This window comes from Rousettus aegyptiacus, unplaced genomic scaffold (assembly GCF_014176215.1).
Source record: "Rousettus aegyptiacus isolate mRouAeg1 unplaced genomic scaffold, mRouAeg1.p scaffold_m13_p_3, whole genome shotgun sequence".
NCBI classification, from domain to species: domain Eukaryota; kingdom Metazoa; phylum Chordata; class Mammalia; order Chiroptera; family Pteropodidae; genus Rousettus; species Rousettus aegyptiacus.
In genome coordinates, this window is record NW_023416306.1 from 51,448,718 (window position 1) to 51,520,806 (window position 72,089).

General features: G+C 36.2%; 1 protein-coding gene across 1 annotated transcript; it reads right to left on the reverse strand.

Annotated features, from left to right (window-relative positions):
- Window positions 1–27,066: 27,066 nt before the first annotated feature.
- Window positions 27,067–28,450, reverse strand: DMAC1 (distal membrane arm assembly complex 1). Its single transcript, XM_016161847.2, has 2 exons — window positions 28,128–28,450; window positions 27,067–27,278 (listed from the first exon to the last, which is right to left on the reverse strand). Exons 1-2 carry the CDS (start codon window positions 28,399–28,401, stop codon window positions 27,214–27,216), a joined length of 339 nt encoding a protein of 112 aa, XP_016017333.2. The 5' UTR covers window positions 28,402–28,450; the 3' UTR covers window positions 27,067–27,213.
- Between the last annotated feature and the right edge of the window lie 43,639 nt (window positions 28,451–72,089).

A 72,089-nucleotide genomic window follows, 5' to 3' on the forward strand; every position in this document is an offset into this window, starting at 1 on the left:
AGGAAGCTTTGGGTTCATCTAACACAGTACCCTCCACAGCTTCAGCCAATCTAGTAGAGTTAGCACTGTAGTGAAATTATTTCCCATTACGTGTGAAGAAACTCTTCTCCTTATATGTCATGATTTAATTACACTGACTTTTGGAATCCTAAGCATGTCCCTTCTCTATAACCTACAGAGCATTAGAAAATTTCTTTGATGAATTGGAATCACTGTCATGAATCACTGCAAAGATGATCATTCAGTTAAATCTATGCTATGACGGTGTCTACTGGACCCTTACCCCCAAAACTAAATGACTCTAAAATCTCACCTTTTGAGTTTTTGCTTTATTTTTTCCAATGTATAAGAGGTCTTCCTCCTCCCTAAGGCTATTGGTTATCACTTCTTATATCATTAAGGTGTGACTATGTAATTGTTGATTGCATAATTGAAAGAATATCTTCTCTAGTGTCTCTTTTCCCAATTCACTGCTTCTAAACTACTTTAAACTGAAAAAATAGATCTTGTTAAAATTGTGTCAAGGAGAAAAGTAGGACCAATATGGCTCACCCATTGGGATATATGAACTTTAGTGTATCGAGCTTGTAACATCTATGTTGAGTTTTTCCACGTCTTTATTGCCTACCTTCTAATGGCTGTAAAGGCTCTTCATTCCTAACTCAGAGATTCAAAATTTTTATTTGAAAACTGTCTACTAAAATGTTAACAGTGTTACATTCTGGATTTGGGGAATGTTGGTATTTTGATTTATTTTGATATTCTTTTATCTGCTTTGTTTTATATTTTCTAAATCTGTTATTTTCTTTACTTACTAACTTGAAAATTAATAGCAATACATTTATAATGATAATAAATATTTTATTAGGACTTAGTGCATACCAGGTACTGTGCTAGGTTTCTTCATGTGAGTTAGCTTGGTTACTCCTCACAGTAACCCAATAAGATTGGTACTATCATAATCTTCATGTTACTTGTAAGAAGACTATGTCTTGAAGAAACAATCTAACTTGCTGAAGGTCACATAGAAAATGAGTTAAAGAGCTTGGATTCAAACTTGGATCTCCCTTATTATTCGCTCTTACTTCCCATCTCTGGTAGATACTTTGAGAATATCTACCCAGCTTGTAGTGACCTCTTTTTGTGAGAATTACCTCCTATACACCCACCCTTTTGTTTTTCTAAAGCTGTAGTCTCATATATGACCTTCTTTTTTCCATGCCACCTCCATGGCACAGGTGATTGGATAAGAACTAGTAATGTTATCAAAGCCAGTTAAACCAAAATGTTTATTTTTTAATTAGGTCAATTTGGGACAGTTTTTTTGTTATTGTTGTTTTGTTTTTTTACCATATAAATGAAGTTATAGAGAAAACTACTCTGTCCAAAAGAGAAGGAAGTAAATAGAGGTACAAAGCAAAGAAAACAAGAGACAGAGGGAGAACATGCCTTGGATTCCTAATAACTTTTTAATGCTCAGTACAGTACTTCAAAACCCAAGTGGCTTTTGAGTTTTATTGATTTGCATGCATTGCTATGAAGTTGTAATTGTTATAATAATTTTTCCATTCTTGCTTAAAATAGCTAAAATTGGACTCAGAATATGTCCATAATTCACATTGCATTATAATAATTATTTTATTCTGAGTCCATAATTCATTTTTTTTATTTTCCTAAAATAAATCATTTTCTATCATTACTCTGCATTGAACCACCACCTTGATGTCTCCCAGATTCCTTTCTGTTCTCCAGATGAAACTCAAACTTTTTATTATGACCTATCAGGCCCTTCACAATCTTTCTCAATTCTGCTGCCCTAGTCTGATTTCTTCCCACAAACTCAGTATTTCCTAGTAAACTGCTTGTGTCCCTAATTCACCATACCCTCACAACTCCTTCTGCCACTTGCTATTCCAACTCCCCACAACTTACCTCCTCCTGGCAGAGTTAGTTGTGAGCTTTCCAATCACTGTACTTGAACATACCTTTTCAGTGGTATGCTAGAGCTGGCTTGTACAACCTCATGAGAGCTGAATTTTAAGTGTTCAGAAATTTCGCAGCCAGTTGATACTGTATCAGTTGCTTCAAATCAGCCATAGTGGGAGTATTTATACCATGAAAATTGGCAAATACAAATCAGGGCATCTGCCTCTCTCCAGAACCAGTTGTTAAAACATTTACCTCAAACCACTGCCTATGGCACTCAACAAATTGTTTTGCCATCGTCTTTTGAGTATCTTCATTCTGCCCTCAAGCACTGTGAGCCTTAGTGGGAGAGAAAGAAAGCAGATGGATACTGGAAAAAGAAGGAAATAAGAGCTAAAAGTAGGGATGTTAAACTCTTATGTCTAATACTCTGTCCATGAAATCAAAGAATCAATGAAAAGTGCCTACAGATTTTTTTCTGCTTGGAATAGACCATTTGAAGACACAATTACATCTACGCTTTGTGTTTTAAGAGGAGATATAAATTTTTCCTATTGTCTATTGCAACTTTGACATCCAGTGCAGTCTAGTAGGTCCCTGTTAAAACTAAGCTCAGTGAATAAAGCACATTTGCTCTCATGCTGACCAAAGTGAAGATTAAGTCCAGCTGCTCTTCACCTTAAAAAAAAAAATCCCTCTATTAAAATAAAGATCACTATTTGCTCCCTTTTAATCATTTCTATAATCTAATTATTCTAACTTTTTCCTACTGAGCCCATTTTCTTCAACTTTTATTAAATTGTGATTTCCTCCTTTATTAATACCAAAAGAAAAGTGTTGAAACAGAAGTGATTTGAAGAATCTTATAATCAAACTATCATCTTTTAAGGAAGAAAAAATAGGACTCAGAGAAATAGAAAAATTTTACAAGATTATACACCCGGCTATTGGCAAACCTTATGCCAACATCCATGCTTCTTGAATATTCAATTCAATGTTATTTCCCTTTTTCTCAATTACTTTCATTTTAGGACTGTGATAATTTCAAAAGCTAAGAAAACAAATTGTTGATAATTCTTGTCTATGAAATATTTGCTTTCTTATGGCACCATATAACCTTGCCATCTAGATAAAACTATTGGATACTTCAAGTCTCCCTGGAGTTTTCAAACATGAGGTATCTAGGCTTCTGGTCGAGATGTCAGAGAAGGTAAATTCTGTGCTTGCTTCCTCCCAGAGCGCATCGAATTTACAACTAAAGTACAGAAAACCATCAATGAGAATTCCCTGAAGTCTAGCTGAACAGAAATCTTACAGCTAAAGATATACAGAAAAAGCCACATCGACACTGCTAGGAGAGGCAGAGTCACAGAATGGGCTGATCCCACACTCACCTGAGGTAGTTAAGAATCAAGAGCATTATCTCAGCTGTGGAGGTTCCCCAGGAGGACCAAAGGGTCCCGCTCCACACAAGGCTCCCCAGACCAGAATTCCAGTACCAGGAAGAGAAGTCCTCATAACTTCTGGCTGTGAAAACCACCAGAGATTATGGATGAGTGAGACAAAGGGCTACTGGAGCCTCAGGCATTCCTCTTAAAGGGCCTGTATATGAACTTACTCACTGATGGACTCATTCACTCTGAGTTGCAGCACAAAGGCACCAGGGACAGATAGGAAGGAACTGAATTGTCTGGCTTCAGGGCGAAAGCTGAAAAGACAGCTTTCTCCCAGAGAGAAGAGCTGGCAGAATCCATCATTGAATCTTCCCACATCTGGTGAGCAGATGCAAATGGCCACCATATCTGAGTCTCCAACAACCTAGCTAACATTGATCACCTCATCCTGGAGTTTCCCTGAGGCCCCACCTCACCCACTCAAGCCACTTTTAGTAGCTTTTATATATAAATGGCCTGTTTTAGCTCATCCTGTGGACTTTCCTAAAATCTCTCAAAGGTTCACAAACTCCAAACAAGCATCAACTGGCCTTGGCATGCCCTATACCACTTGCTAAGCAGCCACAAGCCCAGAACTAGTGTCGACTGGCTTCAGTTCACAGCTTAGCATCTCCCGGGAAGCTTCAAGCCCAGAACAAGTGGCAACCATCTGAAGGTCACTCTGTAGCTTATACCAAGTGGCTCTGGTCAGGGCACAGGCAGCAGCTGACCTTGATCTGCACTAGAGACCATCCAAAGAGGTTCCAGAGCCAACATACCCAGTGGCCAACTTCAGACCACACTGGAGTACCACACAATCACCTCCACAAATGAAACATTCAAACAGCAGACTTGGTAGGCACTAGAACCCCACTAAAGTGAATTCTGCCCCATAAGGTCAGCCCTTGCACAGTAGCTCCTCCACTGTAGTCACCACCAGTCCTCACAACCAATTAGTCCATGAGTCAATCTCCCCCACTGATGTACAAACAGCAACCAAGGCTCAATTACAGGAAGGACACACAAAACCCATACAAGAGATACACCTGGAGCACTTGATTCAGGTGGCCAGGAAGATTGTGCCACTGGGTCCTACAGGATACCTGCTACATAAGGCCAATCTACCAAGACTGGGAGACATAGAAGCTCTACCTAATACATAGAAACAAACACTGGGAGGTAGCCAAAATGAGGAGACAAAGAAACATGTCCCAAATGAAAGAACAGAACAAAATTCCAGAGAAAGAACAACTAAATGAAGACATACCATCTATCTACCAGATGCAAAATTCAAAATACTGGTAATAAGGATGCTCAATGATCTCAGTGAGAACTTCAACAAAGATATAGGAAGCATAAAAAATTGAGATAGAAAATATTAAAAAGAATCGGTCAGAGATGCAGAATACAATAATTAAAATGACGAATACATTAGAGGGAATCGATACATTAGGTGAATCAGGATATTTAATCAGCAATTTGGAAGATAAGGTAGCAAAAAGCACCCAATCAGAACAGTAAAAAGGAAAAAAAAAAAAGAATAGTTTAAGGGGGCTCTAGGAATAACATCAAGCATACCAACATTCACATCAAAGGAATACCAGAAGGAGAAGAGAGATAGAGCAATGACTTGGAAATCCATTTCAAGAAATAAGGACAAAAGACTTTTCTAACCTGGTGAAGAAAATAGACATATAAGACTAGGAAGTGTAGAGAGTCCCAAATATGATGAACCTAAAGAGGCCCACACTAAGACACATCATAATTAAAATGTCAAAGGTTAAAGACAAAGAGAGAATCTTAAAAGCAGGGACAGTTAGCAGTCAGATACCTACAAGGGAGCCCCCATAAGGCTATCAGGTGATTTCTAAACAGAAACATTGCAGGCCAGAAGAGACTGGCAGGAAATATTCAAAGTGATGAAAAGTAAGGACTTACAAACAAGATTACTGTACCCAGCAAAGCTATCATTTAGAATCGAAGGACAGATAAAGAGCTTCCCAGATGAGAAAAAACTAAAGGAGTTCATCACCACCAAGCCAGTATTACAAGAAATGTTAAAGAAACTTCTTTAAAAGGAAAAAGGAGGTGGGGGAGATCAAAACCATGAATAATAAAATGGCAAGAACTACATATCTATCAACAATTACTATGATAATAATTCGATTAAATGTTTCTATCGAAGGACATAAAATAGCTGAATCGATAAGAAAACAGGACCCTTCCATTTGCTGCCTACAAGAGACTTGCTTCAGATCGAAAGACTCACAGAGACTAGAGGTAAAGAGATGGGAAAGGTATTTCATGAAAATGGAAACTAAAAAAAAAAAAAAAATCTGGGATAGTAATACTTATACCAGACAAAATAGACTTGAAAAGCAAAGGCTGTAAAAGGAGACACTTCTGAGTATCCAAAGAAACACAAAACAATAGCTCGAAAAGGCATACATCCATACATTCATTTCAGAATTATTTACAATAGCCAAGATATGGAAGCAACCTAAGAACCCATAGATATATACAATGGAATATTTCTAAGCCATAAACAAGAATGAGATATTGCCATCTGCAATAACATGAGCGGAACTGTAAGGTACTATGCTAAGTGAAATAAGTAAAATAAGTCAGATAGAGAAAGACAAATACCACATGATTTCATTTATACGTGGAACCTAAAAAAACAAATGTACAAACAAAACAAAAAATTTATAAATACAGGGAACATTTTGACAGTTGCCAGATGGCAGGGTATTGGGGAATGAGTACAAACGGAAGGGATTAAGAAGTACAAATTTGTAGTTACAAGATAGTTGTGGGGATATAAAGTATAAGATAGGGAATAAAGTCAATAATTTTGTAATTATATATAGTGTCAGATGGGTACTGGATTTGTCAGGATGAGCACTTTGTAAGTTATTGTAAATGTCTAATCACTAGAATGACATTTTGTACACCCCAAACTAATATAATATTGTATGTCAGCTGTAATGGAAAAAAGTAAAAAAAAGTATTAAAACAAATAAACAGTGGTATCCCTGTGCCTTTTTCTTGCTCTCTGTCCTGTTGGTTTATTTTTATTTCAGCTTCATGTTTGTGTAGCTCACATGGTTCTGCTTTCAACATTCTAGAAATTGGGGAAATGCAGACATAATCTTAAGGGGGTTATGCTGGGGTTAGTAAAGGAAAGGATGAGTTGTGGCAGAATTGACTGCAGCTGCTGAAAATGCAGCTGGATGGAGATGTCAGGTCACAGACACTGTGTGCACAGTGGCACGCACATGCACATAGACACGCATTCTCATTGCAGTGCAGGGTGGTGGTTCTTCTGTAGTAGGCATCGTATCTACGAAGGACAGCTGAGACATGTGGGTGTGTGTTGCTGGAATAGAGAAAGGTGTAGACTATGAGGATGAAAGCTGGGTGCCCGGTTTGTTTGTAGCACTTGTAAAAGCAAAGGTTCGGGAAGTGCAGTGATACAGTTGCAGAGCACAAGGGAGAATAGACAAGGCAACAGATATATGCAAACATAGCTGCTTCCCTTAGAAGTATGCATACGTACACGTTTTTTTCTTGCTCATCTATCAATTGTATCATTCTTCTTTCTACCCTCTTTAAAAATTCCATTATTTTTGAATTTAATATATGGAATATTTGTTAACTAACTTTACCAAGAATTGACATCTGTGAGACACTTTGCTTCTCCCTTAAAATCTTGTAAAAACTATAAACGATACTGCAGCCTGCATATGATATCACAGAAAAGGAGGCATTTGCTGTGAGCATATTTTCTGTAAGTCTACCACATATAAAATTGTCAATATTCAACTTTTTAAACAACAAAAATAACAGTATTATATTGTTTTCCTTTTATTAGTCCAGAGTTTTGGGAAAGAGACAACACATGAAGTTGTTGCTGTGTGAGGAGCCATTTAAGAATGAGTTTTATCATCTCCCTTCCAAAATATACATGTATAGTTGGAAGAGCAGGGCTTTGATTAAATCTACCAGGCTTCAGTTTTAATCCAAGTGCTTTTGTTGATTTTCTTTGTGATCTTGAGCCAATTTTATAGCCTCTCTAGGACTTATTATTATTTTTTACTTATAAAGTGAGAATAGCAATAAAAACAACTATATTCTCTCTTGCTGCATAACGAATTCCCTCAGAACTTAGTGGGTTTAAAAAAATATGAACATTTATTATCTCATAGTTTCTGTGAGTCAGGAATTTGAGAACAGCTTAACTAGATGTTTCTGGTTCAGATTCTCTCTTAAGGTTGTAGTCAAGAGGTTGGGTGGAGCTTCGATCATCTAAAGTGTAGACTGGGGATAGAGGATCTGCTCATTTGCATGGATGATGAGTTTATGCTGACTGTTATCAGAAGATCTCAGATCTATTCCATCTAGACTTCTCCCTATGGCTGTGGCTGTGTAAGTGTCTCTACAACATGGCAACTAGCCTCCACCAGAGTGAGTAATTCAAGAAAGAGCAAGGTAGAATCTGCAACATATTTTATGGCTTAGCCTCAGAAGTCACACATCATCTGACTCCTGTTGGTTACATCGGTCAGCTGTAATCAATGTGACTGGTGACTACACAAGAGTGAATCCCAGGAGGCAAGGATCACTAGAGGCCATGTTGGTGTCTGGCTACCACACACCAACCCTACTGGGTTGTTGTAAGGATTAACTAAACTGATGTGTATAAATACTTAACCTGGTATATATCAAGCACATTTTAGGTCCTAATTAGTTGTTAAACATTATCATTATGAATTTGTTAAAAGCAATTTAAAAGTTCATGTGTAAGTTTTATTTAAAATTGGGAAGGTGAATAAAAAGTACAGAGAAAAAAATCTTACATAAATAAAAACTCCCACTTCTTACTGGTTTCTATCCTTCTTGTCCAGAAAAGTACATACAACATAAAACATTCAGTGAAGTGTGTCAAAATAAAATAAAATGCTAGAATCCTTGTAGCAACATAGGTAACTATATGGCTATTTGAAAAAAAAAAGTGTTATTAACTACAAAGTTTCAGTATACTATAGTGTAATCTTACATCTAGTTTATATGGTTCTTTTGAAATTATAAATCAATAAGAGATGAAGAGCAAATGTGATTCAATATGGTAAATGCTCTTCAGTGCTCTATAAGTTCATAAATGTCTCCTGTTCTTATGAATACAGTTAGTGTTTTTCTTAAAAGATATCTTTTGATTTTAAGTGACAGAAATCAATTAAATCTATTTTAAGAGAAAAGAGAATTTTTAAGCTCACACAATTGTTAATTCAGAGGTGGAACAGTATGTGACATAGTAAGACCTAGGGGTTCAAATGATATCTTCAGTTCATTTTCCATCTTGTTTTGCTTGCTCCCATGTGGTGAGCAACACAATCACCAGCGCCCCACAAAAAAACAGTGGAATGGAAAGAAGACCTTTCCTTCCCAATATTCATCTGTCAACCTCAAGTTACATGCTCACCCCTGAGCCAGTCACTGTATTAGGAAAATGAATACTTTGATTGGCCATCCTGAGTGATTTACCTGCTTTGAGATGACAGCAATGGTGGTGAACATGGTGGTGGTGAGGTAGTAAGTGGGGTGAGAGTTAGGGGGCACACAATTTTTATTTCCAATAGCTCACCAAAGGAACCAGAAGAAACATGGTAGGAAAGTGTACAGAGTAGGAAAAATTATAGCTATCATAGTTCACTATGAATAAGTAGAACTTTTGATAGAGAAAATCTATAAAATGAATTAAAAAGAAATGTCTGGAATTACTATGTTTTCTAATTGTATACAGAATATTTTATTTTAGATTTTATAAAGTAAATACAGGGTATGCACATCCGATGCCTAGAAGACTAAAATATATCTCACCTGTAAGAAAAAAATGTCCTGCTTATTATTAGAAAGATGGGCAATGCAAAAGTTAGTTTTTTAATAACTCACGATGGTAAAGTATAAAATCTAGAAGTAAGGAAAACTCAAGAACATTGTGAAGATTCTATAAACTGATAGTTTCAAACTTGGTTAAGAGAAGTGGTTCAGGAACTATTTATTGTGGAAAGATGGTAGAGGAGCAAAGTGGAAGAGTCTTCAACTTCCAGTCTCTCAATTTTGCTTCTGTCTGTTTTATCTGGAGGGGATCCTGCATAAATTTTTCTTTGAATGGAAGGTTCTGTTACTAAAAATTTAGTTTGGAAAGCTGATGTCATATAAAAGATGATTATAAAGTTTTTAGGTTTGTACATATTCATATATTCATTCAGTTATTCAACAGATGTTAGTACCTGCTATACACAACGGAGGGCAAACAAACAAAAAATATTTCTCTTCCTCCTTGGAGCTAAGAATTTAGGATATATCTGTTGCTGTCTTAGGGTTATTATGAGCTCAGAAACTGTACCCCAAGTCTACTCACATTTGACAGATATTTAGCAAGCTCCTATTACACGTAAGTAGTGGGTAGAATGATGTCATGGTGGGTACTAGGATTGAAAAATAAATAGCAATCTCTGCTCTCAGAAAATACAAATCAATACTTTACTTCTTGGTCTCAAGGATGGTGTACTTGTGACCTCCTGTTACGCTTCCACTTGCAATAAGGGAGGAAATATGAAGTGAGCATTGTCTTCCATATTTCTCATTCCCACCTTTCTCCCCACCACCAACAGCAAAAATCCCTCTGTGAGATTTAGGGAACTTCTATGAAGAAAAATGACAGCAATACAATAGCTCTTGGGTGGCTAAATCACAACTCATCGACCATTTGTAGATCCCCCAGAGGACTATTCAGTATCAACCTCATTCCTAACACTGGAACAATATTTCAAATGCAAAGCCTTCTGAAAGAGGAAAGCTACATGTTTTTATTTATAACATCTGTTCTTTAATGTAGAATTCTTACAGTGGAGTTTCTTAGAATGTGGTCCATGGATCACCTATATTAGAGTCACTTGGGGATCTTGTTAAGCAGATTCCTGGGCCCCACCCCAGGAAGGTCTGCTTCATGATGAGACTCTGCAGATTCTAGAATTCAGCAATTTAAATAAGGATTCTAGGTGAGTCCTACGCACACTGATACTTCAGAAACTTAAGTTGTATAAGATCTGAAATGAGTAACCAATCTTAATGTACAATGTATTCACTAACCATGTTATGACTAAACAACACTAACAAACTTCGCTAAAACAGTAACAACAGCTCACTAATATACCATTAAACAAGACATTTTGACCTAGAATTTCTTTCCACACATCAATTTTCTATTATCCAAATCAAAGTGACTGTTGGCTTGATAACATAGAATGCTTGCTTTTCCTTGTCACAATAGTCTGGAAATGCAATAAAGTTAACAAAAGAATAGCCCTCTGACTGAATACCCAGAAACCTCATCCTCAAGTTCCTCCCAAGGCTTCTGGGAAGTCTTGAGAAGGTATCTTGTATGTGCTCTCATGTGGCCCCTAGATGACCTCATCTCCTTCCTTGCTTTTCAAGTACACAGCAATATGGCTCTGACACTATCACTGATACGTTCTGACTTTCTGCCACTTTACTATTGATGAAAGCAGCTCTCTAGAATGCTGTAGTTTTCTGCTCCCAACTTCCTAAACCCAGAAGCTCAATTTGGTCCTGCTTTCATGCTTCCAGTTCCAACAGTTAGGAATACTTTCTTCAGCTAGCCCTGTTTGTCCTCTGCATTTGAGGCTTTAATGGATCCATCTTTTACTCTCAATGTCTTGCCAGAGAGTGAAATTTCTATGTGGTTATATCTTCCACTGCACAGAAAAACCCTTCCATTCACAGTAGGGTTTAGGAGGTTGGGTCAACAAGCGAATGACACTCAAATTGACCAGTTTTTCTCACAAGGATTCTTCAGTGTCATTTCAGGTTTGTTGACCTCCACATCCTTCCTGGTAAGCTGAGCTTATATTCTTTTCCATAGGAGGTTTTCATAGGATGCTTTCCTTGGGTTGACAATGTCATCATGGACACCAGGCTTTCTGTCTTCTTGCTCTGCCATCTACAGCTTGTGGCTTGTCCTCACACTGGTTTACTCCGTGGTTATAGGGCAGGATGGCTACAGTAGTGCTGAACATCAACTGCAGGCCCAATGACTAAAAGAAAAAGAGGGGCCATCCCTTTTTGTACTTCTGTTTTAATACAGAAGAAACTTCTCTCAGGAGAGCCTGGGCAAGTTAACTAATCTCATGGGCCAGAACTACTGGGTCACATGCCCACTCCTAAACCAATTGTCATCCAGGAGATGGGTTAATCTTGGATATTCTTGTTATGCTTTGTTTTGTTTTGTTTTGTTTTGCTTAGAATATTCAATATTTCCTCTCTGAGGGCTAGACATGTGACTACAGTTGAAATGTTATTAGTAGAGAAGAAAAGAGGTGGGTTTGGCATAGGCAACCAAGAATCTCTGCTGAAAGACTCAAGGTCCTTCATGATGAAAAAGCTCTTGAAGAACGATGGAGTTGTTCATATGCTAATCTTCAGCAGGTTTACAACCTTTAGACTCCCATTCCGAAACTCTGTAATAGCCGGAAGTGGATCTCAGATCTTGGCTTAATGGGGAGTTACTTGATTTTTCTTTAGTTACCTATGGTGTCTGATTGTGAATAAATTTCTCAGTTAATTTCTAACTACCTCATGCTTTTTTTCTGTAAAAAATAAATAAATACATAAATGCAAGTAAGAGCTTTCAACACCTTTTCAAGTAGTTATAAGTATTGAAAGGTTTAATTTTAAAAACTGCAATTTCAACAAAACATTGGGGATCGATATCTTGTAGGATTTGCCAATTATTTCAGTTCTGTGCATTAGAACTCTCTTTTCACAAACAGCCAGTGACTTCAATGGTGCAAGTAACATGAGCCACAGTCCACAGCCTTTGAACAAGGATTGCCAAAGGCATACTTCTGCCTCAGTCCTGAAGTAGAGATGTGTCCAAAAAAAGAAAAAAAAAAAGAAAAAAGAAAAGAAGAAAAGAACTCTTCCAAACATCTCAAAACAACAACTGCAACAACTATTAAAGTTAATTAGAACAAAGTGTCAGAAATAGAACTTTGAAAACATTGTTGATATTTACTCTACAACCCACTTTCCCGAAAGCTTCCATGTGCTTCTTTATTTGGCTTTATTTCTAGGACTTGTGCTCACAACAGCAGATGTGGGAGCAAAAATGAAATCAGAAGGACTTTGGTATTCGCGAGTAAATTGCTTTTCACTGCATTAGCGAGAGAGAACAGATTGTAGCTAGGATAAGAGCAGTGTAAATAATTTTAAGTGTGTAATAGTACACAGCATCGATTTAAATGACCGAGTCACTCGGCACCATCCCAGGCAATTATTCTCTAAGCAGGATTTATGTCAGGTGTTGTCAAAAAGCAGTCCAAACCTTGGACACAGATATACATTTAGATATATGTTTAGAAGTCACTCCTCTCGATTGGAAAAGACCTTTGGATTGCTTTGTTATAAAAAGCAGAAAGGCCATTTTCTCTCTCTCTCTTTTTTCTTCTAATTTAATGACCCTCAGTGGTATTATGGAATGGTTCACCTTTTCCCAGTCGTTTAAATATTTTTTAAGATATACATGCTGATTTATTGAAAAGTATCTGAAATGATATCATAGATCATTACAAAGATATGAATGAAATAAAGTTACACCTTTATTTTTAATGATATCCTTCATATATATATAAAACTATCCCTGGAACTGCAGAAGAAATTAAAATATTTTAGGCATTTTTTCCCCTCGCATTTCTTTCTGGGGATGTAGCAAGACTCAGATTCACATAAAGAACTGCATGTTAATGTCATAGCCTCAGATTGTCTGGGTAAATGCCAAGGAGCACACTGGAGTTTGGAATGAACCTCCCATTGACAACTCAGTCAGCCTTTTGACTTCACATTTTATGGCTCCCCACTCTGCCTGACATTATGTTTCAGGACTACAGTTGTGATGCTAAGCACAATGGTTTGCACACAAATCTCAGGTGCTCAGATTCGTGGGTGGATTTTTCTTTTCATTTTGCAATAATATGCCTCATGAACCATAGGTTTAAACTTGGCTGTGATTTTGGCAACAGAACTACCAGTAAAGAACTAATCTAATCTTTTCATTTGCTCTTTGTCTCTTTCACTTATCACTTGCCAAACTAAAGCCAGATTTCTGGGACATTCTTAGATGGGATACTGTAATAATGTATAGAAATGTGTCAAATCTATCCACATACTAGTATAGATTATATAGTGTAAGGAAGAGAAGGCTGGGTTCTAAAGCTTTGTCTCTTTAGCTCCTCCAATTTTTTTTTTTTTTGATTGCTTAACACACTTTTCATGGTTTTCCCTAAAATTGATCTCATGAGCAAGTCTCCTCCAAAGCCTCCTCCATCATATCTGGCTGATTGTGATGAGAGAAACTCCTCTTTCCCATTCTTCCTTCTTCATTGAGATTAGGTACATTAAAATCAGGATAGCAAAATGAGGAATTTGGTAGTGCAGATCAAATGTAAAGAAGAGGTTTATTCTGGCAGCATAAATCTATTCCATTGTTTTACCAATCCTCTGCTCACAACACTCTAAGTCTTCCCCCCATGAATGACACCCCACCCACAAATAATTGTTGATTTGTGCCAGAGAATTGAGAAGAAGAGGAAGGACCCAGGAGAGATATGCAGAGGGGTCAAATAGACCTTGGCCATCAAGAGAGGGGTGTGATTTTCTAGCAACTACGGGGATAGAAGTGGGAGACCATTTTGAGAGGCCAGAAGGCACTCCAAAACATTAACCTCTGTGGATGATTATGGGATGTCTCAAAGTAAAGAATAGTTTGTACATCCTCTGTATTCTCTGTGAGTGCTTGACTAAGAGTAAGGGTGTTTAAAAATGAACCATACCACCCCTCTCATTTATTAGTAAAGAATAGTGCTAGGGTTACTCTAAATTGACACCGTTCATGTTGAATGAAAGCCAAAAAGGGCTTGTTACCCTCAACATTATGTAAGAGCTTTGTCGGTCTATCTCTTCACCTTAAACATACAGATCGATTTCTGTGTGAAGTTATTTCATTGTCTCAATTAATTCATTCAATAGATGAAGCTCAGATAATTTATCATTTGTCTATACCCACAGGATATGTTAACTAGGAACAGGTAATCAGAATCAGACTACTCATTTAATTATAATACCATGCCTGGGCAGCACTTACAAATTAGAACCTCAAATAGAGCAATTTGGGGGTGTCCTTGCCTATGTGGCTACATATGTAAAGCTCTCTGTTGATAGAAAGATGGCCCTGAGCCTCCAGACTTCACCAGGGTGTTGGTTTGCTGAATTTCACAAACTCAAATTCTTTGCACCTATGACATTAGCTATACTAATTTACTTTCTATAGGTATATAAATTCTGGGAAATGAGAAGTTTAATCCAAAGAAATTTTGAGAGCAAACCCTTGAAAACTATGGTAGGGATGCTATTGGGTCCAGCTTATTGCCTCTTATGCTACTGTTTTCTGCCACAGTTGTTTTTCTGTGCATAATGAAGGAAGATCATAAACCAAAAAATAAAGCAAGGAATCGTGGGCTTATACAGCTAGCCCTGATATTATTGATTATGTAGTTGAAAACTTTATTTTAAAAATAGGCAGAGAACTTGCATGCTTTTATTCATTAACGATTATTCGTTTAGCTCCTCCTGAGTAGTTGGTACTGTTCTGGTTACTGGAACTGAAGTTACAAGCAAGTTTCTGTCCTCATGACGCACATTCAGTTGTGGAGTAAATTGTGGGTATATGTTCGAGCAGAATGTCAGGTAGTGATGGGTGCTGAGAAGAGAAACAAAGTAAAGAAACAGAGTAATAGGATCAAAAGTAGGAGCTCTTCTGGATATAAGGAAAACAGTCTGAGGGAGTTTGAGCTGGTTGATGTGAAGGACAGCCTTGTGACTATCTTGAGAGAGGAATTCCAGGCCGAGGAAACAGTAAGTAGCGAGACTCTGAGATGAGAGGATGTCTATAGACAGCAAGAAGTGAGGTTGGAACTTTGTGAGCAAGAGGGAAAAGAAGAAAATGGTATGAAATGAGATCATACAACTATCCAGGGTTCAGCTGTATAAGCAAGCCTTCAACGCCAAGAAGCTTAGAATCTATTCTAAGTGTGACAGGAAAAATTTGGCAATTGGTGAGTTTTAGACAAGAGAGTAAGATAATCCAATTTACATTTGAATTAATCATTCTGGCTGCTGTATGGAGTAAGGATATAGGGGGCGCTAGACTGGGGGCAAAACAAAAAACTAAAAACTGGAGAGGATTATAATAGTCCGGACAACAGTTAGGGGTAACATGAAGCAGGGTGATAGATAGTGACATGGGATCAGATTTTAGGGATATTGTGAAGATGGAACTAACTGAATTTGCTGAGGGATCGGACATGTTAAAAGATAAAATGAGGCATATTAAATTTTTTTAAAGAGTTTATTTGAGCAAAAATCAATTTGAATTGGGCAGTGCCAAACCACAAGTGGTTAGGAGTAATTCTAGACAGGAGCCAGAGGAAAGATTTATACAGAGAAAGTACAGAAACAAAGAAAGGAAATTCTTGATTGGCTATAGCTTAAAGCCTAGTTGGCTGTTTGTGATTGGTTGTCCTTAGTATTTAGTTTGGTTTCATTACCTAAAGGCATTTACAAACTGAGGTTTGGGTTTGCTTATGTAGGCTGTCACAACATTAGAGCCACACCAGTCTAATGGCCTTCTTGTTTGATTAACTTAACATGTGTGACATGTAAGAAAAAGAGTCAAAGATGATTCCAAGGCTTTCCGTATGACCTCCTGGAAGGATGAAGATGTGACTTCTTAAAATATGGAAAAAGAGATGAAGCAGATTTGGGGTGTGAAATGAGAAATCAGAAATTTCTTTATTTTGGTTTTGGATGGGTTAAATTCAAGATACTTATTAGTAATCCAAACAGCAATATCAAAAGGCGATTGAATCTATGAGTCTTAAGGTCAGGAAGATTTGGGGTTTAGAGATGTAAATTTGAGAATCGTTATCATTGACTGATCTAAGATCACTCCTGATAGACCTCAGACTTGAAGCCTTAACTTCTGCCTCCTTTTTTGTTCTATATCTGCTGTTATCTAGGTGACTTATTAAAACAAAACAGACTCGGCAGAAATTGGCACACTTGAGTATTATTTTAATTTTAAAAATAGATATCCTATATGAAATATATGTAATATTTAATGTAAAGTATGAGAAATGATATCAACCATAACTGATCTTGAGATCACATAAAGCTTTACAGAGTAAGTAAAACGTCAGCAAAGTGCACCTGGACTGCATAGTGGCCTACAGAGCCCAGGAAGAATGTTCCATTTGACTCTATTTGTTGAGAGAAGGTGTGGCTATGATCCCATACAGCTGGGGGCTGAGGCTGTGAATAGAGTCCCAGCATAAAGAGCTGCCATATTTCAAGTCAAAGTTCAGAGGAAAGGAAAGAAGAATCATAAAACAGTATGTTATTTGAATTAAGCAGACCCAAACTATCAGAAGGAGCAGATCTCTGGTCTAGTCTTTGATTCAAAGGATTCAGAGCTGAAAGTCTTATTTCTCAGATTATCTGTTAGAAAACAAGTTCCAAGAAATCATGATATTTATTCAAGGATCAGTATTACGGTGTTGTTTTTGAAGAGCTATACTGGTTGCAAAGGAGAATGTCTAATATTGCATAGAAACTTGGAAGAGCTTAGATTCAGAGGGCTTAGCGTGGCAGCGCCTCTAGATCGATAACTCCATTTCCTGAATTGCACTGTGTAGTTTTGAGAAAGAATGGATGAGAGACATGGGTATTATGTAGAGTTTCAAAGGCTTACATATCCACCTATCTTATTTGATCTGCTTGAAAAAGCTGTGAGAAGGGCAAGGCAGGTAAGATCATCCCTGCTTTCCAGATGAGGGAGTGAGACAGTCAATGAGTGGTGGAGAAAAGATTCAGCACAGGGGGATTCATTTAGAGCTCACGTCAAGGAAATAAGCATCAGGCATCCCAGGAAGCCAAAGCTGCTGTCAGTTGCCCTCCTCCCCCTCAGCCACGGATATATTTAAACCAAGTAATAATAAAACAAACCAGCAGCTGGCACTTTTGTAGAGCCAACTTTGGAGCCCCCTCAGAAGAAAACTTTTTTCTAGATAGAGTTTGTCATTTCTCTTTTTTAATTTTCATTTGCTGTTTATTTTAAAGTTACATTTCTAAGTGAAACATTTTAAAGTAAAAAATTGGGATGAACTGAGCCAAATTGCAAACACAAACACGCTTTAAGCAATGTGCGGATTTTAAATTTTTTAACGATTTTGCCTTCCTGGCAGCTGCCTGTGATTCATGATGTAACCCAAAACACCCAATCCTGCAGACACTAGTATAGCAGCCCCTTCTACACATCCAGACTCTGAGTCCTCCATCAATTGACGAGAAAAGTGGTGACACATTTTTTATGCTATTAAATGCTGTGATATTGATGATCATTTATTGGCTACCTAGTACATCAGAGTTGTTAAATACACTAAACACACATTTGGTCCCCGAAAAACTTGATGGGTATGACTATTCACATTTTACAAATTAGGAAGCTGGGGCTCAGAGATGGTAGCCTGTATAGGGACGGACAGCTCACAACTGGCTAGCATCACACACTTTTGCCTACATCACCCTCGTCCCCCTGAACCTCAGGCTTCCAAACATGGAGTCAGCACACTTCCATCCAAAGTAGACACACTGAATTTCTTTTGCTTTAGGGAAGGCACAACCTACACTGTTTCCTACCCAGAAAGCTAGGTTAGAATAGACGCGTTTCCTTGAATTCTTTGAGAACTGGTAAGAAAGGGAACATTCAGCAAAGGTGTGAAAGACCCAAGCACACAGGATCAAATCCACTTCCTGCTGGTGACTGCACAGTCTCTCTACCACTTGAAACCACCTCCATTTCTCCTTCTATAAACAGGGATTTCTGTAGGAAGACTTGCCCTTTCTCTTAGGTTACTGTAGAGCTAAGTATATAAATGGATGAAAGTGTCTCATCAATTGAAAAAGGGTTATTGTGAATTTTCTCATCCAAAAAAGAATGCTGCCAAAATTTGCGGCATCCCCATGTTCAGCCATAGTACAATCTACCCAAGGAGTTTACTTACATCTCCCTCTCACATTTCATAACTATACAGCAAAGGAAACTAAAATGGGTCTGTGCAGCAGAAGGTACAGAGAAAAGATCACATTTTCAGTAAATCATGAGGAGGGGCTGATTTTGCTGGTGCTGCCAACATGTGCCAAATATGTCTCTCAGCTTGCTCTGTCAGTAACAGGTGTTCACAGGCTGGTGAGGATGGAGAGCAAGCCTCCCCCTGCCCCCCTCAATTTGCCTGTCTTTCGCTTGTCAAGGGTTTTGACAGGCATTTTGCAGTTCTCTGTCACACAGTTCTAAGCATGGCTGCACAGCATGCTTCTTAAAGCAACCCCAAGTTCAGGAACTCTGAGAATTCCCCTTTAGAGTTTCTGTTTGGTGACAAGCCTGGGTATGAGTGTTGGTAGCTCTTCTTCTTGACATGTGTCTGCTTCATTCATTCTCCTGGTGAGCTGCACACAGGTCAAAAGTTTGCCCCCCTGGTGACTGAGCTTTGCTCTGGGTAAGATTTCAGACTTCATTCTTATGCCTATGTGTGTCTAATAAGATCTAAAATATCCCTTTTCCTTGCTCTCATGTATTTAATGGATAATCCTTCTTTACATCACAGTCACTTTTTTAAAGGGTCTGTCTCTCTCACTAGACTCTCAGTTTCTTGGAGCAGGGACCCCGTGATAGTCCCAACATACCTAGCAGAGTGCCTCATATATAACAAAGGCTGATAATTACATATTGAACTGAATCTTAATGCAATGTATCTGAGGTATGTGAAAATGGTAGTTCCCCTGATGGAAATGAGATCCTATTGCTTCTGGATATTGGAATTTTTTGGTGATAACATGACCAGAATTTAGGACTTTCACCATTACTGGTTCCTGGTCCCAGGCTTAGTGGCTATTTCTGCAGTTGGCCATTATAGTGATTAAGTCACCTGTTGGGCTTTATTGTGTCCACTCGGCTTCCCATATACATAAGATCTGATACTTTCAGGTACAGGACAGAATGTGCATTTTTTATTGATCTATTTTGCCCACTCACTGATGGCATCTTTTCTTTCGCTAAGGTTTATTGTTATTTTAGACACAGTCTGCCTAATATAACATGTTTAATTTACATCACTAAACCAGTTTCATGCAGGGTAAAGTCGAAGGAGAGATTTTCTTATTTGGGTTCCTGGGGAATAGATTAGGACTCCTCCGCCCACCCCCCACACACACATCATGGCACCTCCACCACCACCACCGTCAATCCCAATTCTGATCCTGCCTTGATTTCCCATATTTCTCTTGCATGCCTGGTAGTTATGCAGGCTAGAGGGCAGTCACATTTCATGCTTCGGGGCATAATCTGTTTGTGAGAGGGTCAGGAAGGACCCCTTCACTCCCCTGTAGAATCGTTTGGTTGGCCAAGTACACTAATTGGGGTGAGGGGTTGCTAAATTCCTGTGAAGCATCAGGCATTTGCAGCTTCAAGATGCTAGGGAGTGAACTTGCAGGAGCACTGGTCCAATCTTCTATGGCAGCTTCACACAATCACTGCAGAGCGTATGTTTTCAGTTTTCCCTCAGTTTCCCACTACCATCTTTGTCCCTTGACATCAGAAAGTACATCTCTTTTTATACAGAAGAGAATCTTAGTGCTGGAAAGGCCTTTAGAGATTACCTGGTTTGATGTTTTGACTTTACAGAGGATAACATTTCTGTTCTAAATTGTTAAGTGACTTGGTCAAGAGCATATTAGGAGCTAGTGGCAGGACTGAGATTAGAACCTGGGTCTCATGGCTTCAATCAGATGTTCTTTCTACTACATGAAAACTAAAATCTGCTGTGCACATGTCGGGCAGGCTCAACTACACCAGTGGTTCTGAAATTTAAGCATTCATTTGGATCACCCAGAGAGATGGTTAAAATTGGTAGGCTCCACCCCAAGGGCTTCTGATTTAGTAGCAGGTCTAGCACGGAGCTAATAATCTGCATTTCTATTGAGTTCTCAGGTGATGCTGATGTTCCTGGGCCAGGGACTATAGCTGAGATAAGTACCACTGAGATACACTAAAGTTGTGAAATAGAAAAAATGTTTTCCTTTCTTCCCTTATGAATTTGTTCAGCCTTTAATTCACTTATTTATTAAATATATACTGAACACCAACCATGTGCCTGGTATTTGGTACTGAAGATGGGAAGCATGAAGACAACAAAAGCACGGTCCTCTTCTTAAGGAGTTCTCAGTGGAGAGGGACAGATACATAAACGAACATTTGCTTTTAAGTGCAGTGATAGAAGTCTATACATAGTTTAATGTTTGTACAGCTCTAAAAGTAATGACATGGAGACTTTGGGGGAAGGCTTCATCAGAGAAGCTGGAGAAGGACGAGTGAGATTTTCCAGATGGAGCAGGGACAAAAGGATATTATATGTTAAAGGAATAGCATGTGCAAAGGCATAGAGAATGGCGTTTTTAGGGAGAGTTGTCTAAGAGTGGCAGGAACATGGGGTATGTGGAACAGAAGTCACGAAATAGAAGATAAAGATAGAAAGGTATGGAGGGTAAACTAATGAAAGGCATTTCATATCCTGCCAAGGAGTCTGGAGATCATCTTGTGTGCAGAAGGGATATTAAATGGTTTTAAGTTGGGCTACGATTTATGATTACTCTGACTATAGTTTGGAGGGCAAATAAGAGGGGTTTCCAAGAACAATGAGAAATTAAGGCTCTATTATAGTAATCTACATAAAAAATGATGATAGCTGATCCAAAACAATAGCAATGGGGATGGACAGGAAAGAGCATTAAAGTTTTTTGTTTTTGTTTTTGTTTTTGTTTTAATTCTAAGGTCTAATTGACTTTATTAAACGATTTGTGATTTGGGCATCCATCTATCAACAACATTCTTCTGGGGGGGGCGGTGTACAAAATGGAACCATTTTATAGACAGAAGGGTGGGGCAAAGGAGCTATTAATAAAAGAAAAGAAAGAATTATTTTTGGGCCAGGACACCTTTTCTTTGGGGGGAAAAAGAAGGGGAAGTGTTTTTTTCATTCAGATTGCTTCTTCCTTCTGTGGGGGATGGAGGAGGCCCACAGTGACAGATTATTGGTGCTTGACCAGAAAACTCCAGACTGGTTGATTAAGATTACATTTCTGGGAGAGGCTAAAATTGCAATTAGATCAGGTTTTAAATATTGGTTTGGTTTCATGGGCTTTTAGCATAAAAGCATAAATGACACCATTTTGGGCCTTTTTTTTGTTTTTGTTTTTAACAACTTCATCTCCTCCATCTCCCACATATTAGCTCTGTCATTTATAAGCTTTGTCTTAGGTTGGCATACCTGTAAGCAGACATTGATCAGGATTCTTTTCTTTCATCTCTCTAACCCCTTTCCTTTGGCAATCATCAGCTTGTTCTCTATATCTATGGCTCTGTTCTGTTTTGTTTGTTTGTTTATTTATTTATTTATTTAGATTCTGTAAATGTGCGATCACACGGTATTTGTCTTTGACTGACCTATTTCACTTAACATAAAACCCTCTAGGTCCATCCACATTGTCGCTAATGGCAAGATTTCATTCTTTTTTATTGCTGAATAATATTCCTCTGTGTGTGTATGTATACCATATCTTCTTTAATCATTCATCTGTTGATGGACATCTAAGTGTCTTCCATAACTTGGCTATTATTAATAATGCTGCAATGAACATAAGGGTGCATATATCTTTTCAAATTCTTGTTTTTGTTTTTTTCACAGAGGTAAAATTTCTAGATTCTACTTTGAATTTTTTTTTTAGGAATCTCCATACTGTTTTCCATAGTGGCTGCTAATTTACAATCCCACCAACAGTACACGAGGGTTCCCTTTTCTCCATATACTATTTTTTTGATTTTTTGATGATAGCCATTCTGACAGGTGTGAGGTGATATCTCATTGTAGTTTTAATTTGCATTTCCCAGATAATTAGTGATGTTGAGCATCTTTTATATTGTCGGTCATCTGTATGTCCTCTTAGGAAAAATGTCTACTTGAGTCTTCTGCCCATTTTTTAATTGGACTGTTTGTTTATTCTTTTGGTGTTAAGTTATATGTGTTTTTTAATATATTTTGGATATCAACCCTTTATTATTTATATAAAGGGTTAAAATAACCAGGACTTGTTAACAGATCATAAGTAAAAAATGAGAGTAAAAAGATAATATATATTTTTTTATCTCAGCCAGCTGATGAGATGAAAATGCTATGAACAGAGATAGGGAATAGAGGAAGAAAAGTAGATTGGAGGGAGATAAGTTTATTTGAGACAACTCAGGTCTCTGCTGAGTATAGACAGACAGCTAGGTGCCCTACTGTGGCTGGCAAATGGATTTTGAGATTCAGAAGAATGGTCTGAGGTCAGAAGAAAAATTGGGGTAAAGTCGTGGATGGGTATGAGCCTTCTCAGAGAGATGAGAAGTTCTTGTTCTGGATTAATATGTAAATTTCTATCAGAATGATAAGTGATATAACCTCAATTATAAAGAAGAAACCAAGAGATTAATGATACATGTTAAACTAAGAAACACCAAAGGAAAAAATAGAAAATCAGAATAAAAAATTTCTAATTTTGAGACCTGAACATTTTGAGAAAGGATGCTAAGAAAATGACCGTAGTAATGTGAATTCCCAATTTCCAATTAGTGCTCTTCCCCAAGCCACTACTGGTTCATCACCTGAGGCTTTGGAAAATTCTTACCTGGTCAGGTATCTCATCTGTAAAATAGAGTTACTGAGAGGATTAAACAATTCCTGCAAATCACTTACCGTAATGCTTGGCACATATAAGGGTGCTGTCGTTTTTGTAAATATTTATCAGTGGAACAGTGTTGCTAGAAAACAGAAAATAAAAATTACCCAAGCAAAACCACCAGTAAAAGAACAAGTGAAAACGGTATCTGTAAAGACAAATGTTATTTAAATGCCCCTCACTGCTACTTCCTGAATACCCAGGATGGGGATATGTGTTAGATCTGGTATGCCATCTACTATGACTATGATTCCGCAAAACATTCCTTGTATTAGTTTTCTACTGGTGTAACACATTACTATAAACTTGACAATTTAACACAAATTTATTATCTTAAAGTTTCACAGCATGACAAGATATTCTGCTTAGGGTCTCACTGAGCTGAAACCAAGGTATTGGCTGGGGCTGCAGTTCTTGGTTCTCACAGGGCCCTCTTTCAAACTCATGGGTTGCTGAAAGAATTTACTTTCTTGCTATTGTAGAACTGTGGTCCTGTTTCCCTTTTAGTAGTTGGCTGGTGATCATTCTCAATAACTCCAAGCTGCCTGCAGTTCCTAATCACAGTGACTCCCTTTGGGAGTTTCACGACATGGATGTTTGCTTTCTTCCAGGCCTGTAATAGACTTCTAAGGCATTGAATCCCCCTCCTGCTTCTAATCTCTTCTTCTGTTTCTGATCTCTAGAGTAAGATTTAATGGGCTCAGGTAATTAGCCCATCTGGACATTAAGTACATCTGCAAAATTCCTTCACAGCAGTACCTTGAATGGTGCTTGAATAACTGTGTGTGCACACTAGGGGTCTGGGCATTTGGGGGACCATTTTAAAATCCTGCCTACCACATTCCTGAAGTACATGCAAATTCAGCCACAGGACTAAGTAGTGATTTTTAGCGGCATTGCTGCATTTAACATTTGCCCTTTGGGCTGTTTCTCTACACTTCATTTACATTTGAATGACAAGTTGCTGAATATCTCAAAAACTGAGACATGCACTTAGAAGAGTGACATATTTTCTCCCCATGCTCTTAGGATACAATTGAATGATATGTAATTATAGGTCTTTCACCTTTGATTCTGTGCCCCTAACACCTATATAATCATTGGGTCAAAGCAAGGTTTTATCTGTCATTTTTTAAAAAATGTAGTTTTTCAACTCAAAATTGCTTGCTATTCCTGACTTTAAGATTTGTGAAGTGTCTGTTTGATCAATGTAGGCCCAGCAATAAATCAGTTGAGGCCAAGGCTGGTTTGAGGGGATACTAGAACATATGCTTGCCCCGAACATATATTTAAGAGCAATATGTTTTATGTTGTCAAATCAACTGGCTTCATTCAAGAGGCCCCTAATTCAGACATGGCTAGGCTGAGAAACCAATAAAAAGGAGTGAGGAACAAATGCTGAACTGAGGGTGGAGGTGAGGTATAAATTATGGCCAAGATGCTTAACCTCCAGAACCACCAGCAACAGCTGTCTCCGCAATTGTTCTGAGTCAGGTGAAGTTCCAGAACTTTTTAGATTGAGACAACAGTTATCTCGGTAATTGGCCTAGGGAAAAAGAGACCCTTTACCTCTCCCCTCAAAACAGAGCAAGATCCTGAGGACCAATCTATACTTGGGTCCTTAATATATTCAGGCATATTGTTAATTGGTCCCAGGATTCCAGACTTGTCAATACAATACACAAGAGAAACAAGAGATGGGATAATGATTGTCTTGATCATCTTGAGGTATCTACATACTTTGTAAAACTTGACCTAATAGGTATCTTGGATATCATGAAAAATATCAATGGTCTGTTACAAGGAAAACTGTTAAGTACATTTTACTGTTTTGTACTTTTTCTCCTCTCCCACTTTGCTAAAGGTAATTATGAGTCTTTGTAAACTCTCATTTCCATGTTGTTTAAAGAGATTCTAAAGCCTATAAATCATAATTAAGCTGATGTACATTACTAATAATTCATTGATTCTTAAGCCTGTTTATCCTGCTCACCCTACTTCATCCCCAACAAAAGGGAAAAAAAATAAGGGCACTAAGTACACTTCCTGCACTGCAGAGCTAAGGTGATACCTTGTTTTCTCTGAAGGTAAGACTCATCCCTCAAACAAATCGGATCTGTGACTTAGCATTGGCAGAAATCAAATTTTGGAGTACACTTCAAAAGAAAAACAACTTTTAACTACATATTCTAACTTATTTTGGGGAGGTGGGAGGGGTAGTATTCCCACTTAACTGCCTATAGACATGATAGAACAATATTTTGCTCACATATAGTTAAAAGGCCCCAAGTTGGGAAGAAACAAATATAGTGAGCTGGCAAGTTTACTTAGAAAAAGCGCTTATTTGCTTACAGTACAAATTCTGAGAAAGATGTTAAAATTATATTAAAGTCTGTAAGTTTAAGAGTTTTTCTATTTCTCCAGTGAATCAAACCAAGATCAGTAAGTTAGATCTGTACTTTTGGTTTAACCCAAGAAAGTTTTCAGACTACAGCTATCCATCACTAGAATGACTTGCCTTTTAAAGCAAGAGTAACTTGACTTCATCATGTTTTAGGGGATGAATGATCACATATCACAGGCACTCAAGGAAGTACCTTGCTTAGGGTCCTCTATGGGCCCTTCCAACTTAAAACTTCTATATTCATTAACACAACTGAATTGTACATTTCAAATACCTTGCTATCTATGTTGATGTCTTTCTTCTTAATTGCATATAGAGGATCACACATACCATGAACTGATGTAGACAATGCAAGTATCCTTCTGTAATTTGTGAGGCTTAACCTGTAATTTGTGAGGCTTAACGTAAGCACTTCTACATACTAGAAAAAGTTAACAGCCTTAAAGTTACCCGCTCAATGTATCATTTAAAAATTACATACTGTGGTTGGCAGCTGATTTTAAAGATCATCTTTCTGCTCTAAAAAAAAAGCTACATATCTTTTTAGAGAAGCCATGCATAGCAGAAAAAGAAGGTAGGAAAGACTTCTCTTAGACATGAAATGCATTAAGTCCTTATCTCAAAAGCATCTCAATTTCATCACAATTTCCAGTACTTGTGGGAAAAGGAACTTTTTTTTTTTTTTTTTAGCAATTACAAATAGTATTGAATTTCTCTCAAATATTTTGCCTCGTTCATCTTTTATTCTTATTTTTATCTAATTGTTTCATAAATATAATTCTTGCCTCTTTGGTACCATCCTAGTTCTGAAAGACTAGAACTAGTTTAGTCCCAGCTCCATCACTATCTGAATGACTGCAAGCAAATCACTCCAAGACTGTTTTTCAAGTTTCAGTAACCACCAATGAAATCACCACCAGAGTAGCTGTGAAACTCATGATGAATCTGATAGTGCCTCGGGAAGTCTGAATGGTATACAGATATAGTTTAATACGATTCTGCATACTGCATGTTGCCTATCCAGGGTTAGGCTGATAAGTAGGTATTGACCCAATTATGAGTTAAATAAAAAGAACCATTTTAAATAACAATTTGGTTCCTTTTCCCATTTGGTTTATCATTTCCTTTTTAAATATTTTTTAAATGTATTGGGGTGACATTGGTTAATGAAATTATGTTGGTTTCAAGTGTACAATTCTATAACACATTATCTGTACATTGCATCATTTCCTTTAAAAAAAAATTATTATACTCTCTGTCACCAGATAAGACAAAGAACCTGTTTTCTTCTGAGGAATTTATTGATCCTTGCGGAGCCCAAGAAGGTGGCCACAAGCTCTTATAGTCAAAAAATGTTTTGTCTTTTCAGTCTTGTAGTATCCACAGAACTGAGGTATGTCAATGTCCATGTCTGTCCATAACCCCCATGTTTGCTCTGTGTCACGGGGACAGGACCAGATGATGATAAATTCACTGGTGGTACTTTCACCCGGTGCGAAAGGCCTTCCCTCTGGGGTCTGACAGGATGACTATACCCCAACAAGCAATGCCTAGGAAAAAAACAACAATACCTTATGTGTATGTTGAATTTGAGTTTACCAAGTGCTTCCATATATACCAGCTTCTTTAACCCTCACTCCTAGAAAATATGTTACCGTTTTCTTATAGAAGAATAAAGCTAAGAAAAGGGAAAAAAAAGTTTACAAAATCCTGTTACCTATCTAAGCTACAAAGGAACTTAAAGAGAATTGATGTGGGCAATCTAGTTATAAAGGTAAGAGATCTGAAAACCTAAAATTCTATTCCTCCAATTGGTTTGAATAGCTAAAACAATCACTACATTTTACTGGAAGACATCTTGACAATCACTAAGAACTGCTACAGATTAGAGCTGTGGGCCACAATACCCTGTGAGTGGTATACCTAGTATATGGGCTCTGAACCCATGCCTACAATCTAACTTAAAAAGACGAAATTCTTAAACTTAAGTGCCCTTTCTCAGGCTTTCTCTGGGATTGGGATAAAAAATGAGAAAATAAAAATAAATAAAAATTAAAAAGGCTTTGGTGTCAGATAAATCTAGGATCAAACGCTAGGTCCTAGATGTCTAACCCTAAACAGGATACTTCTTCCGTTTATTTGCTTCGGCAATAAAATGGGACTATTATCTTTAATAGCTAGCTATTGGTAACATTAAAAAGACCGAGTCTCAAGAAATATTGTGATTAAAAAATAATAATAATAAACTGCGTGCAAACTTCCTCTCAACAAGCCAGTATCTTGTTTGGGGTGGCTCCCGCCAGGTGGCCAGCCCCAGCGCCCCGCAACCCCTCCCACGTGCCTGCTTCCCGCTTCTCCCTCTCCCCGTCCTCCCCGAAGTGCCAAGCCCGGACTCTCACTGATGCCGATGACCATCTGCATAACAGTCCCTGGATTCGGGGGATACCCCAGCTTCAAGGGCTTCCGCGCCACCCAGTACACGTACCCGCCCGCCCCTATCAGCCCCGACCCGGAGAGCACGCGACAGCTCCAGCAGTTATTAAATACAGGGGTTTGTTCTGGAGAGGTCGGTGCCCCGGATGCAGCGAGGGGCGCGGGGCTGGCGGAACGAGCGGCTTCGCCAGGCGCGGCGACCTTAACAGGATCAAAAGGCTGGGTTAAGGAAGAACCCATGTTCGGGATCTCCGCCACAGTTGTAGGAACTCTCGGAATCGAACTGACGTAAAAGATACGGCCGGAAAGCAGAGCGCCGGTGCGCGGAGCCGGAAGCAGCCTGGGGGCCGCTGGGAAATGTAGTTACGACTTGTGTCTGAAAGGGAAATGGCGAAAGCGCGGTTGCAGTGTTAGATTTATGGTTAGAATCTTGGCCGTGCCATTTTCCCCGCAGTCCTTGAAAGAATACTGACTTAGCCAACACCTTAAATGCCTCAAATCTCAGCCTCCTTACAGGAAAAGTCTGGGTTTCTAAGTATCCTGCCTAGCATAAAAGGTGAGACCTTGGGCCTGTCACTTCACCTGTGTGGAGACAGGTGACCCAAAAGAGTTGACTTTTATATCTGCTTAATTATATGTTGGACGCTTTGTTAAGCGATTATCTATATTATGCCGTTTAATCTTCCCAATTCAATGTTTTACCATGTTTCCCAATATATGACAAAACTGGTTAAGTGACACAGCCATTGTTGAAACCAGAGTCTGTGAAAAGAGTCTCCCTGTACATACTGTGAAGGGACTACACAACTACAATCAAGATATTAAAAATAGGTTCGATTTACCTAGATAAATACTTTCAGTTTCTCTCCAGCTTTTTGCTTAACGTCATGATCTCAATTTTTTCAAACCCCTGGTATTGTTTGTACTTTGAGAGCTCTGGAGAAAATTCAGCTCAAAATTGGGCTAATGGATTTGAGGAGTTAATATAGGATCTGCTCTTAGAGGTTTACATTCTTATCATCCCTTAAGCATGGACTTTTAATTCTGATTTCTTCTTTGCAATTCAACTTCACTATCACCCACTCCTAACTCCTTTCACCTTTCCTTTCCTTTGGGCAGAATTGGGTATATATTTCTTACACTGGGTTGTTCTCAGAGGATTACGGGTAAGAAAGAAAGGCATTTAGAGTTCAAGGGGTTGTTTCTGTTAGAGGAGATAGGTGAAAATAGGATTAACTCCAGGTTTGAAACTTTCTCCTTTAGAATGGCTTAAAAAATTAATATGGTAAAAATGTAAATTCACTATTCCATATTCTAAAATGAGATGCAATTTTGAGAAAGCTAAAAAAAAAAAAAAAAGAGACAAAAATAAAGATATGGATTAATAGGAGAGAATAAAATAATAAGTTAGTGAGAATACTGGGTTGGCCTGATGCTTAATTTCAAAGACTCTCCCTATTTCATATTCATATTCTCTCTCTCTCTCTCTCTCTCTCACACACACACACACACACATACACACACACACACACACACACACACACACACACACACACACACACACCATGTATAATGGAAAGACAAAAGTTTGGGAAATTTGGATTCTATACCTGGCTCTGTCACTGTGAGTCAGCCATATAACATAGACATTTTTATTCTCTCTGGCTAGTAGTTACCACATGTTTGAGATAAGATTTGAGATAGGCAATATCTAACATTTCTTTCTTAACTTGAAAATTCTGTTATTTATTAGGAATCTCTGTTCAGATAGCATTGTGCTAAGTGCCATACGAAATGAATTCAATAATATTTCACTTAGAGATTCATAATTTATGGCTGCTTCTTTCTGCTATACCTGTTAAAAAACATTTTTGCAGTACATGTGATTTTTTCCTTATTTATGTGAAAAAATATCGTCATTTAGCAGCAGTTACCAAACATTTTGATTATACACCTCTATGAATAAAAAAGGTTGAGCACACAATGACAGTTATGCATGCCTATTTGTTATTTATAAATTATATACTAACATTCTTTATATATTGTAAGAATAAGATAAAATAATATAAATTGATTTAGTGTTTTTTCACATCCTATTTTCTGTAATTGTGCATCTACATGGACACTATGGTTAGTTGACATGTGATTTTACTCATTTATATTTTATCTAAAGGCTTACCTTTTTTAATGTGCTTATCATAGTTAAGAATGTCTGGGGAGGACATCTTTAATTTTCCTAACAAATATTATTAAAATGTCCATAACATGATTTCTAAATAACAGGCAAGATTTTATTTTAACCATTGTTTTTTTAAAAATAACATGATAAAAAAAAAGATGTATTCTTTTATATTTTCTCAAATGAATAATTTTAAGCTTTTTTGTTATTGCGATATCCCTCCAAAATGCAATAGCAGCTTCTATAGAACCCACATTTTAGAACTGCACATAGCACATGTTGAAATTGAGATGTATTGATATAACTTTGCTTGGAAAATTATTAGAAAAGATATCTTGAGATAAATTAAATAGTAGAGTCTGAGGGTAAGCGTAGAGGCCGTGACAGCAAGCAAAACTGTAAATGGAGGAAGACATGCATTGTGCTGGAAGTTAATAGGAAGAGAAGGTTGAAATTGAACTTTTTACCTTATTATTTCTATCGTATTTCTTTCTTTTACTACTTATTATCTCCGTAGTTCATTTTGGCACTTATAACTTATATAAGGCCTTATGACCTCTTCGACTAATTTATGAATTTTAAAAATGCAAAAGTATAAAAAAGTATATGCTAAAAACTGTCCTTCATACTCTTCTCCCCCCACCACCCAGTTCCCCTTCCCTAACATAGCCAGTCTTGACGGTTTCTTATGTGTCTTTTTAGAGATGTCTGTGTGTATGTGTATATTCCTTCATCTAGTGATTTAGGCAATCACTCCATATCAATCAGTATGTAAAAAGCTTCTTCATGCTTTTGCATGGCTCTGTAGTATTCCATTGTATAAATGTACTATACTGCATTCAACTAGCCTCATCAATGGACATTAATAGACGTTATGGCTACTTCCACTCTTTTGCTATTACAAAGAATGCCATAGTAAATAACCTTGTGCATACATCGTATCATAAGCATGTGATTATATCTTAGAATATATTTCTAAAAGGGTATTTATTAACTCGGTGTACATTACCAATTGCTCTTCACAGAAACTGTAACAATTTATGCTCTCACAAACAAGTTTGAGAAAACCTGTTTCCTCATCTTGTTTCTCCAAAATTTAATTACTGAAATTTGCCAATCTTAGAGATGAAAATAGTTTGTTTTTCTTTTTCTCTTTCTTTTTTAAAATTAAGTTTATTGGGGTAACATTAGTTAATACAATTGTATAATTTTCAGGTGTACATTATAATTTAACATCTCTATATTCTATTGTGCGTTTACCACCCAAAGTCCATTTTCCTTCAGCTACCATATATTTGACCCCCTTTACCCCATCTACCTCCCTCTAATTTCCTTTCCTTATTATGAGTGAGCTTCTTAATATATAAGAGCAATTCATATTTCCCTTTCTGTGAACTTCCTATATTTTTTTGCCCTATTTTTTTCCCATTGGATTGTCTTTTTCTCATTGACTTCTAGGAACTCTGTACATTAGTGAAATTAACTTTATGTTTGTGCTATAAGTTCCCATTTTTTTCCCTCCCAATTTTTTTTGCCATTCGATTTTGTTTGTTGTATGTTTTTTTCCATGCATATTTTTTAAACATGTAATTGTATTTATCGGTCTTACTTTTTGTAGCTTCTGAGTTTAACGTAGTAGTTAGAAAGGTCTTTCACTTTCTATGGTTTCCTGGTATTTTGATCTTTTTTTCATACTTTAAAACTTAATACATTTGTAATTTATCTTATTATTAGCTGTCAGGAATTGAACTGAATTTTATTTTCCTTTTTTTAAAATCTCCAACCCATTTTCCTCAACATTATTAATTAACTAATCCATCTTTCTCCTACATATTTTCAATGCCACCTTTTCTGAAATGCTATATATAGATGTATGTCCTTTCCTGGACTTCATATTCTGTTGTCAGTTTATTCATGTGCCAGTATTACACTGCTTTAATTACTGAAGCTTTGTAATGTGTTAATACTTGGACACTAGTTTCCCCCCCTGTTGTTCTTCTGTTCCAGACTTTTCTTGACTAATTTTTCTTGTTTATTTTTCCACATGAACTTTTGACTCAGCTTGATTATTCTGACAAAATGATGCTGACATTTTTATTAGACTTGTGTGAAAATTGTAAGTTAATTTAGGGAGAATTGACATCTTTATGATGTTGAGTCATCCTGTCTGAGGACATAGAATGCTTTTCTTTTGTTCATATTGTGTTCATATTATTTTGTGTTCCTCTGTATCATTTTAAAGTTTTTTTTTTTCTTAATGATCTCATACATTTTTCTCTTAGAGTTTTTATTTTTTGTTTTGTTATTTAAAATGGGGGATTTTTCTTTATGTTGTGTCTTCTAACTGGTTCTGTTCTACTATAAGAAGGCTATTAATTTCCATATACCAGAATATTGAATTATCAGTGCCTTCTGGTGAACCTTTGATATATGGTTACTAGTTTTCTTTTTGTGCAATCGTGATTGATTTTGGGAATCACTTTTGTGCCCACTTCATAAAAAGAATTTGAAAGCATTTCTTTTTTTTTCTGTTTCTTTCTTTCTTTCTTTCTCTTTCTTTCTTTCTTTCTTTCTTTCTTTCTTTCTTTCTTTCTTTCTTCTCTCTCTCTCTCTCTCTCTCTCTCTCTCTCTCTCTTTCTTTCTTTCTTTCTTTCTTTCTTTCTTTCTTCTTTTTTAAACTGTACTCTGCAACAGTTAAAATACCATTGGGATCATCTGCTCTTTAAAAGTTTTGTTAGAATTTCCCTGTGAAATTGTCTAGTCCATGTACATTATTATTTTGGCCTGAGGCAGAGAGAGAGGGGAGGAAGGTTCTTTGATACCTTTCTCTACTTGTACTTTGGAAATCTGTTTGAATTTTCTGCTGGAAATAGTTTGACAAGTTATACATCTTTTCATGTTTATTTGCAATGAATTGAGAGGAATAGTACCTTACAATTTCTTTATTGTCTTTAGTGTGGAACCTATAAATGCTAGCTTTTATGAAAAAAAAATCTTTGCAAGTATGATTAATTAAGGATCTTAAAATGGAATGATTATGCTGGTAACCTGGGCATGCCTTAAATGCAATCACAGCTATCTTTATAAGTAACATGCAGAGGGAAGTTACACACAGAGGAGAAGACAGTATGACCACAGAAGCAGAAACAGGAGTGATGGAGCCACAAGTCAAGGAGTGCTAGCAGCCACCAGAAACTGGAGGAGGCAAGGAATAAATTCTGTCCTAGAGCTTCCAGAAGGAGCACTACTTGCCAAGACCTTGATTTTAGTTCAGTGAGACAGATTTCAGACTCTGGCCCCTACAACTGTGAGAGAATAAATTTCTGTTGTTGTAACCAAGTTTGAGGCAATTTGTTACAAAAGCTATAGAAAATGAATTCATGTACTTGGTTAAACCTTTGTCCCAGACTCTGCACTCTGAGGAACCTAAGTTAAGGCAACAAAGTATAATCATTTGGGATAGCACTTTCTTTCCTAAAGACCTTTTGTTAGTCTTTTATTTTCTGACATTGAGTATTGGTGTGGAAAATTCTGAGGCCAGGCCAATTTATTCTCTCATGTAAGTGACTATATCTTTTTACCTAGATGCCTAAACGATTTTCCTTCCTTCCTTCCTTCCTTCCTTCCTTCCTTCCTTCCTTCCTTCCTTCCTTCCTTCCTTCCTTCCTTCCTTCCTTCCTTCCTTCCTTCCTTCTTTCAATTGTTGAAGTCCAATAATATCTTTACTAGGATTATATTGGTATTGACTATTCTAGTTCAGTTTACGGGTCATAAATAATGCTGTATATATTTATATAAAATACCATATTTTAGAGACACACATATATATTCTCTTCTTTTCAAGAATGTTTATCTGAATTATCTTTTTAAAGCACTATTATTTGATTTTTTTATAACCAAATACAGCCAACCAGCATCACTTCTACTCATCCATTATTAAAGGCAAAAGTATAATTCATTGGATATTTTTAAATAATGCACTATATAACAAACAAAAAGTTATTTTTATGGAAGCATCTTGATTAATTATATACCTGGTAATTAAGAAAAGAGCAAAACTCTTTGTTTCTTTCCATATAAAGTAGAAATGTGAGTTATGTTAGTCTTAACACTATCTTTATGGTAAAGTAGCAAAAAGTGTAGTACATATAGTTTCATCTAGAAAGGTACATAATTTACATACCCATATGAATGAATAAAATTTGCATAACAAAATGAATACAGAGAGCCTTAGGTTTTCATATTAAAATTTGGTGTTGAATTATCTTTTATGATATTACATGTTATTACTTAAACATATTTTTGTACATTTATAACCCAAAGAAATGAAAAATAATTGTTTCTTGAAAAAAGTCTCCCAGAAGCCATTGGTTTATAATAGGATAAACTGAACCTCTTAAGAGTTTAGTGTCTACCAAAGCTGGACTCCTTAGATTGAATTCAGATATGCTGCATATTTCACACTGATCGTTTCCTAAATCACAGGTCTGCCTTTTCTCTTGAAGTACTGACAGATTATGCACTTATCATGAATAACCCTGGCATAGTGGTTTTCTCTGTGCTGTAGTTTTTGTTGTTATTGTTATTGTATATGAGCTATATTATTTTTTCTTTTCTCTCATACGCTTTTCTATTATACTTAATTATAAGTCCTTTGAGAACATTTTCAATAAGAATATTCCCCTAAGAATTCCTCCAAGAGAAGTTTTACTGATAGAAAATTAAAGAAAAGAAGACCAAATATTAGAATGTCCATGACTTTTTCTGTATTTGCTACAAACTTCTGCCAGATTGATGATGTTGAAGTTTCTAACTGTGATGACAAGCTCTATAACATTTTTTCCCCTGCAAAACCAGTATTTTTCTACAGCTTCTTTTTTATTGGACCTTTTTGAACACTTACCTTTTCAGCTTTTCATCGTTTATTTTCTTTCCTTACTCTTTCATTCTTAGCCTTAAGGAACTCCACATGTCTCTTTACATATATAGTTTTGGTTATCTGCTTATTTCTAAATATTTGATTGTCTTTTGAAGCTTTGCTTCCAATGCATGCCTCTGCTGGCTTATTCCATTGCCAAAGTAAAAAATAGGTCCCTGTAAAAGACCTACCTAAATTTTTGCAGTGTTTCTCCCTGGTGGGCCAACATTACTAGAAAAGAAAGGACTTGGACTTTTGACTTCCACAGCAGAGTGTCAGAAATGCCTGAAGATGAGGAGTGACCTTGTCCATATTCTGTTGGACTTTCACATTTTCACATGCTTTTCTTTTCTCTGCCTCTCCAGAATAAGCGGTAGCTGCTTTGTGCAACAATCCATTTGCAATTCCAGTGATAAATGGGCCTGTTCAGACCATGTCAGCTCATGGATTCAGAAAAGTCTATGCCTTTTTTTGTGACAAGAAATCGCCTCTACTTATTTCCCTGCAGAGACTGTAGTTTGAGGGAATTTTCATTACTGCAATAGACCTTAGGATGGACAGTGGCCGGAGAACCATGGGCTAGCTGTAGCACTGACACATGGAAGAGAACAGTCTGCGTGACATGCTGCAACCCCTCACCTGTGCCTTGGGAGCTCGGTGTGGGCTCAGCAGAGTAACAGTCATGTTACTTCTTACTCCTGTGCTATGGCCAGTGTGGGTCTGTTTTTTAAATATTCTATTTTTTCCCTTTCTTCAAGGATTCCAGTTATATATCCTTGCTGTATCTTTCATTTTCTTACAAATGCTTCTTATTTGTTTTCTTATTTTCTCTTTGCTCTTTAAGGTATTTTCCCTCTGTTGTCCCTCATATTCCTCTTATACATTTGATGATTTCATTTTTTTTCCCCACTGCTTTTCTTGAGCTCTGACAACTCATATTTTATCATCTCCTGCTGTCTAGTCATCTTGTCTGTAAGTTCTTTTACTCATTCTTTGAACTCTAGCTTCATAGAATTGATTACTTTTAAGTTTTTAAAATACAGGGAGCAGTATCTGGTCATGATTTTCATATGTTCCATGACAATATTTTTCCAGATGTTATTATGAATCTACTGTTTATTTTTCTTGTTTCTTCCATTCTTTCTCTTTTTTCCTAGTGTATCTTTGAATATATTATTTTGGTTCCCTTGTATACCAAGCATCTTTGAAAGGATAAGTTTTCTAAGCTAATAGGAGTAGATTTACATCAGGACAGAGCCGGAACTGAATTCCAGGCCAATTGGGATTATCTTATGTTTAGAGAGTGGTATGTTAGTTCATGAAGCCTCCATGAGCCTTCTTTTCTCTCCAGTGAATGGAATAGGTAGCTTTTGAGTTTTTACGACTCAAAGTCTTTTTCTGCTACAGTGCCACAGTGATAACATACTTCCTGTATGCATGGCTCCTTGGTAGGTTTTCTTATTTAACTCTACCTTCTTCATGGAACAAAACTAAGTCTATGGAACCTGGGAGTTTAGGTTTTGCATTTCAGGGTGTGCCCTTCACCTTCAAGAATTGTACTTGGCTGACTCATTTGGATATCTGTAGCTGTGGTGCCCTTGCTCTGCTTTCTCTTCTCTTTAATAAACCCTTGTATGATCACAATAGCCATAGCGATTGTGGACATACATATTGCAGTGGAGCTTCATCAGCCTTGGTCCCCTCTGGTCATTATAATAAACAGAATATTCCTCTTGACCTGCTTTGGATATGTAGGGTGAAGACGAAATATAAACTTTTATTGTGTTAAGTCCCTGAGATTTGAAGTTGTTAGTTATTGTAACATAACCTAGACTATTTTGACTGATAGAGATGGTTCACTACTGAAGGTGCTACTCTAGAGGGTCTTCAGAAATATAAGGAGGAATTTTTGGTTGTCACAGTAACAGTGTCCAGGGGCCAGGAATCTGAGATCCCAAATCTCTGATAATGCTTACAAAAGTCCTATGCAATAAAGATTGCTTTGCTGAAATGCCAATAGTTCTTCCATTGAAAAACTCAGTAAATGGCTTGACAAGCGCAGCCAAATTGCCCTCCTGAAATAAGGTCTTATTACTAAAGCCTATCTCAAATTGAATACTTTGAGCATTTTTTTGTCTTCTATTTTAAGTAATTCAGATAATTGCACTTGTTTATATATGTTTTTATTATTTCCTTAATATAATGTTCATGAGTGGACTGTTAAGAGATTCTTCATTTTCATATAATTTTTATTCTGTTATTGGTGCTCAGTAAATATCTGTGGATTTCATTAGACTGAAATATCTTCTTGGGCCCATATTTGAGAAAGTGCTTTCCATATTATGGGTGCATATTAGTAAAATGTGGGTTCCCCTTTTGTTTTCTGTAGTTTGAGCTGACAAGAGACTTGGAAAATAAACAATTGAAAAAGACATTCCCTAAAGGTAGCCATCAAGTGTAATAAGACTCAAGTCAAATGGCCCAGCTGTCACAGTAAAATACAGCCTATTGACTTCCTTCTCACTAGGGAAAAGCATGGCTTGCCACTTACCACAGACAGCTTGGAGAGAAAGTATCACCTTAAGAACTGCAGGAAGGAATGTCCCATGTCACTGAACGGCACAAAATAAATCTGGCTGCATGAGTCTCTGGTAGATAACCACATGTTTTTATAAGGAATGAGGGTGGGCTATGTGATTATCTTACCTTGAGGTTCAAGAAATGAATAGTACTATAGTTAAAATATAATGGAGGTGACCAGCAACATGTTTTAAAAAGCATTAGAAAAAGATCATTAAGTACCAACTAGAGGAGGGACAGTGGCTTACACAAAGATGAGCAGGGTAGAACATGCCTTCTAGGTTTTAGAATCTTATCTGGAAACTAAGCACATACATAAATAAATTTAATAGCTTAGATTGTGACAAATGTTAATGATAATAAGAAAATTTATTGAGAATGTAGAAAATAAAAGTTATTTCTAATTGGATGAAGGCAAATGAGTTAAATCCGAGAGGAAGAATACTTTAAGTTGAGCTTTAAAAGAAGCCTAATGTGTTGACTGCTGAATAATATGTAAATATCACTGTCTCCATCATCTTAAGGTAGGGTTAAGAGGTGTAATGTTTAGCAATTAGCGATGTTATATACATCATTCATATTTGCTTTCTTAATATCAACAAATGGGTTATGTAATTAGAATCTGAAAAATAGTGATTGTTAATAGATTTAAAAATAGGGACAAAGTAAAAATTATTACACTAATTTCCCACAGATACTTCAAGGCATAATTGTGTGTGTGTACCAGTGTCTAGGATGTTCATATCACATAGAATTGCAGCTCGTATACCTTTTACATGTCCAGATTGCTTCAGTCTACTGACATTGACTCCTTGTAATATCCCTTCAACTAGAACCAAAAATAAAAATGTCATTCAAAATGACGTTTAAGTAAATTCAGCTCTTATAAGATCAACCCTTCTCATAGCACAGTGGTAATGTTTATGTTTATCAAATTCAAGAAGTCGTATATGGGCTATTAAGTAGTATATTTCCTTTGATCTGGACACTGGTATTGATTAGATGAGGGGTAAATAAATCAGCTTCTCTTCAAGAAATGGCATTTCATAATGTTTTGAATCTCCTTAACTTTGATATGTCTAATGTATATATATAGCCGAGATGGAAAAGCTATTTGAGTACATGTTAGTGAGCCCAGACCTTTACAGCTGTGGGAAAAAAATGATTTAATCATTTCAGTTCTTCCCGTAATACTTATTTACTTCACCAGGATGCCTCCATCCTCTCTTGCTCCTTATTACTGTCATGAGGAAGGAACTCATATTAATCACTCTTGTAATCATTTTTAGGACTGGTGGGTATAGTGTGGGTGAACATCTGGGAATGCTGTACTTTGTTGTCCAGTGGATCAGCAGAAGATGAGAAGGGCCCCAGGTGTCCTGCAGCCCACTCCATCTTAAGATTGCTGACACTAATCCATAGGGCAGCCTGTCACGTTAGATGGCTCTGGAGCTGTCACCGATGTGAAGTATGCATAGCCCAAGGGAAATAACAGCTCTTTGTGATAAAATGTACAGTTTTCTTGGAATTTTAATTTATTCCAGAGTTTTTTTTTTTTTTCCAGAAAGCCTATCCTGATAGTTTACTGTGGTTGTCATGAAGAGTAAAGTGTCAGAAGAAAAAGAGAATGAGATGAGGTGAGAATATAAATTAAAATGCCTATAGTGTTTTCCAGATTACACATTATCTAATGCACACAATTGTTCAATGACAAAAATATTATTATTATCCCTATTTTACAGATAAGGAAATTGAGATCTGGAGGGATTAGGTAGCTTTTCTAAGGCAATTTGCTAGCGGATGGAAGAGATGAGGAAAAAATACTGATACCTAATATTGAGCCAGACACTTTTTATGTTTTCTATGTGAATTAGTAAAGTCAATCCTCAAAATTTATGTGGCAGAGATTAACACTAGTCCCGTCTTTTCTTGTCTGTCTTTCTTTCTTTCTTTCTTTCTTTCTTTCTTTCTTTCTTTCTTTCTTTCTTTCTTTCTTTCTTTCTCTCTCTCTTTCTTTTCCTTTCCTTCCTTCCTTCCTTCCTTCCTTCCTTCCTTCCTTCCTTCCTTCCTTCCCTTTTGTTTTGTTTTGTTTTGTTTTGTTTTGTTTTCTTTTCTTTTCTTTTCTTTTCTTTTCTTTTCTTTTCTTTTTCTTTTCTTTCCCTTTCTTCTTAATGTGTGAGAAACCAGGTATTATTGATTACTTTGTTTAAGGTATAAAGACCAGCCTTGAATCTAGGTCTTCAGACTCCTGACCCAATTCTATACCGTGGTGTTGCCCAAGTCACGTGGCATTTTCTGACTGCATTTTGAGGTTTTTATCCATATATTGTTCTGAGATATGTCTATAAAGTTCTTTGCACACTGCCTTGCACATGAAAAAAAATTCTATAATCAAGAGATACTATTAATGTGTGATTAGTAAGGGTATATTTGCCTTTTACCTTTATCATAAAGATTTCTGATGATTTTACAACTATCGTTATGTTTATTGAATGCTGGATTTCACTGAGCCTTTACTTGTATAAGGCATCTTTTCAGCTGTGGTTACAAAGACTGAAGTTCAGTGACAGTGACTTTTCTAAGTTAATAAGGTGTCAGTAGCAAGTCAGGCTGGTGGGGCATAGCAGCAAAGAAAGTTCTTATTGTGTTTGACTATATGCTACTGGCCATAAACAGCCTGTGTGTACACAATACCATTTTTAAAATGCTTTGTAACTTTCCAAGTACTTTCAAATTTATTCTTTCATTTGTGCCTTACAACCACATTGTTGGTTGGCTGTTACTATCCCTGATAGGTAAGGAACCTGAGACCCAGTGTTAGAAGTTAAGATTCAGTTCACACAACTAGGAAATGGAGGAGCCAAAGTCCAGAGCAGATTCCCTGACTCAGAGCTGGGTGCTTTTCTCTCTGTACATGCTGTCTTATGTTTTTAAGATTCCCGTCTCCTTTTATTATGAACCACCAGAATGTGAAAATGTAAATGGAATAAAGTATCACAATGTGTGGCTTTATGAAATATTTGAACAAAAAGGGAACTTGGATGGGTCATTGAAATCTTAAAAAGTTCTCTCAAATACTCATCCAACACATGTTTATTTGGTTCCTACTTTGTGACATCGTGTTAAATTATGTGAGGTATGTAAAGAAGCAGGGGTCAGGAATGCTGGGAAAAGCTTATGGCTCAAGTTAACACATTTTTAGATGTAAAAAAATTTATAGGACCAGTGTCATGGTAATTATTTACATGGCTTATTTCACCAATTAAATTAAAAGCAAAGATAACTTTAACAGAGGTATAAAGATGGTAACCATGTCTTATTTATCTTTATAGTATAATGCCCGGCTCAGTATCTGTCCAGTTGAATGAATGAAAGAATGAATGAATGAATAAGAGTGTAGAGTCAGGGATTCTTCTCTCTTGAAGCTTATGGACCAAATGGAAAGATAGATAAGAAACTAAATTAAATAAAATAGAAGATTGATATATGACCATAATATATAGAGAAGAGAGGCACAATTTCTAGTTGAGATGATCAGGGAAAGCTTCATGGAAGAGACTCATTCAATGACAGATAAGTAATAAAGATTTCTGTTGTCCTTTTCTTTTCTTTCTTTCTTTCTTTCTTTCTTTCTTTCTTTCTTTCTTTTTTTGAGCAACATGGACAAACTAGTTTAGTGAAAATAAGAAGTATGAGATTCAAATTTTTCAGCACTCTATAGGTGAGCATAGTGAACATTCAAAACACTTTTGTTTAATGAATGAATGACTTAATCTCTCCAATAAAATTATTAAGATACTAGCTTTAAAAAGTGAAATAATGTTAAGATGTCTGGTGTTACTTAGAACAGTTAGAGAAGAAATGATCAAAACACTGTGACCAAGGATCTTACCATACTCTATTTGGCCCTTCTTGAAATCACAGAAGTATCTTAGAGAGTGCTTTACTCTGTTATAGAGATTTAATAATCCTGAACAATTCATAGAAGCATTTTGGATATATAATCAAAGTGAATCAAACATCTTTGAGAGGTTGCATCATTTCCTTGAGAGGGAGAATACCAAGCCAAAAATCTTCAGTTATATCCTCATTCCTGACTTACCCAATTCAATTTTAACATCTTTTGGCAGCCTGGCCATAAAAGCTAGGTTGTGAGAATTCCTGGTTGATTTCTGAACATCAGTTATACTCTAGTCTTTGCATTGATCATTTGGTTTTATTTCTTTTCACAGAAAACCATTTGCAATGACTCCTAGGTTACCCCCAGAGCTGGGACTTTTATACCAACAATAAAAAGAAGCATTATTTACCATAAGGCGTTTTTCTATTTGATGGCAATGACTCATAGTGCTTTTCTTTACACAAGAGTAAAATAATAATGGTTCTACCTGAAATTTAAGGGCTTTTTTTTTTTTTTTTAGTGTTTATAAATTTTACCCAGGGTTGTAATCATCAAAAGGATAAATAAGAACTTAAAGCATTAATTATGGTGGTGGGACTTCAGTTTGCTTTTGTTGCAACAGTAAGTAATGAACATATTCGATGGAGTTTCAAAATGTTGTGCTTTTATCTGATTCCCATTAGAAACATTTTGAAAAATGGTAAAATAAAAGTCAATAATGTTCATATTATGAACATAAGTTATTTAATGTTTTTGGCGATCACATTTGACGCCCTATATATATTCCCTTTGAGGAAAAGCTCCATTTAAACTGAATGCCTGCATGTGTTCAGTAAAGTCCAAATAATTTGAAATTTTGACTAAAAAAAAAAAACATAATGAACACTTTTCAAGAATAACTTTCTAAATTAATTAGCACTGTGAGGTGAATCGTGTCTCTTGAAAATGTATATGGTACATTTTTGTGAACATGTATAGAGATGTTTGAAAACTTCTGCATGATAAGATATGAGCCTTTTATAAAACTTCTTAGAGCCATGTAAATTCAGAGATTTGTATTATCCTCCATCTTCTCTATATGTTATGCTGCTCTATATTTATAATGATTATGGCTATGTGGTTACCTCGACCTGGAATTCCAAAAAAAATAAGAGAATGATTGGAATAGTTGAACATATATCATAAACATTAGGAGACTTTTTAAAATATAGGGGGAAAAAGATATGTTTTCATAGATGGAAGCCCCACTTTTAAGGCATGTCAGGGATCAGTTAAAACTATGATTTCTGGGCCTCGTTCCTAAAGGATGTTCATATTCTATAAGTATTTGAGACAGGAAAGGGGTGCATGAGAAAAGGGTAAGATGGAGGGATTTAAAAGAGCTGGAAAAAGCTTTTGAGGATGTTGGATTTGTTTTTTATCTGAATTGTAGTGATGGCTCCTCAGGTGTGTAGTTAGTCAAAACTTATGTAAACCATCAATAAGGCTTTTAAAATTAAATAAAGTAGACCATGGATGAAGGGAAAGAAAAATATTTTGCTCTCTGAGGCACTTAGTTTTAGAGGTTCTCCTGTCTAATATCGAAGCCCATTCTGACCCAATCACGTTGTGAGGGGAGTGTGTGTGTGTGTGTGTGTGTGTGTGTGTGTGTGTTGTGAAGGAGTTTGTTAACAGGGAGCGGTAGCACCAGGCCTCAAGCAGGACCCATAGAGAAGAGTAGCCTTCTCTGCCCCATGAGGGGCCATTTAGAGTGGGTTTGCAGTTATGAGGAGTAAGGAGTCTTGACCTTGACACCTAGGCCCCTCTGGTGACTATGGTACTGCACCGAAGTTGCGGCCTCTTTTATATTGTTCAAGTTGTTTGGATTTTAATGGCAGTGGTGTGCAATAATGAGAGAGGTTGAGGTCAGCAATCCTAGAGAACTTGCAAAACAGTCTCTGAGTTCTAGGCAGATGACCATATGTGAGTTAGGAAAATGACTGATTCATAGGCATTAGAAGCATTCTTTAGGTTGTTTAGCAATAACTTGAGCTGAAAAACCTAAAGATAGGAGAAAATTCGCTTTACCAAGAAAAGATGATAGCTTGGAGCACTTGAATATTAAAAGAGATATGACTCAGCTGTATAGTGGGAAATACATTTACTGAGAACACACAAAGAGGAAGAACCCAAGAGTTGTCAAGTCTTGCTTTATATAGATGAGGAAGTGGAGTGAATATTGATCGTGAGCTTTGCCTAAAGTCACACAGTGTGACTTTCTGAACTAAGGGGAAAAAACTAGCTTTTTCAGTTTTCCAGTGTCTGCTCTTTCAATAGCTCTTTCTACCAAATGCAGATCTTTTTTTTTTTTTTTTTTTTTTTTTAATGACTCTGAAGAAATGAACTGTAAACTGGAAAGAATAGAGGATGATGGTTAAGGGATATTTGAAGTTCAGCAAAATCAGACATGGAAGAGCACTTAGGTGTTACAAATTTTTGTATATTGATTCAGAGTCATAAAAATTACATATTAGGATTGTGAAAGATCTTTCAGATTTAATGTAGAATCACAGTCTTTGGTAAGTCTTAATGAACAACAACTATTTTTAAAAAAGAAATTGGAAGAGATAAGATTCTGGAAAGTCTGACAAATCTGATAACACACTCCCAAAACCATCTATAAATGAACAGGGTTTAGTTAGATGACTCTTCAATTCTCAGATAAACCTAATTATAATCCAACATTCCTAGGATAAGTAAGTGTTGTAGGATCAAGCTAAGAAAGATCCTAGTAGGCTCTTTTAAGAATATGAGTGAGAATTGGAGAAGTGCCCTGGAGTCTGGTGTCTGGTGTTGAAACATTGGCTGTAAGTAATTTAATAAGTTTTTATATATATACATATACATATATATGTATGTATACACACACACATATATATACATATGTGTGTATGTGTGTGTGTGTGTATATGTGTATATATATATATATATACACACACACATATATATACATATGTGTGTATGTGTGTGTGTGTGTGTATATGTGTATATATATATACACATATATATATATATATATATATATATATATATATAGAGAGAGAGAGAGAGAGAGAGAGAGAGAGAGAGAGAGAGAGAGAGAAAGAGAGAGAGAGAGAGAGAGAGACACGGGGCGGGGGGGGGCAGCTATGGGCGAGTTGCGCTTATTCTTCCTAAGGTTATACCGTAGGAAATAAGTATAACTCTGGATGAGTTTGGCAGGAGAATAAATATTGCTAACCCCTGGAATATGTAAATAGGTTTAAAAAGATATTTATATAATATTCTACTTCAAGTTCAACATCTTCCAGGGAGATATTTTCTTTGACTTTTATAGGCCACATTTATTTGATCTTTCTCTGAATTTCTGTTGCTCTTAGAGTCAATAATATGCAGGTTATTCTATAATTAATTTTTACTTGTGTCAACTATGTGCAAAGACCAGGTTAAATGTTACAGGAGATACATATATGAAAAGGTAATTGGGTTGTCAACTTCTTGAGGTCAACTGGAAAAGTCTTCATTATTTTGAAAGTTGGGTTAGAGTTTATGGGGGAGAGAAGAAATTTCAGTTAGAATTTAAGAATTCTAAATTGAGGACCAGGAAGTAAGCCGTGGCTAGACTATAGAGTTTATCATGTTAAAAGGTAGGAGATTAAGCTGGCACTGTAGGTTGGGGTCAGACTGTGGACAATCCACAGAATGGAAGAAAATCCTTGCAAACATATATTTGCAAGGAACACTTATGATTCAGTTATACAAAAATGAATAATCTAATTTTAAAAAATGGTCAAAGAATCTAAATAGACTTTTATCCAGAGAAGATATACAAATTGCCAGTAGGCACATGAAAAGATGCTTAACATCATTAGTCGACAGGGAAACACAAATCCAAATGACAATGAGATACCATTTTACACCCATCAGGACAACTACAACAAAAAAGTTAATAACAAGTGTCGTCAAGAACATGAAGAAATCAGAACCTCAGACACTTCTGGTAGGAATGTAAATTGATGTAGTCACTTGAAAGATGACCTGATAATGCTTCAAAAAGTTGAACATAGAGATAACATTTAATGCAGCAGTTTTATTTCTAGGTATATGTCTAAGGAAAAACAAAAACTTATGTTCGCCTATAAATTTGTATATGAATATTCATAGCAGCATTATTCATGATAGCCAAACAGTGGAAAGAACCCAAATACTTATCAACTGATGAATAAATAAACAAAATGTATGGTATATTCATACATTGGAATATTATTCAGCCATAAAATGGACTGAAGTGCTGATATGTACTGCAACATAGATAGAACTTGAAAACATGATACTAAATAATAAAACCCAGCCTCAAAAGGTCATATATTCTATGATTCCATGTATATGAAATACAATACTCATTTTTATAGAGACAGAAAGTAGATTAGCGCTTGCTTGGGGTTGGTGCGGGGCGGGGGGAATGTACAGACTTGGGGAGGGGTAATAATTAAATGATAAAGGGTTTATTTTAGCACCGATGGATATGATTGTGGTAATGGTTGCACAACTCTGTGAATATACTAAGAAACACTGAACTGTACACTTTAAAAGAGTGAATTTTATGGTATATAAATTAGATCTCAATAATGCTGTTACCTAAAAACCTAAATTCTATGTATTTGAATTATAATTATCGATATGAAATGGTGATGTGTTTTATCTTTAAAATCTTTCTGTACCTCTACACTGAAATGCCTAAAAATAAGGACCAACCCAATAGCAAAGACTACTTTTAGGACCTAGATCGTGGTCTGTACTGCTCACATTAAAAGGAACTTTAATCTCTGTTTTTTGATTTGTTTGTTTTTGAGAAATGGCTGATTGTACATAGGGGACAAAGAATATATACAAAGTGAGCCTGAAACATCCTCTAGTATTTGAAAGCAAGGTAACTATCATAGACTGTTGGAGTATATCAGTAGAATCCAGGAGACAACCTGAATAAGCTCTCTCTGGTCAAAGATGAAATAAGATGAAATAATTTGAGCATCAGTTAAGATAAAACTACAGTGGATTGAATCACATCAAATATGTTCAATTCCATGAGTTTATAATAATGGTATTAGAAATAACTCATTGATGACTTTCGGTGTTTGTTTTTATTTATTTTTGAAAAATTCTAAAAAAATAAACAAGCATTTGTCCTCAGTAGCCAAACAATTGATGAGGGGGCATTTTCCTATATAAAAGTATTCTAGCTAATAAATTAAGAAAAGATGACAAATGTCACTATTTTGTACCTCTCCAATGAATTAATGAATCTAAGAAGTAATCATCAATAGTTGATAACATCAAAAAAGAGATACAACCATGTATAATCTAACAAAAGTACACGACATTACTTGTGTAGGACATTTGCCCAGAAAAGAAAATAATTAATCTGAATCTGATCAAGAATCTAAATATACCTACCAATTTATGGGAAATATGGATGACAAAGGATCTCTATAAATGATATCACAGGACTGTAATTAGCATAATAGACTTTAGAAAACTACAAGATAAATGACCTACTGTCTGCAAGAGCAACAAAGAGAAAATTCAAGAAATAAAACAGAAAGAGAAGGCTTTAAAAGACATATCAGTCATCTTAATATATAGACCTTATTTGGATCTTGATTTAAATGAATTATCTGTTTAACAAATTTATAAGATGATCAAGACTACATGGATACTAGGAACTATGATTAACTTATAAGGTGTCATTGCATATTTCTAAGATATATGCTGAAATAGTTCTTTAATATGGAATGATTTGATATCTAGGAATTGCTTTAAAATAATTGTAGGAATAGTGGGTAAGAATATAGTGAAACAAACTTGCCATGTGTTAATAGTTGTTGAAGCTGGTGATGAAATAGGTAAGTTAAAGTTAAAATACTATAGCCACCACATGTGTTTGAAACTTCAGTACTAAAATTTTAAAATAAAGTTTACAAAAATGAGTTGTACTTGTTTTTAGACCCCATGAGTAGTAAGACAATTTGAGGAAAGGGAAATAAAGGAACAAGCTCTTATGCTTCTCTTTCAGAACCATCATTGCATTTCTAGTCTGCTATCCACAGGTGTAGGTCTCTAAGCTCAACTCAGCCTAACTAAGGATGTATCAGAGTTATTTCATTAAGTAATTCAGAGTCAGAATGTGTCGCTAATTTAACTGTTTATTTGTTTGAAATATTCAATTTATTCATTTCCCACGGGTGACAAGGATTTTGCCTGTAGGTAACAGTAGACAGTGGGTGTTTCAGCATGAGTGAAATTCTATTTAAAAAAATTAACTGGAAAGGGGAAGGATATACTTCATTAAAAACCAAAGAAAAGAGAATGAGAGTACAGATTTAATGGAATGTGGAAGAGCACACACACAAAAAGCTCTATTATCAATTGAAAAAGAATGTAAACTGACTAAAAAATAGAGCAGAGTTTTCATGGGTAAAAAAAAAAAGCCTATATATTTAGAAAATGAATAAACCTACTTAATCTTTAGGTAGCCTTTATAATAGGAAAGTAATTTATAAAGATTGATTTATTTACCCAAGATCAGAAGACATTTTGTGATTGTAATATTGGTTTTTAGGATTCTGATATTTTGACATAGTAAATTATCTTTGAGGAACTAAATATTGATATTTAAATTGATATAATATCATTATTTGATGTTTTTAAAAATCTAAAATCTTAACTATTTATGTCTTAAGATGTACTGGAGATCATCATTTCAAACCAACAAAGTATAGTCAAGCTTTTCTGATCACATTCCTCTCTTGTTTAAAATCTTTCCAAGTTGTAATCTTATTGTTGTTATTACTCTCATATCCCAGGCTACCAATGTGGTTGAGCATCTTTTGTTATGTCTACTAGTCATGTATTTTTCATCACAGTCACTTTAGGCTTTACTCTGCTATATGTAGAAGGCAGAATTTAAGATGATCCCCAAGATTCCCACACTCTAAAGTTCTTGCATACTCTAGAGTTATACAGAAATTAAAATGAGTACAATCGATGCCCTCTTAGAATGAGGAGAGTGTTGTAGATGGTAGAATATTATGGAACTTGGGAGGATGAGTGTTTGGTAGATTATGTGAGTATATGGGAAGAAAACAGGAAGGAGGTACTCAGGCCCAGTTTCCAGCTCTTCCCTGGAACCCAACTACCTGCATTTGCTCATAGCTAGAATCCATCCTTGTTCCTTTGATTTTCTTTCAGGAAAGATCCATTGAAGACTGACCATGTTTAAACTTTAAGTGATTTAACCAGAGACCTTTTTATTCCAATTATGCTCCCAGTGGTGCTGGACTCTGGTTCTCATGTGGGTAGAGCAATGTCTGAGGGCTTTACTTTTAAATAAAAAGTGACACGATTCTGTGATTGGTATTTACCTACAGAGTTAAATAACCTTGTCTGTTGAACATTTTGTATGTTTCTGTCTTTGTCTACAATAACAGGTATGGTTTGGATATCATGTTACAGGACATAAATAAAAACCTAGTGTTTTTTTGGTTTCAAATTTGCAATCACTGGAGGGATCTACTAATATATCTTATCACTAGAGAAGAAAAGAACTTATTTTCATTTAATTCATTTATTTAATAAATAATTATTGAGTACTTACTATACCATGGAGATACAGGGGCATAAAACTGAATAAGAACATAGTGTCTGCCTAGGACAGTAAGTAGTAACTAGTAAGAAGGTAACTACATTGACCCTTTTCAATTTTAGTATGTATCAGCTTGAGCTCTGGCATATCCCCTGACTTCTCTGGGCTTCAGTTTATTCTATAACGTGATGGGGATGATGATCTCAAAATACCTTAAATGTGATAGTAATGGGTCAATTTGGGAGGGGCATTTTTGAGAGACAGCTGGAATTAAGATGCAGCATTAGTAGAGCTTCATGGGAAGGTAGACTTGAAACTATAATGTTTAATTTCACTAAAGAATATTTGATGAAACATAAATTAAAACAAGATTTTTAATGCCTATTGGATTGTCAAAAAGAAAAGTTTTTTATATCCGATGTTGGAGAATATTTGGGAAACAAGCACAAATACAATGGGCGAAGGTGCAATTTGACAATGTCTATTAAAATTTTAACCTTGTACACGCTTTGATTCAGCAATTCTACTTCTAGAAATTTAGCCTATAAAAATACTCTAACAAATATTCAAATACTTACTTATAAAAATATTTATTGCAGTGTGGATTATAATGGCTTCCAAACTGGAAACAACCTGAATGTTAAGAACAACCATCAGTAGGAAATTGGTTAAATATAGTACACTAATACAGTAGACTGTCATACTGTTATCAAAATAAGTTAGGTATATCTATACATATTGACAGGGAAAGATGTCTATGATATGTTTTTCATTGAAAAAGGCAAATGCTAAAATCTATGATCCATTTATCTAAAGAAATTATATATGTATACAACATATTATCTATAGTATGTATAACTATACATAGTAGAAATATACTATACTATATATACACATACAAAGTACAATACATATATATGTATTTTTATATAATCAGTAAGTGTTTATATACAGAAGATTCTAGAAGGATACACACTAAATTGTTAATAGTATTCACCTTCAGAAGTAGAATAGGATTAGAGAGGAGACTTCCACTACTGTATTTGTACTGTTTGAAAAAATTTTAAGAACTATATACTATTTTTACTACAAAAATCCTTTAGATAATTTTTTAATACACACAAAAATATATAAACAGGAAACTATATACTTGGCTATAGAAGAGATCAGGCTAGAGTTCAGATCCTCAGTATGAATATCAGTGAAAATATAGATCCAAAGTAAAAAGTAGGGTCCCCAGACAGTGTCTGCACCAGCCATAAGATCACCATGAAGAGGGCTGCTTATACTTAAGAAGCAGGAAATGTGTTCGGAGGAATGTGACTGGATAGGGAAAAGGACCAACATGCTAAGGTCATGAGACTGGGAAAAATAAGTCCACATTGGGCTGTTCCTAAAATTCAAGGGCAGATGGCTGATTATAAGGGGTTTCCTTAAGGGGGTTGATGCTTTCTTGAACTCAAATCTAAGGACAGTTACTATCTCCTGTTACTAGAGGTGCCATTGATCGCAACTTCTGCCCCAAGAAGCAAAAGCTGCAGAGATCTGTAATTCCTAGTCTCTGAATTAGAAATTATCCCAAAGAAAACTTACTCATGAAAATTTAAACATATAATACTGTGGGGTATGTTTGTAGAATAGCAAATGGCAGTTTGCATGTGGCTAGACTAGAGAGTGAATTGGAACCAGTTTATATATCTATTCCTGGTTTTTTATACTTGTTGGACAGAATACTAGACCCAGAGTTGGAAAAATCTTGCTGTGCTTGTATCCTTGTGCTAATTACTAGTTCTATGACCTCAGGTAAATTATGTAATTTCTCTGAGCTCAGTTTTCTCATTAGTGAAATGGGACTTTTTAATAATACCTCTTTTATTAAATAAGCTATTATATTTTTAATACACACAAGTGTTTGTCACTGTGCTTACCATGTTGTCTCACAAAACGGTGACTAGTATTAATCCTTGAACACATAGAATATAACAAATATTATGGAAATACTTTTATATTATTTTATTTATCCCTCACAACATCTTTAAGGTTGACATTATATATGGGACAATTTACGGATGAGGAAACAAGCTAAATAACTTAAGTAACTTGTCCCAAACTAATAAGTGGCTGAGTAGAAAGTCAAGCACAGGCTTTTAAGTTATTATACTATATTATTTGTTCTTTCCTTCTTTCATATTAGAAAGCAGTGTCTTAAATTCCTTTAAATCACAGAACATTATCAATTAGAGGTAAGGAAGAGAGGAAGCAATAAAGGTGAATTCTTAAAATATGGTAATCTGAGTGAAGCTTTTTAATTATAATATAATCATAATCTCTGCAAAGGTGAAAATAAACACAGTCTTTCATCAGTATTTACCAATACGGAGAGTCTTTGATTTGATTTTAATAAAATTTATTTATACATCTGTAACAGTCTGTTTTACACATGTGTGCAGTTTCTTTTAACTAAAGGATATTGCAGAATCTGCAAATTTTATACTCTCTGCTTTCTCTTAAGAATGAGGGGGAGAGCAATGACTAAGCTGTTTTGAATAAATTTTTCCACTTTGTTGTAATATGAGTTTTGAATTGTGCCAAACATAATAGTTATGATCAAGCTATGCTTTCATAGAGGGAATTTTTATTTCTCTTTAAAAAGGAAGATTTTAAGAAGGGAAAAGTTTTCTATTTCACTCTAATTATAATTCTCCACAGAGATTTGTTCTCAATTAATGCCCCCTTTAAGAAAATGACACCACATTTTATTGGGAATAGTGAGAACCACTGTTGCCTCCTTGAACATCTGTCATTTATATCTACTTGTTAGCAGCAGGGAAGTAAGGGGTGCTGAAGACAATCAAGAACTATGGGAGGGTGAAGAAATGAGTTTGTCTTTCTCAGAAAAGTTATGGAGAAGTCACCATTAGTCTTGGAAACCATGGCACTCTTATCTTCTCTATGGTAGGGATATATGACTTCTGGAAAAGATGCCATATGGCTGGTAAGAGCAGTTTGTTTTCCCTAGAATATAGGCAAGACATTTGGAGAAATATTCAACTACTGCAGCATTTTTTGCTGGGATTTTCCAACAATCAGGATCACTGCAATAGCCTCTTTGTGCCTCTCAGATGAATATCATTCTTATAGTGCAGCCACCACCTGATGAAATTGTGGATATTTGAGTGACTGGGCTAGTTTGTCATGATGGCTGAATCTACGACTGCACAAAAATATCTTACAACTTCATCTATAAATAAAAAACAGATGGAGAGTTTACCATGCCAAGAAAACAACTAATATCTGGACTCGGCTGTTTCAAATAACCTAATTTGATTTATTCATTAAGCATCTATTATATACTAGTAATTAAAGTTTCAAAGACAAATAAGGCAGGTACTTTCGTTTTAGGAGCACAAAGCCATGTTAGAGAAAGACATTTGAATAATGACTTTCAATAAGTGTTATAGAATAGGATTTGTATAAACATCAGGGATATATAAACAAGGGGAAAATTACATTTTGAAATTAAGATGAGATGGTAGACCAGATACAGAGAGATGGTTGTTAAGACTAAAAGATCTACAATTTTACCCTACTGGCAACCTAACAATTTAGCCTGTTGCATTTTCATGGATGCAAGCAGAAAACACAAGACTCTTGGGTCAGAGACAAAAAAACTTTATTACACATGGTTCTGCAAACAACATGACTTTCATTGGCATTGGTTCCCCTTTTTACCCAAGTCTCTCAAGGGCAATGCAGAAGGGCTAAAGGAATGGAGCACATGCAGTGGGTTTGGGTCACAGCTGAGGAACCCTTAGATTAGGAAATCCAAATCTTTTATAACAGGACTCAAATAGACCTACCTAAACTCTGTCCCAGGGGAAGATGTTATTCATATTATATTGCATAGTAAACAAAACTACTCTCTGCCTCAGAACGGGAAACTATCTCTATCCTCCAAGGCTCTTTGCTGTATACATACAATTAAAGAGATAGCCCTGAACAAAAGCTTCAAGTGCCTCTGCTTGCAAGATGTGCAGAAATGTACAAGATCCATGGATAATTGTCTCTCAACAATATCCGCTCCTTTTTTTTCTGTACCCCTTGGTTTCTAAAGAATTTTTCTATGTGTATAAGACACTTTGACTAATCTGATCAACAATATCTGTCCCTTTTTTCTGTACCTCTTAGTTTCTAAAGAATTTTCTATGTGTATAAGACACTTTGACTAATCTGATTAATCTGAGAAAAACTACTTCTTGATTTATGTTTCTCCTGTCTCCTACAGTAGAGCCATAGCCTTAGAGAGGATATTGGGAAAAGGAAGAGCATGGCTATGCACCTACCTGAGGGTATTTGGAGGACTCTAGGATGGAGGGGAAGACCAGAGTGTAGTATAGTATCTGGCTTATTGCTCTGGGTGCATCTGTGCAATATGGAGGAGGAGGTTTGATGGTTTGTTTCACCTGAATTTTCCCAGGATCATACATATGCTGCATTTTCTTTTGTTTGTTGGAGTTTTTCAAATGATAAATGGCCAGATATCAAGCTTTCTGTCACTTATCAGCCAACAACACCAACCTTCCTTTCTTAGTGAGATGACAGTGCTGCTGCTGCTGCTGCTGCTGTTTCACTGATAGGTGTTTTGCCAGCCACGGGTAAGGTTGTGTGACAGTGTAGTGAGCCCAAGCTAATCGCTCCTTCCAGTGCTGAATGCTGGCTGCCCAGCAGATGTCATTCCCAAGCAGAAAGCGATGGGCTATCTAGTAAAAATCACCAGGTTCGGAATTCTCTCTCATCTTAAAGAACAGCAACAACAAATCTCAGATATTTGAAATGTTTTTTAAGCTTTTTAGTACTTACTTCAACATTTTAAAAACAGTTACTTATAAAGCTGTCCTGCCTTATTTCCTCCTGCCTGTCCTCTCTCATCCTTCCTTTACTTTTCCTCTTTGTCTTCCCAATCCTGAGTTACCTTCAGAAAGTGGTCAATACCCTTTTGAAATAAAGAGCCACTATGCCTTGTCTTCACATTCTAACTGGCAGACAGCCCAAAATTTTATTTGCAGGCACCACATATTTGTTCACTTTGGTACATGGTGACAGACATTTGAAATATGGTGAATAAAAAAGGCTGTAGAAATCAAATTGCACTTTTGAAACAAAACGGCAATAAAAACAACTCCTCGATCTTTCTAATGTCTTGTAGCTCAGTGATAGTTTTCAACCAGCATTCACAGCCAGCTCTGCCTTGATTGCAATTTCTGTTGGCTCCAGCCAAGTAACACCTTCTTTTTAGAAACTACTTAATTATAGTAACATTACCCCAAACTACTCCCAATAAAATACAAAAATGGATGAAAAGATTTGCAGGAGTCAGCTGTAGTGAAATAAATGACTTTCTGTCCCTGACAGGTGGGTGACAGTTTATATACTCTTTTGGCCTCTTGTCAAGATTCACAACTTTTATAAACTTATATATACATCATTACTGTTAACTACTTTCACATTAAAAGACAAAGAACTTCCTTCCATACTCTAATATTATAACCATTCATGTGTTTAGAGTGGTGAGAAAGCAGTGTGTCACAGTAGTTCCCTGTTGTAGTGGATACATGCTACAAGTCAAGTGTGTTGTGGTTTGAATTCCAATTCTTCTATACAAGTGCTTAACGTGACCTTGTATCCATTGCTTAACCTTTTTAAGCCTCAGTCACATAATATATAATGTGGTTATAAAAGTAACTATGTTGCTGTGTCATTGTGATGATTGAGTGAAATAAAGCATGTGCAGTGCGAGAGAAGAGACTGCTAATTTTCCATCAAAATCTTTTCTCCCTGTCCTCTTGGGCCCAATATAGAGCTCATTTTCTGTCTTCCCTCATGAGTAAATATGGCTGTGGGACTAAATTCTTTCCTCTGAAATGTGAACAGAAAGAAGTAATATGTTCCACTTCTGAGCCTAGGCCGTATGGCATTGTGTTTGTTAACTCCGTGTTCTTCCTTCTTCCATGTGAAACCAGGACATAGTGGTAGCTTTGTGTTTTGTCCATGCAGGTGGCCATGTCCTAGACTCTAGATACTGGGAAGATGGCAGATGTAACTCTTTAGCCCTGGCTACCTTGTCGATTCATGGAACAAAGGCCATCTACCCATCCTGGACATCTCTTTTGAGCTATTGTTTTTTGAACATCTTTGTTAGAGCACTATAACCTTATTCCTAACTAGGTATCTAGATGAGATTCAGCTAGTTAAAGGTGCTCAAAACTATAGGCATTGAGTCAATTCCTTTATCAGACTATTGTTTCTTTAATGGAAGTATTCATGTTTTAATGCTCTTTGCATCCTCCACAATAATTAGCTCAGGGCCTTGTGCATAGTAAATTTGTTACAATTCTTTATTGAATAAATACAGTTTCTGAGATTAAATTGTAGTTCATAATATTCAGAGTTTAAAGTCATAGTTGTCATGCGTTCTTTTCTTTTTCCCTTCAGATCTGACCTTTGTGGTTTCCCTTCCTCAACTGCAGGCTATTTAGAGGCTAGAATTAATAATGTTTTATGATTCAGTTCTGTAAACATAAGGTTGTGCTTAGCAGCAGAATGGGCCAGGATCTGACAAGATAAATTCTTCTTTAAAATCCAATAAACCTTTAAGGAAACTGGGAATTCCTGCCTCTAGATGACTGCTTGTGTTATGGGTAACAATGACTATAGTTTTCTGGAGAAATTAAGCAGGTAGTAAAAATGCTCAGAAAAGTTGCCATAAATTTAAAAATAATCACATGTAATTTAGAGTTCATCATTCTCGAGCATTATTTTATGAGATAGGTTTAGGTCATTATTAAGAATGTGCTTCTTCTTGCATTAGAAACTAGATAAAAAGAATGGTGGTTTATGACTGCTATATAGTTGATGAGATATTAAAATTCACACTGCAGCAGGAGCTCAAAAAGGAAATATCTGAGAGAAACGTGTCCTTTCTAGTTGTTTCTGTGGTGTGGATTCTAGTCTGGGTTATAAATTGGCATGAAACCACTACCATTTTAATAACCACTTTATGTGTCTATATATGCTTAGGATATAATTAATATGGATAATCTCGGGCAAATGGTAGTTAACTGATTTTTAAACTTCAAATCACATAGGCCATGGACCCAATAGTGGGGAATGAGTTTTCCCTAAGCATATGTCATCCTCCTTGTCTTAGGAAAGTTTACTTTAGGAGCCATATGAGTTTCAGCTCCAATTTTGACACTCTATAATATCTGACCTTGGTAAAGTTACTTAGTGTTTTTGAGAATTAGCTTCCTAAAACTTTAAAATGGATAAAATAATAGAACCTACATGTCCTAATATTATTGTGAAGACTAAATGAGAAAATGTATGTAAACCTTATAATAATGTCTGGAACTTGTTAAGTACTCAAAAGAGTTAACACATTTTACTTATTCAGAGCAGTGGTTCTTAAATGTGGTCCATAGACCAGTATCAGCATAACCAAGGAACTTGTTAGAAATACAAATTCTTATCACGAATCTAGAACTACTAAATCAGAAACTCTGGGGGTGAAGCCCAGCAAACTGTGTTTTAACAAGCCCCCTAAGTAATTCCGATGCATCTAAAGTTTAAGAACCACTTCCTTATTTAAATGATTTAACATTTCTGGGTTTTCATTTTTTAATCTATAGTACATTTCTGCGATCAACATTTGATTTTCAGAAATTGTTCCCTTCCTTTTGAAAGAAGCATCCTAATTTTCTATTATAGAAACCTCGTCTCCTGCGTTTTCAGTCCATGTGGTAGAATGGGGATGATTTCACCCCTAGTTAGGATGTTCTAACACTAAGCCTAACACTAACACTAATACACTAATACACTAAGTGTATTCCATCCTCCAGGCTATATATGGATATGTGATCTGGTTTAATGAAAGCCATGCCTAGGAATCTGACCGGAGTTATTGAGAAAATAGAAGCTCTCCACCACTGAAATTACTAAGAGGAGAATGTAAACCTCAAGTTAATACAAAAACATAAGCTCTTATTGGATGGTGCTAAAACAGAGAATTTTAGAGAAAAAGGATAGAAAAAACTCATTCTTGATGACATTGATTAAATTCTTAGTCTGGCCATGTCAGAGGGTTTTCCCCTGGACTTTTCAGACCAAATAAATAATAATAATAATAATAGTAATAATAAAAATATACCTCTCTCACCTGTCTACAGTATTTGAACACATTTTCTTGTTAAAATAATCAGTTTTGTATGTTTTAAAATGAGTCCCAATTAATAAGCTATTTCACGTTGTTTTTGTAAGGAGTAAAATAAATCAATGTATATGAAACTACTGTGTAAGTCTAGGTCATCTGAGAAGCAGACACTAAAATGGGATTAGGGATGCAAGATATTTATTAAAGGAATGCCTATGGGGGTAAGGAGTAAAGGAAGCTAGGGAGTCATTAGAATGTAGTATAGATCTGATCCTTGTAAAGAAGAGAAGGAAGGAAGGGAGATTGTGTGGAAGAGTGTTAGACTACAGCACAGTTCTAAGAAAGCCTTTGAGCCAAAGTTACTCAGCAGAGGAGTTCTTCACCTCCCAAGAATGGACCCCCCTCTAAGTTTGGCCACACATCATTATTAGTTAGGAGCGACCTATGGATATGATAGCATGGCCTCCATGAGAAGGCAGTGATAGATTTCAGAGTGCAGTAGTTGAGGCCTAGATCAATCACGCTCCTCACACACGGAGATCTGAGACACATCTTCAAGACCGTGTTAAATGCCCAGGGCAGTGTCTAGAATCAGTAGGGCTTCAAGAAAGGCTTATGACTTTTCCACCTAACCTGTTCTGAAAGAAAACCAAACATTCTCAAAAACCCTGCACAGCTCTTCTTTGTTTTAATTATCCTGGGTCTCTTTCAGCAGCCATGTGTTCTAAATATTGCAGACTAATAAAACAAAACAAACTACTGTCCCAGCGGAGAGCAAGCTATTCAGCTAGTTATTTATTGCAAATCCCACTCAGGTGCTGACTTTAATGCATAACTGCCACGTAAACATACTGATTTTGTCAATATTACACTTGGATTAAAATCGGTGTAGGTTCACTGGGAGCATAGGGCACTCCCTCTTATTCTGATGGAGTGTAGTTCCACATACCATAACCCCAGTTTATCTTCTTATGACTTTGGAGTTAGTAGTTGTGTATGAAGTCGAATGACTTTTAAGGCTAGAAAATACGGTTACAAATTCTTGGAAATCCACATGCAGCACAATCTATCCGGGCTATTTTCTAACATTTGTTCTCTCCTCTGGTTGAAGAGTTGAGGATTAGTAGCAGCCAGCTGAATTGTAAATATCTGAATTGAAAAAGAATCACTCCATCAAATTTCTGAGGTTACCTAAAGCGCTAAATATATAAATGAATTAATACCTAGGAGAGGGCTTTTCCTCAAGTGCCCCATCCCCCAGCAGCGAGAGCCTTTCTCATAGCACATCTTCAGGTTTCAGTTTTCTGAGCCTTGGTTTTGAAACCCGTCTTTAAAAACTGTCTACCGTTCTATCAGATTGGAAGTGAGGCAATCCAATTACCTTTCCTGGCTCTCTTTATAATCTTCTTACTCATTTTTCAGAGTCTCTAAAAGACTCGTTCAGTCTCACTTTGTCATTACTCAAATGTTCCAATCATGTTATAAATGACCCAGCTCTGGCTGTGGTGAATGCTAAGAGCTCCTGCACAGTGACCTGGAATAAATTAGAATCTAGGCTAAAATGAAGAGAGCAACATCTGAGTACAGCCCTAGAAGAGAGAGGCTTGGGCATCCTGGACCAGGACACTGGCTAGTGTTGGTAATTGTAGTCCAAAGGGCAGGGACTAAAGCTGGATGCCAATAAGAGACACTACTTGGCTGAGAGAGACTGAGAAACAAGCCAAATCTGAGCCCATCAGGTTCTGGCAAGCCAAGAAGCAATATTAAGGCCATTGGTCCTGGGGCAATGTGGGATAGGGGTTTCAAAGCCAGGAGTTCACAGCAGAATGGAGATAGAGTTTAGAGAAGTAGCAGGTGAGGTACAAGCAAGCAGTATCTAGGAGGATTGCCATGATTGACATAGGGTATCTCTGGCTCATCACTATTCATTGATAAGTGTGTGACACCAGAATATTTGGGTTGCCTTAAAAGGCCAGAGCCAGTTAGGGGTATGACAGAGTTTCTGTCTCCATATTAAACGTTTAAGTCCAAATGGTGTGGGGAAAAACTCAAGTTTCATATAAACTTGTTAACTCCAAGAAATTGAACCCAAGGGAAGTGAAGCAAGATGCAGTTTTGAAATTCTTAGGCAGAACCTATTTTTGTTTTCAGTTGAAAATCTTGTCATCAAGGAGGATCATGCAAAAATTGCTGGAGAGATTTTCAGAAGGAAAACCTACTCTGGAGCCAGAAGTGAATGCTTACTTTTGACTCTTTCTAGATAATATAATGGAGTGGTTAAGAGCATGAATTCTGGAGCTAAGTTGCCTCACTTTTAATTTCAATCTTGCCAATTACTAGCTATGCGTGACTTTGAGCAAGTTGCAGATGCAGTCTCTGCAGCTGAAAAGTGAGAATGATACTAATTCTTATGTCACAGAGATGTTATGGACATTAATTGAATGAATACATGTAATGTTCTTAGATCAGAGCGTAGCACATAGTAAGTGGTCATTAGTGTTAGCTATTTCTATTGTTCATTTGGAAATTTTGAGTAGGACATTCAAGGGCTAGATCTGTGGTTTCTGAACATTTTTAAAACAATGATAATTCTTTCTTCAAATTGAAAATTTTATGGGAAACTCAACACATAGGATAGATAAACATGAGACTCCAGTTAGTGCAGGATATGGGGAACCCATAGCCCTGCACATTGAGCCCTCTATATGACTTCATGGAATCAAAAAGCCACAAAGATCACACTTTGAAAATGACTGAGTTAGAATTGGTCACACCCTGTTTTCTAGGGACCAAGGCGCTATTGTCTGTCTGGATTCTCACTGGTTCCTGAAATGGAACTTATCATGCTTTGGGGTAGTCTTGATGGACATTTGGAGATGAAAGTAGGACAGAATGGGACTCATTTGACACATGGTTGTGCCCTCATTCCTATTGTAGTTGTTTAGCACAAATAACCACCCACTGCTTAGAATCATTTCAAAACACAATGAAGTACTTTATTTCCAACAGTTGGTAAATGGAAGAATGACGCTAGATTTTCAAATGAGTGTAGGTTCTCTCTATCCTTTTTCTCTCTCTTTCTCTCTGCCCTCCCCCTGCCCCCCACAGCCAGAAGCTTACCAATGAGATTGGCATGTGGGCAGCACGTCCTTGCTTAGAACAAGGTTTAGAATGTCCTTGTGAGATATGTCTTCAATTTATTCACTTAACAAGTATTTGCTGACATCCTACTATGAGCCAATCACTATCCTGGATGCGGAATTTATAGGAGTGAACTCAACAGACAAAAATCCCTCCTCTGCTGGAGCTCAACTTCTGTTATCTTGCAGCACATCTGAGTCTTTCACCCTTATGGTTGAGCAGTTGTGGGCTCAGGGACGTTTCTTCCAGATGTGTTTTAGACATTCACAGAATAAGAGAATTATAGGTTAGTAGGTTTGAATGAATCTTTGGGAATATTTAATCAAAATTCTGTATTTTATAAGTGGAGAAATAAAGGCCAAGAGATTTGAAATGCTTTGACTGAAGCTCACACTAGGTGATACAGACCAAAATCCAGATCACTAGTCAAGCATTTGGGTCACAACAGAAATATCACTCTTTATCCAGTCTCATCCCTGACTCCCCCAGCAGATCTGCCAACCCATCCCTAATGCCTTTGCTCATGGGTGGGTCTCAGGGTGGGGTTTTGAAATTCCAGAGACACTTCTACTTGATGACAGGATGCAGAATTCTTAAATTAATTAAAACGTGAGTACTACCCAACTTTTCACTCTCCCACAGGCTGTTTTTTACTCTCTTAAACTTTTATATTAGCACTTATCTTATGGCTATTTATTTTGCTGTAAAGCCAGGCTTATTTCACAATCTTCTTTAGCCCTGCTTTCATGCCATTTCAGTCTATCTATGGAATGTTCAGTACCTGGCAATTACTTCCTGTGGCCATCTGGAATATTTTCGCTGATACATTTACTTGTTAACTCATTTCTTCCATGAACACATACCTATCTAATGCATGCTCCTTAAATACAGTCCATATTTTACAAAATCTGTGCTTTGCCAATGAACTATCCAGGTGTCAATATTGGATTTATCCACTTATTCATAAAATATTAATAAAAAGCAGGTGCTCTCTTAAGCACTGAGAATGCAAGTACGTGGGGAATTATTCTTTGCTCTCAAAGAATTCACAGTCTGATAGGGAGAGGAATATAAATACATATTTGCAGTTTGATGTGATAAATACTAAGGGAGCTGTGGGAACATAGAGGAAGAAGAAACTGATGGTGAAAATAAAGAAACATTTGTGGAGGAGGAGCCACTGACTGTGGGACCTGGAGACTAAGTAAGTCTTGTCCAGGTGGAGGAGACAGGAGAAGGGAGACTTATCACTTAGAATAGCATGTGCAATCACATATGTGTGCAAACCCGCATGGCATACTTGGGAAGCTGTGGATCATTTGGAGCTTTTTGAGTATAGTTTCTTTGAGCCCTGAGATAGTAAGAGTTAAGACTTTAGCGGGACCTAACAGGAGTTCACCAAAGAGTTTGACTTTATTATAGACAAGAGGAAAGCCCTTTAGGAATTTAAACCAATAAATAATATGATTAGATCTGGAAGTAGTGGAGAAAAATGATAGGTGTGCAGATGTGGAGCAGTAAGGGGCTTAGAGACCTGCTGGGAAGCTGTTAGGTTGGAGTGAAGGGTGTGTATGTGTTACACACAACACAGCAGAGGTTGCTAATAGACCACCCATGAGCCGCATAGAATCCGAAGCCGTATTCTGTGTTGCTTTCACAATGGAAACTCATATAACACTTTAAAAAAATTTAAATCAGTTGCCATGTGATCAGATTTCATATAAAAATTGGGATTACCATAGTTTTTTTGGCTGGAGTTGGTAACATTTGTTCCCTATAATGAGATACGTATTCCTGATTACCACGGTCATCAGTTCTTCTCCCGTGTCTGCAATATTGGAGCATAGTGTCATTAACCGTATACCACTGGACATTTATGTCACCTAAGGGCATCTTCACAAATGGAACCTCTCCTGAGCCTACAGCCTGTTGCTATTATCACTGGAATTCACTTCCTAGTGGATTGGCGGCATGGGTCTCTCTGATGAAAACCACAGCATTTTCTTGAGATCTGATTTTATAGGCATCTTTGAACTCAATTTTCTTAACTGTGACTTGACTCTAATGCCAGCATTGTTTGCTGTTGGATGTAAGGACTCTGTTTAAAAACAAGTTATTGGGGTTTTCCATTGTGTAGAAAATTAAGTAATAGAAGAGTGCTCAAAATAGTCCTGTCACAGATCTAGGCACCATGAAGGATACCAAGGATACAATACTGATTACCAGCACTGTTATAAATTAACAATCTAATTAGAAGCCATTTCCAATCTATTAGCTGAAGCTTTCCCTTATAAGTCCTGCCACTCTGGACACTTGATAAATGCTTTCTAATCAGTAGAGTATTATTTAGTACACTAAGTAGCTACCTTTTCAATGACAACCTGAAGCCTGAAAGAATTTCTACAGCTTTCAAAGGAGTGGAAACTGCAAGAAGAAAGCAGCATCTGAACTGCATCTGTGAAATCTAGTCACACCTGAACCCTGACTCTTTGCTGCAGGGTACCAGGGCATATACTGTAAATGCAGGGTTTCTCTGAGTGCCCAGGAAGTGTGAGCAGCAGGCAGACAGTATGTTCCTGTGAGCAAGATCAGAATTGCTAAATTCAAAAAAAAAAAAAAAAAAAAAACAACTAATTTTTATTTTTTCTCCTTTCAAATTATGGCTTTAGAAGATAATATAACACAGTCGTTAGCACTTTGTTTTTCTTAATGTTCTGTAAATTTATACATCTTCCGAGACTACAAATTCTCTCACTAGCAATAAGGATAAATTATGGCAATAAACATATTATTCAGTGACCTAATAGGAAAAATGATAATCTCTTTAAATGTCACATGGTAGCATTTAATTTAAATCTAAAAGGCAGTTTAGTATGAGTAATTATAAGTTAATTAAATATTGATTATTTTAAGAGGTCTATTGTGATTTAGGATATATGTAGTGTAAAGTAAACCAGGCTGATTTGAAATAAACTTACAATGACATTGGTAACTATTGTGTAATTACACTTTATGGTTATTAAATGTGACTTAAGCTAAATATTTATGCTGAACAAGTCAAATATTATGGTAAAACATCACTGATTTCTCAGTGCCTACTGTTATCATATGTCTTTCTTGTCAAGCAGCTACTGAGTGCTTAGCTTAAATTTTTTTTTTTTTCAAACTATCAGTCTATGCTCAATTCTCTCTGTGGAATATTGAAGTATTTACAAGAGAAACTATTATGTTTCCTTGTGTATCTTTTGCATAGTGCCTGTCAATATTCTGAAATGCAATCAATATTATATTATGCAGCAAGGATCCTCCATTTACTTTGGCTGAAACATTCTTTTGAAACACTTAGGTCTTATTTCAATAAAGTTTATGTTTATGAACTATGCAGTCAACTGGTTTAAATTTTCTCTCTTGCCTCTTACTAGAAGAGTGTCATCAACTAAACAACAACTAAATCCAATGAAAATTTATTCTTCCTGTTCCTTTGGGTATCCATTAGAAGAGTAAATGTGTTTTTGAGATGGTTTCTAACTTTTGAAAGAAAGCAAAAAATTTGCCATGTAAAGCAAGATAATGCTTCAGAAATTTCTTTAATAAATTTTGACTTTGCCATTTTAACTTTTAATTCACATTCATATTTCTATCCATCATCTACCAATTCACTCATCCACCTATCTACCTAAATGGCTATATGTTCATCAAGCCATTATGGCCAGTTCTGTGTAAGATTATGAATATATGTTCATCAAGCCATTATGGCCAGTTCTGCATAAGATTATTTGACTTATTCCTAGAAAGCCAACTGTTGAAGCTGGAGAGGAGATAGGTATGTTGGTGGAACTCTGATCCAAAGTGTGCCTACCTCAACAAAATATCTAACTAAAAATTTATCTGATGTTTTCTTATAGTTGACGGGCACTATAGAAAGAAGAAAGAATTAGCCCATTAAGCTGATAATTTTGGGGCATTATCTATTATGTGCCAGTATTATTCTAAGCATTTTACATATATATTTTTTTCTATTATAATTATGAAGTAGTTATCAATTCCTGTTTTCTTTATGTAGAAAACTGAAGCTCAGAAAAACTGAGTAACTTGTCCCAAAGTCACTGATTTATTAAGGAATATACCTGGGATTTATTCTTATGTCTGTCTCAGCTAAACCAGGACTGTTCCCCTGTACCAGATTGTTTCTATAGTGGAGTTTATAGGGGTTACTAAAAGAAACATATAGACTAATTTATTGTGGCTTAATTAATGCAAGGTACTTATAGGATCTCATTGATTCTAAAATGTTCACATTTTTATATTTTCATATTTCAAAAACTTAAGTGCATCTTTTTATCAACAGTATCTAAGCACTGTGTTAGTAGTGATTTTTTAAATTTAATAATACATTAACTAGTAATGCTTCTTATAATAAATGATATCTTAATTCAATAAAATATGAAAATTCATTTTTATTAAATATAATACAATTGTTTATAGTTACATGTAGATTACTTTTCTCTTCCTATTTTAAACTCATTTGACCAGAACTGACACCAAGACTTGCTTTTCCAAGGCATTTATCCTTGTAACTCCTCCCCATCTCCCTATCTACCTTACCAGATTCTTCTTTTATAGGATGGTTCTATACCTTGTTCTGGTCAGATTTCTGAAAGAGAATTCTTTGGACATTAGAATGTTAGATTGAAATGAAACATTACATGTAAATATGTAAATATCATTGAGTCTTGGATGTTGTCAATTGTTGATGTTAAAATACAATAATATGGGAAATAAAGCTGGATATTTGTTTGCTGATCTATTGCCATAAGCTGAAAGTCAATTTGTCTATAATTAATCTCCTCTTGCTTTTCATCTTTCCAAATCAGCTTCCATGTTGTAGGACCAGTATATGCTCAAAATTTTCTAATCATGTTTCCTTTTCTGCAACCTCAAGTCTTAACTATACTGTCTGCTTTCTAAGTCCTCCGTAGTTACCTCACCCTACCTACTCATTTTTATTTCCCACAACTCTTCAACACAGTCTCAACAACAGCTCTCCCTTTCCTGTCTTCCTATCAAATTCTTTTAAGATTTGAGGTCTAATCTTGGCTCTATAACTCTGTAGTTGCCTATGTTTGTACACATCATTTATCTCCCTGAAATTCAGATTCTTATTCTTTAAAATTGGGAGAAAGGATGCAGGACAAGGGTGGGTAGTACATGAAATATCACTAAATTCATTTCCAGTTCTGAGTTTTTTTTCATTAAATTCTATGTTAAATCCCATATTCTTTATGATGATTTTCCCAATCATACTAGCACATACTAACTTCACTTCTCGAATTCTTATAGCATCTGCAGCCTGTACTACACAATCAGCCACTGACATACAAATTTTCTTATATCATTTCTCTTTTGCTTTATAAAGTTTCACTATTAGCTCTCTAAATGGACCATAAGCTTCTCTCAGGCAGAAACCATGATTTAGGTTTCTTTGATGTGCTTTTCATCTACGTCAAATAATCTAACACAGTAATGTGCTCAGAGAAGTTACTGCATATTTTTGATAGATTATTGACTAAGAAAAAAATAGAATTAATGGTTCCACTGTACCAAGCTATGTGGGCTGAAACAACCCTGTTCATCTATCTGCAAACAGATCAGATATTACCTCCTCTGTAGGACTCTGCTTTGTTCATCTTTTTATTCCCAGCACCTAGCACACAGCTAGTGTTCAATAAAGATTGGTCAAAAGAAAGAAAGAATGAATATTGTCTTTGAGAGCTTTTTTCAGCCACTAGGTTTATTGAAAATAGTTTCATCTCTCATTCCGTGCACCAAGAAAACACCTTTCACATCTGAACTTTTTATCTGAGCATGTAAATCTCCATAAGCATTGTTTATTATTATTATTTATTATTATTATTTTTATTATTAATATACTGTGAATGCCAATGCTTTGTTTTCCCCTAACAGAGTCTCTCTACCAAGAAGTCACTTGCCCTTGTCTAATCACATCTGCAAGTAAGCAAATATTGGCAAAAACTCATAAAATCTTATTATTCCCTATGGGTAAATTCACTGGCCACTGTTGTCATTTATAAGTATGAATCATAAATTTACATTGCCTCTGGACATAATAAATGGCCTGTCTCATAAAATGTGAGTAAAAACTCTGCTTTCACTTCAATAAGAAGGGTCAGCATGAATAATCAACTCAAAACAAGCCTTTAAAAGCATTTTGATGTTAAAGGTTACTTATCACATCTCAAGTCCTAAGAGTAACATGAAATTTTTACTGATTTAGTTCTATTCCATAGGTTTTGATTGCTTATAAAAATCATACTGTGTAGCAAAGAAAGCTAAAATGACTTCTCTGAAGAACAGGCATATTAGTTATTATTTTTGACTGCAAGCAACAGAGACTGTCTATGTCTAATAAAAGGGAATTTATTGCCTGGGCATGGAGGATTCACGAGGACTCTGGAATGCTGGGGGATGGGGCTTGAGAATAGGTGGGAACCAAAGAAGGTCCAGAAAATAGGAGGCATGTATCTTTAATAACCTGACCTGTCTGGTTAGGACACTACTGTCACCATTGCTAAAATGGATGAACTTAGATTTCCCTAATCCTTGAGTTACCCACTCAAGAGTTCTCTTTTTCCAGTTTCCTTTGTGTAAGAGAGTTGCCTATAATTATACTGCCTACAAAATTGTATTTAGTGGGGAAAAGGTAATATCCCAGTAGGAAATCAGGAAGCTCTTTAAAGGAGAATGCATACTGAGTAGCCCCAGAGTGACAAACATTCACCACAGTAAATTCTCAAAATACAAGCTTGTATTTATTTAGTGCATAATTTATTCAGTCAGTCGACTAACATAATGCATGTCTACTATGTTTAGCTACTGAGCAGAGAGCTTGGCCCCTGACCTTGAAGAGGATACCATCTAGTGGACAAGAGAAGCCCGTAAAGGAATAAGTACAATACAGGCTGATTAGGGTCACAATGTGTCATGAATAAAGTGATAAGGAGATTCAGTGAATAGGAGTTATGAAAAGCAGTGAAAGGGAGGGAAAAGAGTATTGACTGTAGAATCAATGGAGAAGGATTTGATTTTTTTCCTTCTAGTACCCAGCGGTTCTGTAACTTTGGGAAAAGTCTCTTGCCATCTCCAACACTCGGGGTTCTCATCTGTGAAGTGAGAAGGATAAAAGCTCCTTGTAGGATTGAGAGAAGTAAGCGAGATTGTATATAGTTAAGCATTTAGCACTTAGCAGATATTTGATAAGTGATTGTGGATTCACTCATTCATTTATTCCTTTACAACACAGAAAGTGACTGACTTCTGGCTGCACAGAGAAGGGAATATTGGAAATAGATCTTGAAGAAATAAGTGGGTATCCTTTGAGGCAGAGGGATAGGGCATTATGATCACGTGCAAAGGTGAAGAAGTGATAAGGGCTTGAGGATGTCTGGAGAGGTGGCAGAAAGATCAACAAAGATGGACTGTGAACATTTAGGGCTGTGTCAGGCAAAGAGAGCAGAGTGATAGGGGATAGTTGATAAAAGGTGTAATGGCGTGTTGAAAAGTTTGGATTTTACCCAGTAATCAGTGCTTTTAAAAATATAATCCCTGTACTTCCAGCATCAAACCTACCAGGATTCTTCTTGAAATGCAGTTTCCAAGGTCCCAACCCAGATTTCCTGAATCAAAATCTCTGAGAGGAGGTGGGGGCAATCAGTTTTTATAATCTGCCTGGGGGATTTTAAGGCACTTTACAGTGTGAGAATCCTGTCATGATAATAGAAAGCCAAGGGAAGTGTTTTTGTGGGGGTAATCATGAGGAAAGGAGCGATCACTCCATGCACTGGATTTCTTTTATTTTAGGACTTTGGAGTATATTATATTTATCTGGGTAGGATTTTGATATTGTTGAGCTAAACTTAACACATATGAGGCAGAATCCCAGCTCAAATAATGTTATTATCTTTTTATAGCCCAAATCAGACCAGACTATGGAATAATTCTGTGGCAAATAAAGCAGGGCAAGATGGCTGATGATAAAAATGAGCGATTTCCAAAAGCAGTCAACACTCAAGGAGATGGAGCCAGGAGAAGTACGCTTTTGAAAAGGGGATAAGGGTGGGAGAAGGGGAGAAAAACAGCATAAATTTTCAGTTATGGTAAATGTCACAGAGAATTCAACAATTTTCTTTGCAGAATTTAGAAAATGAGTATGCATAATTCCAACTGGGTGATATCACAGGGAATTTGAAAAGTACCCCAAGGCGATTCCGTGAGTTGCTTTTACATTCAAGCTGAATGAAAGAAAACATCCGCATTTCAACTAAGCATACACACACACACACACACACACACACACACACACACACACACACACGCAACAATAGCTTCATGAAACATACACCACGAAAGCACTTAATACAAAAATGTATTGTTTGGTTGAAGGTACCACAGGTAAGATTTCTTCCTGGATGCACTCTCTCTATTCACACAGGCCCCAAAGTAAGGAATTGAATATTATGCCAAAACGATCAACCAGCTACAATTCAGCCTCGGACTTTTTGTTAGCAGCCGAATAGATAAAAAAATATTGTCGGTTCCATGTTGTTCTAACTTAAAGGCTTAAAATTACATAAGCATGGACTTCTGTAGTATTTAGATGCTTGTTTGAAGAGAACTGCATTGAGGCACAGCCTGTAATTTCTGGCAGCCCTCTGAGTAATGCATTAGAATCTGAACTCCTTAGAACCAGTTTCCTGCCTTCAAATGCAATTCAGAAAGCAAATAAAAAGAAAGAAAAGAAGCCTGGTTACATATTTAAAAAACCACCAAGGGTCATCTTAGGTAAACTAGTAGAAAAAAACCAAACTGCCCATCATTTGGGAAGCAATTTCAACATAATAGCATGAAGAAGAGGGGTAATATTTCTGAAGCAGAAAGACAAACAGATTTTGTTCATGGCCAGAATGATCTGGGCAACAGAAATGAATAAAATGTCAGTGGAGAACTCAAAATGGAGCTCTAAGGAGTCACTCTTGGTCAGGTTCATTCATTTATTCATCTGTCCATTCATTCACTAACATTTATCTAGCCATCACCAGTTCTGGGCTCGGTGGTGGAGATACAAAGATAAACGTGACATAGTGCCTTTCATCAAGGTGCACACACTCCTGTGAAGGAGACAGATGTGGAAATAAAATATTTATAAAATGATGCACATAAGCGTAAGCAGTAAGGACACAAATAGTCATAAGAGCATAAGGAAGAAAACTGGGGAAACATAGTACTTGAAACTGTCCATGTATGTAACAGAAGAGAGAGCAAAACAAGTACAAAAGAATGCTTAAGGAGAAACTAGTAGGACTTTTTAGCCCATTTTAATGGGATATTGAAACTTGCTTGATATATTAACACTTAAATATTATTCATATGATTATGCTGCATTCAACTGGATCATGAGTTTTGATGATAAAATAATCTTAGAGTAATGTAGCTAGAATGCCACATCTGTCTGCTGCTCTCAGGATGAAGTGGGGAATGAAGGAAGGAAAATGTGTAGTCAGGATCTCCATCTCTCTGAGGCAGGAATTTTTAGAGATTCAGATTACTTCCTTAATTGAAATAAATTTGTGATGTATCTTCTTTTCTCACAGTCCAAGAGGTGAAGGATATTAAAGTACGATCAGCTCAAATTAAGCTTTAAACTTTGGAATACATGACCTTTTTATTTTTTTATGACTCAGAGAATATTAGATCAGCAGAAGAAATTGGCATTTATTGAGTACCTACTTTGCATGTGGTTCTATGTTCAGAGCTTAATATAATTTATCTCATATATTAATACTGTGTAGTAGGATTATAGAAATGTCAGTATTACATAGAGGTTCTAAACATAGAAATCCTGGAGATTCAAATCCCAGCTGCTCAATTTACAAGTTATATGATCCTGGGCAAAGTACTTAACCCTAGGCCTCATTTTTTAGTCTGCAAGATATATGTATTAATATAACCTACCTCAGTGGTTGTAATCACCATTAAATTATTTAATAAAAGTAAAATACTTGGAGTAACACCTGACTCAAAATAAGTGCCAATAAATGTTAGCTATTCTTATTGCTTTTATCACTACATAATATTTTTAGTTAATCCTCTGGGAAAAGCACCCATTTATTTTTTAAAATCTTAACAAACTAGGAATAGAAGAAATAGAATTTGATTAAGTGTAGTGACAAAGAGCGTACAGTAAATACCTTACTTAGTGGTGAAATATGAATAGCTAAGCTCTGTGACTAGGAAACAGATAAAGATGTCTTTTATCACCATATTCACCAAAGCACTAGACATTCTAGGGATAACATGAAGGCAAAAAGAAGAAAATAAAGCTATAAGAACAAGAAAGGAAGAAATTAATGGTTACTGTACATAAATAATATAATAGTATACATAAAGAGTCAAAAGAATTCTTTGAATTAAAAGGTGAGTCAAGGTTGCTAGATACAAGGTCAGTATACAAAAGTCAATTAATTTCTATATACTGAAAGAAACACAAAATAAAAATAAAGTTATAGAGGACAGACTGAGAAGATGCAACACAGGCATAACTGGTGTATCAGATGAAAGAACATCAAAACGAGGGAAAGAAATTATTATAAGAGATAATAGACTGAGAGTTTTCCAGAATTAAAGAAAGGCATAAATCCTAAAAAAAGAAATTGATCAAAGCTTAGAAATACACTGTAAAATCTTTTTATAATCATTCATTTATTCCTTCATTCATCCATACAAGAAATATTTTTTAAAAACCCACTATCTGTCAGATTTTCCATCTATAATAGTTGTTTACAATCTATGGGGACATCAGAAAACTATCCAGCAATTAATATGAAGTGTATAGTGTATAAAAAAGGAGGAAGTGAGTGCATTCTGGATAGAAGGAACAGGGCGTATAATGGCCATGAAGTGAGAGAAAGAAGTTTTTCAAAGAAGAGGAAAAAGTTCAGTTTGATTGGAATTCATGTGATAATTGAAAGAACATAAGGATTAGAAGGCATATGGTGGTGATTATTTTAAAGTTTTTCAAAGTTACCCATTTACCTCTAATTTTTAAATATGGAAGATAAAAATGAAAAAATATATATTTTAAGAAAAGCTATAGTTAGAATCCTGTGGGTCCATGAGATAAATTTCTAGTTAAACTTTGCGAAAACAGTGCACAAATGGGGCCATGCTGCAGAGTGTCATCAGTCTTTGGACAGCACAGTAAGGCATTACAGAAGGTTGAGTTTGCATGATCTTCTGGGAATTAAATTGAGGAAATAAAGCATA

What these genes read in the sequence shown, in the direction of transcription:
- DMAC1 (XM_016161847.2), bottom strand. Translation starts at nt 28,401, where the DNA reads ATGGGTTCTTCCTTAACCCAGCCTTTTGATCCTGTTAAGGTCGCCGCG. An exon ending in GCAGATGGTCATCGGCATCA is followed by an intron (nt 27,279 to 28,127) that starts GTGAGAGTCCGG and finishes TTTTTTTCCTAG; the next exon opens with GCATTGCTTGTTGGGGTATA.